The sequence below is a fragment of the Eleginops maclovinus genome, chromosome 2, assembly GCF_036324505.1.
Source record: "Eleginops maclovinus isolate JMC-PN-2008 ecotype Puerto Natales chromosome 2, JC_Emac_rtc_rv5, whole genome shotgun sequence".
NCBI lineage: Eukaryota > Metazoa > Chordata > Actinopteri > Perciformes > Eleginopidae > Eleginops > Eleginops maclovinus.
This window is the reverse complement of record NC_086350.1, coordinates 28,264,101-28,335,567: the sequence shown is the minus strand read 5'-3', so window position 1 is coordinate 28,335,567 and position 71,467 is coordinate 28,264,101. Positions and strand designations below refer to the sequence as shown.

The 71,467-nt window shown below is 44.1% G+C and overlaps 4 protein-coding genes across 4 annotated transcripts; 2 read left to right on the top strand and 2 right to left on the bottom strand.

Moving 5' to 3' along the window:
- Positions 1-27,875: 27,875 nt before the first annotated feature.
- On the top strand, positions 27,876-30,904 carry il17c (interleukin 17c). Its single transcript, XM_063873799.1, has 3 exons — positions 27,876-27,910; positions 28,236-28,474; positions 30,112-30,904. The coding sequence occupies exons 1-3, from the start codon at positions 27,896-27,898 to the stop codon at positions 30,356-30,358; spliced, it is 501 nt and encodes a 166-aa protein (XP_063729869.1). The 5' UTR covers positions 27,876-27,895; the 3' UTR covers positions 30,359-30,904.
- Positions 30,905-32,573: 1,669 nt separating this feature from the next.
- utp4 (UTP4 small subunit processome component) lies at positions 32,574-42,392 on the bottom strand. Its single transcript, XM_063909198.1, has 17 exons — positions 41,879-42,392; positions 41,503-41,665; positions 41,041-41,229; positions 40,837-40,921; positions 40,213-40,302; positions 39,922-40,133; positions 39,649-39,820; positions 39,304-39,395; positions 38,775-38,871; positions 38,590-38,654; positions 36,469-36,585; positions 35,845-36,001; positions 34,730-34,836; positions 34,545-34,640; positions 34,255-34,440; positions 34,000-34,110; positions 32,574-32,798 (listed from the first exon to the last, which is right to left on the bottom strand). The coding sequence occupies exons 2-17, from the start codon at positions 41,659-41,661 to the stop codon at positions 32,682-32,684; spliced, it is 2,052 nt and encodes a 683-aa protein (XP_063765268.1). The 5' UTR covers positions 41,662-41,665; positions 41,879-42,392; the 3' UTR covers positions 32,574-32,681.
- On the top strand, positions 41,989-46,909 carry chtf8 (CTF8, chromosome transmission fidelity factor 8 homolog (S. cerevisiae)). Its single transcript, XM_063909209.1, has 3 exons — positions 41,989-42,236; positions 43,457-43,580; positions 46,353-46,909. Exons 1-3 carry the CDS (start codon positions 42,187-42,189, stop codon positions 46,623-46,625), a joined length of 447 nt encoding a protein of 148 aa, XP_063765279.1. The 5' UTR covers positions 41,989-42,186; the 3' UTR covers positions 46,626-46,909.
- Positions 46,910-56,822: 9,913 nt separating this feature from the next.
- has3 (hyaluronan synthase 3) lies at positions 56,823-60,639 on the bottom strand. Its single transcript, XM_063910676.1, has 4 exons — positions 60,529-60,639; positions 59,876-60,426; positions 59,006-59,107; positions 56,823-58,801 (listed from the first exon to the last, which is right to left on the bottom strand). Exons 1-4 carry the CDS (start codon positions 60,620-60,622, stop codon positions 57,872-57,874), a joined length of 1,677 nt encoding a protein of 558 aa, XP_063766746.1. The 5' UTR covers positions 60,623-60,639; the 3' UTR covers positions 56,823-57,871.
- Positions 60,640-71,467: the final 10,828 nt, after the last annotated feature.

Below are 71,467 nucleotides of genomic sequence, written 5' to 3'. Positions count from 1 at the left end.
GGTTAGGGGCTAAAGTAAAATCAATGTTTTAATTAACATCAGGATAAGTGAACTAATATAATTATTTGTTGTTTTTACAGAGAGAGGTGTGAAAGACGACCACATTCAATGAGCAGTAGGTGTCTGCAAAAAAATTGTGTCAGCCTTCTCATACTCGTGGAAGAAAAGGAGGGACCTGGCCATGGTTCAGAATGATCTGGGCCTTCCAAAGCATGTGCTCACAACTGAGACGCCTACCAGGTGGGGATCACGTCAAATGATGATTCAAAGAGTACTTGAACAAGAGAGGGCCATTAGTCAGGTTCTAAAAGATGACAAAAAATCAAGGCACTTGGTCCTTCACTGGCAAGATGTGGATGTCCTAGAGGCTGTCAACAAGGTGTTGAGCCCACTCCAGGACTTTACAGATGCCTTGTCAGGAGAGAAATATGTCAGTGTCTCCTACCTCAAGCCAGTGCTCAGTCTCTTCAACACATCCATTCTGGCAGAGGAAGAGAGTGATAATCAGCTGACGAAGGATGTGAAGAGAAACATTCTTGCCTACTTGAATGAAAAGTATGCTGATGAGGACACAGATGACCTGCTTGACATTGCGTCTCTTCTCGATCCACGGTTTAGAACCAAGTATATGGACAAAGAAAAGGTGGAGCAGGTTCTACGCAGAGCAACCAGAGAAATAGTGTCACTAGTACAGGCTCAACAGGACACTCTCTCAGGGGCTGCTGGGGCAGCAGCAGCAGCAGCAGAGGCAGAGCCTGTTCCTGCTCCTGAGGAAAAAAGAAAAAAGACTTTGGCCAGCTTTTTCAAAAGGCAGAGCACCAGCACCACCAGCAGCAGCAGCAGCACTGTGTCAGAAGAGGAAAGCGTTAAAATGGAGCTGACCGTCTACTTACAGACCACAGAGGTTGACAGTGATGCAGACCCGCTGGACTGGTGGAGATGCCATCAGACAAATTTCCCTCGGATTGCCAAGCTTGCTCGGCAGTATTTATGCATCCCTGCCACCAGTGCTCCATCTGAGAGAGTGTTTAGCACTGGTGGCAATATTGTCACTTGCCACAGGGCTGCACTCAAACCAGATGCTGTGGACCGTCTGGTTTTCCTGGCTCAAAATTTGTAAATGCTGAAATGTGTGATTATTGTTTGCATTATACAGGATAATCCTGTGAGCTAAGTTGCACTAGGCCTATATATTTATTTTATATGTTCAATACTGGTTTTGAAGCAATACTTTTGAAGGAAGTTATAACTTATGCAAGTTGCATCATTTTATTTGACTATTTTATTTGTTTGACGTCCTCAAAGCAATTCAAGTCAATTCTTTTCTAATTTACTTGAATACAGTACCTGGGAACCAATGCAAGTTGCACACCTTTTTGTATTTATTATGCCAGTTACCTTTGCACGCTGTTCAGTTCACTTTGTTTTACTATTTATTTGAATGTGAATATACCTCAAACATAATACAGAAGTATAATTATTTTAAGTTGCACAATTGTTTTGTATTGATTTTTTATAAAGATGTTTGAAATTTGCACAGTAAAAGTTCTCTATTTTGACTGCAATTGTCTTTGCATTCCAATTCCTTACTTCAATAGAATCATGAGTAGCTCTTCTTTGTAAACAGCATCATTTTCTGGGGCCATGCGAACCTTTACTAGTGTGGAGTTATTCTACAGTATTCATGACAGAACATAAGACCATCCTAAGTCTATCTACTGCAGTAATTCCGTTCTCAACCAGTAGAAAATGCTATGAACAGCTGATTATGCATGAAAAAAAAAATACCGCCATATACCGTGAAACCGTTAAATTTTGAAAAATACCGTGATATACATTTTTGGCCATACCGCCCAGCACTAACCCCAAGGGCTTCGTCCCGCAGGAGGTCATCATGAACCCTCCGCTGCCAGTGTAGAGGCACCGTAGCCGCGGTGTGGCATGCCTTAGGCGTAGCTGCGGGGTCCACGTGCATCTCGATAGGTGGCCCCTCCATGCATGGTAGTGCCCGATGGGGGCAAGTATTGAATGTTGATGAGGCATATCTCCCGAGTAGCCAACCTTTCATCCGGTTATTGTTCTCTGGCGTACAAGGGAACGGCAGTACTGCGGGGCGCGCTGGGGGGACAGTGTGCTGAGGACATGAGCACTGGGCGTCCCGGGGGTCACTTGGCCCCACGCAGCCGCGTTGGTTGACCTCGTCGCATTGATGGACAGGGGCTGGACTGGCGTGTCAGCCGTGTCAGGGCTACGCCTGTCCTTGGGCCCCCCTGCAACGTAGTCCCACGGGAAGTTAATGGGCAATAGGCCGAGGTTGAGCAACGACTCGTAGGAGAGGTACATGGCCCGGACTGAGCTGCTCACGTATACCATGGAACGGCAGGATGTAGTACGCCCCCCGCTGCAGTTCGTCGAGAGCGTAGCGAAGAACGCTCCCTCGATGGCTATAGGGGAGCGGTTGGCGGCCGACAGGCTGAGGCTGACGGGTCGCAGGTCGTCCCGCGCGAAACCGCAGGCCAGGAACTCCTCCAGAAACCAAAGGTCCGACTGCGCGCCAGTGTCCGCGACGGCGGATATTCGAGCTCCGTCGGCCGAGCCCCGGTTGCTGGTGCCATCCCTCAGCCCGACTGGTATGTCCATCGAGATGGTGATTAATGCCCAGGGGTGGTCTCTCAGCCTGGCTCGCCTCCATTCGCCCTTGGAGAAGATGTGGTGCTCGAATTCTGATAGGTGCAGGCCTGTCGACACAGCCGTGCGACGTAAGGGCGCGGCGTCGGCGAAGGCTCCCGCGGCGTCGGCCAGGGCAGGCTCCAGCTTGCATCGACGAGACCTGGGACACCAGCTCCGACCCCATGGCGGCCTGTTGACTGTCGGATGACGGCTGTTGACGCCTCTGTCGCCGGCGGGCCCTGTAGCAGCCGATGCACACCTGGTGAGGCTTAGGATTCCACCCGCGAGGCCCCTCCGTGAAGACGTTAAAGACGCTCTTACATCCCGGGCACGAGGCACGTTTAGCCCCGTCGGGGCTCGCCTGTGGAGTCGTCTTCAGGCGCCGGAATGACGACATGGCTGATAGGGAGGACGACGGGAGAGCGTTACGGGCCATCTCTTTGTTCTCGACGAGTGCAATCACGTCGTTGACTGGCTTGACCAGGACGTCAGTTGTCCCCAGCGTCTCGCGGCGTATGTCCGAGTCATAGATGCCATTGAGCAGCACATCGCGGATAATGTGGTCGGTATAGTCCACGTCCTTACCACATACAATGACAAAACTGCCGTGGGCTTTATGTTATCCGTATCCTTTGTTAAAATTAATGTTCAATAGCTCTATGCCAATGGGAACAACAGAACGTGCGCATTACATATGGACCAATGCGACACGTTCATTACGGCCGCGGACCGATAAACACTCAGTACCGTACGCACACCAACCGGCATTTGCGTGTTTAACACCTTGTTTAACACTGGCGTTACCGCCGCTTAACTTAAATAATGAAGAACTGCTTTTAATTACGACTTGGCCGAGATCTTAACGTGCTGTTCTTGCGTTTCCCATGAATAGCCTGCTACTATAACTCGGAGCGGAGCAGGATATAGTGCGCATGCGCGGCGTTGCTAGGCAACGTGTACAAAGCGAGAGTACAGGTCGTTTTGGTCAGAGCTATGAAGAGAATATATTTGAGGAAGCTCATACATATGATGGGTCACCTGCTGCCACCAGATGCTGACACAGACCAAGAAATTCTGCGTTTCAATGTTGACCAGGCGCTTCCCAGTTTTCAGCATGGAGAGGATGCTGTCAAGTGGTGGGCCGTCGTCTTCAATACAGGGAAGTACCCTGCACTGTGTCAGGCAGTCAAGCCTGCGCTCTCAATTTTCCATGGTGCCCTGGTTGAGTCTTCCTTCAGTGTCATGGGGACCATCATTGATCAACGATCAACGTCAATGAAGATCTCCACCCTCAGTGCTGTGCAGACTGTTAATACACTTTGCAGACCAGGAACCAGACTGGGGTGGAAATGTTCAGAAGGGATGATTTGAAGTTTGGGGAGGTAGATAGGAGGTTGTGTTCTAACGTTAGTGCAGCTGGAACTAGGGACAAAGCCCAACGACAGGAAAATCAGCTTGTAATCAGAGAAAGGAGGGTTGAGTTTGGCTGCCAGCCATCTACCCGTACTGCTAGTAATAGGGCAGAGGTGGTGGAGAACGATAGTGTGGCCCGAAAGAGGCACATTGCCAAGCAGCGAAAACGGGCCCTTGAAAGGCTGGTCCGGGCCAAAAGGATGAAAAAATGAAAATAATATTATGTTGATATGTTGCCAAATTTGGTCAATGGGATTTACTGTTGACCTGTCCTGAATGCTTTTCACCAGTTTATGGGTCAATAAATGTGCCATTGTTACCATAAGAAAAGGTTGTCTTTTCCCTTTATTTTCTTATGGGAGTACACCAGAATGCTTCATTTACATGTTAAAATAGCTAAATTTGGCAACAGTTTAGTTTGTCACCTTTTTCAGCCCTTCTGAGTTTGCAGGTATGTAACATATCTGCAAAGGTACAACACGACCGCAAAAAGACGTGTGTGTGTGTGTGTGTGTGTGTGTGTGTGTGTGTGTGTGTGTGTGTGTGTGTGTGTGTGTGTCTTTCTGTCTGTCTGTCTGTCTGTCTGTCTGTCTGCAGCAGGATGTCTGCAGGAGGGACTTAGAGTTGTTGTATATAAAATACATATAATGTCACATAGTGGTAAACACTGAGAAGTGTTTCAGAAATAATGCTGGATGTGGTTTGGAACAGAATATGGGGTTTAATCACGGCAACGTTTAGCTGAGTTTCTCCCAGTAGGCAGGTGTACCACAAAAATAGTCATTCTCCCATAATAACACTAAACAAATATGGTCTATTCTTATATAACAAGACATGAAACTAAAAGTGTTTATTGGGTCAAAATAACTAAAAATTTGGTATTTCTACCTTAGAATATGCTCCCTCTTTTAAAGTGCTTTGCAGGAACAAATATAAAGTCTGAAGCCTGTGAAAGGTAATTGCAGATTTTGCAGATAGCAAGTTGATAATTACACTCTCAGTCAAAAGCTTTGACAGTATTATTTATTTATCTAGACAGCTCTGTCTGCTAGAAACACTGATAGATGATTAAGCGGTGAAAAGTAGATCTTTGTACATGTAACCCAGTGACAAAAAGAGGGTTACAATAGGTATTAATATAGATGAATAATGATTCTTTCTCATTTAAAACAAGCAGAGAGGGATCAGCCATTCAGAAAAGGTGGTTTGGTTAAGTCCCTATTCTAGCTGCGATTGATTGACAGTTCAAGATGCTCTTGCGTCAGTGTGTGGACAGACGGAGAGGAGACATGCGTCGCCTGTGATGAGGATCGGAGCAGACAGATTGAATGAGCAATTCAAGTTAGCAAAGTTAGCTAAGACTAATGTATCTACAAACTACTAACACATTGAAGGAGACTGTAGGAAATGTTCTTTTATTCGAGGCCCAGGAGTCGATTAAAAAGAAACGAAGCGAAGCCCCTCATATAAGTTTCAAAAGGAGTATTTAATAAAGGATGCAGCAGTAGGTTTTAAAAAAGTTTCACAGCTGTGGCTCAATAGCCCGGGACACGCGTCCACAGGCCGCTGACTGAGTGGAGCTCATCAGTAGTTACTGTCTGGCGGTCTGGAACAAAAGAGAGCTCGATTTCACAATACAAACATGTTTTATTGAACCATTCCTTTCCGGTCATAAAATAAACAACTTCAAAATAAGACGTGCTCCGCTCTTGTCCTCTCATTGGTTGGTAGCGGGGGCTGGATCCTGTTGGTCGCTTGTTTCATGTGGTTCTCCGGACTCTTCTATTGGCTGATGTCGGCGGGGGCGGGACCTCTTATGACGTCACCGTCGCCATCTTGAAAGTGATGTCCTGAAGCTCTCACCTACGATATTCTATTATGCAATCCTTCTGAGGTTTATCAGTTATTAAACACGCAATAGTATCATTGCAGCATCAACGAGTGAGAGGTAGAGGCGGTGTGTTTAGTATGTAACTCCAAGCGTCCTTCTCCCTCTACTCATATATACAATACAATATTAGCTATATGCTATCTGAGACTAAAAACAACATCCGGTAATACTACCTGGAATTGGACATATATGCTCCGTCCAGAAACAGTGAATTATCTTTTAATGTTCCGTTTCAATATATTGATTATTTCTAACAAGACCAAACGAAGAAGCAACCGGGAGCTTTGAAAGTCCCTCTTTTCTTCTCAACTGAAGAATTACACTCCTCGATGTCAGATTGCTTATTTAATGACAAAGATGAAGAAGCCCTGCAGCAATTCACAAAATAACAATATGAGCTACAATCAGTAATTCCTTCATGCACATGTCTAACACAAATATCAGCAAGAACTTAATAATGATGATATAAGATGACATAAATGATAATGATAACCAAATAAGATAAAGGACTTACATGAATTATGTTAGCATGCTTAAAATCCAAACTCTGTAACAGGAACGTCTGTATTGCTTACTGTTTAACTTCTGTAACCGGAACGTCTATGATACTTACAACAATATGGCCGACCCCTAACTGAGTATTAATAATATACTACCCCCTAGTGGCCAGTGGTAAACCCTGCATCCCCCCCAGTCCGTAAAGCTATGAACGGGAATAGGTTAACGGACTCAGTCTTGCATCCAATGGCCCGTCTCGGGTTCGTAGCGTTTGGGTGGCTTCCTCGGGCGGCATGGGCGGCCAATGCGGGGCAGCGATGGCGGTGATTGCGACACTGGAAGCGACGCATCCGGGGTGACTCCTGCAGGGACGGGTACATCTTGGGCCCCAAAACCAGAGGTTGCCTCACCAGGGGGCGCAGGCGGGGAGGTTGTCACAGCCGTGTCACTGTTCCCATCTGCTGCTCGTGGAATGAACCCCTGGGGTGTCACAGGCCCCGGGTGTGCGGGCAGGGACTGGCGTTCCAGGGTCGCGGGTGGCAGCAACAGCACAGCTGGCTGCTGTCGGGCGCAGGGGGTGGCTGGAGTGTAGCTGCGAAGAAATCGCCGGTTTCGCAAAGTAAGGCGCCCCGACCCGTCAACCTTAATCCGATACTGATCGTGACTTAGCGACTCCACCACGACTCCCGACCGGTCCCACTTTTGAGGGTTTGGGCCCTGCTGATTCTGGAGGAAAACTTTCTCGCCAAGTGCCAACGGGCGGAGTGGTCTTGAGTGAGCCCTCAAAGACTCAGTGGTGTGGGACATACGGGTCCGAAGGGCATCCTCCCTCGCCGCCCATGCCTGGCGCCAGAGTGGCCGGATATGTGGGTTCGAGAACTTTTCTAGTCTGTTGACAAAAGAAAATGAATCTCGAAGGGGGCGACCAAAAATGATCTGTGCCGGTGAGAGGTTGCAGTCGGGGTCAGGCGTGTTGCGCAACTGTAACATTGCGCGCAAAAAGCGATCATGATCAATACTGCCAGTTGGGCCAGTGTTAGACATCAGAAGGCGCTTAGCAGTCTTCACTGCAACCTCCGCTCTCCCATTCGACTGTGGGAACCCGACCGAGGAGACGCGATGTCTGACGAGCCATAAGCGGAGGAAGTCCTCTGTATGACTAGCTCTGAACTCTGGACCACCGTCGCTTGAAAGTTCCTCCGGCACGCCAAAGGTGGCAAAGAACGTGCGGAGGTGGCGGACCAAGCCAGCTGAGCCTGTGGCGGCCTCCATAATCAAAGAAGTCAGCAAACACCGCCTCGAATGGGGTCGATGGTGGTGGGGATGGTAGGGGGGGCGTGGCTGCCTGTGATGGAGCATTGCGGTTACAGTCTGAGCATCCTTGCCTGGCGGCTCGGATGTCCCTCGACATTCCGGGCCAGAAGACTATGGCACGGGCGTGCTGCTCCATCGCAGAGGTTCCTTGGTGAGCTGCATGGAGGTGCCGGAGGACTCTGTCACGGGGCGACGCTGGAACCACAACACGGTCGTGATATAGGAGGACGCCATCTTGTGCGTAGATGGACTCACAGGCTGGCGACAGACTCGCCAGGATAGGATCATTAACATCCACCCTGCCCTCGTGCTCGATCAGGTGCAGGAGGTGGCCGAGGCATGTGTCAGCTGCCGTCTCTTGCGCCAGAAGGGACCATGAGATGGCTCCAAGTTCTTGTGCATCGTCGCGGATGGAGGCCATTAGTGCCGGCATCAGGCACGCTTGGTGATCCCAAAGAGAGGCCGTTCGCAGAGCCCGAGGGGGAAGGATGTCTGGAGGTTGCATCAGCGGCATGGTTGCTCTTGCCAGGCATGTATACGATGTCAAAGCGCCATGGCAGGGTGCGCTGCTTATGTCTGAACAGGCGTGAGTTTGTTATCTCATCTAGCGTACGGTCGCCAAAGATCTTTACAAGGGGCTTATGGTCGGTGACCACTACGAGGTTGTCACATCCTTGTGTGAAGTACCGCGTTTGCTCCAGGCCCCAGGCCACGGCAAGGGCCTCCCCTTCGATGGCCGCATAGCGCTGCTCCGCCGAAGACAGGAACCGTGAGCCGGCGAGGGTGATCCTCCATCCTCCTGGGCAACAGTCCGGTATGCCTGAAGTGCAGCTACAATGTTTCTGGAGCAGGAAGTAGCCAATACCACGCCTGGACCAGTCAGGGCGGAGGCAGGTGCGCCTACGCATGTCGAAGATCTCCACACCCTCACGGATGGCCCCAACTATGGCTTGTTTGGACGCTTGGAAGGCTTCCTCCAGCTCCGGGGACCATGAGAATTTGCAGCGTGGGCTGAGGAAAGGCTTGAATGGCGCCATAGTGTCGCGCAACTGGGCGTAGTTCGCCACCTGGTTGACGAGGCCGAACCAGCTTCTAATATCCGTCGTAGAGTCCGGGGTGGGGAAGTCTCGGATGGCGTCCAAGTACTTCGGGAGTGGCTCTATGGTAGCGTCTGACACCCTGAACCCAGCAAAATCAACACTCCTTTCTGCGAATTGAAACTTATCTGGGTTTAACACAATGCCTGACCGGCCGACACATGCCATGAAGTCGATGGTCCTCCACCAGTGATGCTCTAGGTCAGTGTCATAGTGAATAGTGTCATCCACACAACGTTCTTTGCGCTCAAAGTCCGAGAGGACAGCGTCAAAGCGGCGGTTGTAACCGTCCCCCGATGACAGGAAACCTTGTGGCGCCCTGGTGTAGCGCCAGCGGCCGAAGGGCGTGATAAAGGTGGTTAGATGTCGATCCGACTCACGCAGGGGCACACTATGGTAGCTGTTCCAGGCGTCCGTGACAGTTTTCCAGGTGTCCCTCGGGATGCGACGTGCGAGGTGGAATGGGGATTCAGTGGCGAAGGTTTCACGTTGGCAGAACTTGTTAAGAGGCGAGAGGTCCACAGTCCTGCGGGGGGAGCCGTCGTGCTTCCGAGTGACCACCATGCGATGGCACCATTTCACCGGTTCGCCGTATGGCACACGTTCAATGACTCCAAGGGCTTCATCCCGAAGGAGGTCGTTGTAGACTCTCTGCTGCCAGTGCAGAGACACGATGGCCGCAGTGTGGCATGCTTTTGGTGTGGCTGCGGGATCCACGTGCATTTCGATGGGTGGCCCCTCCATGCAAGGCAAGGCTCGATGAGGGCAAGTGTTGAATGTAGATGAGGCGTATCTCTCGAGTAGCCACTCTTTCATCCGACCATTGTTCTCCGGTGTGCAGGGGAACGGTAACGCCTGAGGACGTGGAGGAGGGGCTGAACGCTGGGGGCATGAGCATGGAGCGTCATGTGGATTATTTTGGCCTGTGCAGCCACTGTTGGTGGACCTCGTAGCATTCACAGACAAGGACTTGTCTGGTGTGTCACGAGTGCCAGGGCCATGCTCGTCTCTGGGTCCACCTCCACTGTTACCTGACGGGAAATCCGTAGGCAAGAGGCCGAGGCTAAGCAACGACTCATAGGAGAGGTACATTGCCCGAACTGAGCTGCTCACGTACACCATTGAGCGGCAGGACGTCACACTGCAGTTGCTGGGGGCTGTTGAGAGCCTAGCAAAGAATGCTCCCTCAATGGCTATGGGGGAGCGGTTGGCGGCCGACAGGCTAAGTTTGACGGGACGCAGGTCGTCACGCGAGAACCCGCAGGCGAGGAACTCCTCTAGAGACCAAAGATCAGATTGTGCGCCAGTGTCCGCAATGGCGGATATGTGCACCTCATTGACCGAGCGGTTGTGGATGCTGTCCCTCGGCCCGACTGACCTGTCACCTGAGATGGTGATTGGGACTCGGGGGTGGTCTCTTAGCTTGGCCCGCCTCCATTCACCCCGGGAGAAAATGTGGTGCTCGAGCCTGATGTGTGTGGGATGATGGACAGTGCTGTGTGTCATCTGAGCGCGGTGACGGCCCCCGCAGCGTCGGCCAGGGCGTGCCCCGAATTGAAAAGATGATATCTGGGAGATCTGCACTGACTCCACGGCAGCCTGCTGACTATTGGTCGATGGCTGTTGTCGGCTCTTCCGGCGGCGGGCCCTATAGCAGTCAATGCAAATCTGGTGTGGCTTGACATTCCATCCGCGAGACCCCTCCGTGAAGACCCTAAAAGTGCTTTTACAGTCCGGGCACGAGGCTTGTCTAGCCCTGTCTGTCGGGGCTGGGGTCGGGGTGGGGTTTGGCCGTATATCTTCCTTTAGGCGCTGGAACGACGACATGGCTGACAGAGTGGATGATGGGAGAGCATTGCGGGCCATTTCCTTATTCTCAACGACTGCAATTACATCATTCACTGGTTTTGTAAGAATGTCAGGTATTCCCAGTGTTTCGCGGCGAATATCAGAGTCATAAATTCCATTGATTAGAACATCACGGATAATGTGGTCGGTATAGTCTACATTCTTGCCACACTCACATACTGCTGTGTAGGCGCATGTCTCCGCCTTTCCTCGCACTCTGGCAGTGAAGGCACGGAATGCTTCATCCCGATCCTGGTGAAACTGAAGCAGCTCGGCGCGCAGGACACATGTGGCTACTGGAATGACAGCTAGTGAACGCATGGCAGCGATCAGATCCACCAGGGGCCCAGAGACGATGTTGGGATTAGCTTTCAACAGGCTGTCTCCAAGATCAGGCCCAGCGCACTGAAATAACTGGAAAGGGGCCTGGGCAGCCCCTATGCCTGAGCCGGTGCGAAAGACATCCCAACGACGAGTGAATACGTTCCATTCCTCTATCGTCACGCCAACGTCGACTTTAGGCCGATCAAGTTTCGGGCCATGTGCAGTTGGGACTTGGGCTGGCGGGTTCTGATGGACAAGTCCGTGATTCGTCAACAGAGCAATGGCGAGTGCTTCGGATACATCTCCAGTTACGAAAGCGCAGCCAGGAACAGAACATCCAACAACAACCATGGCTTCTTCATGAAGAATTACACTCCTCGATGTCAGATTGCTTATTTAATGACAAAGATGAAGAAGCCCTGCAGCAATTCACAAAATAACAATATGAGCTACAATCAGTAATTCCTTCATGCACATGTCTAACACAAATATCAGCAAGAACTTAATAATGATGATATAAGATGACATAAATGATAATGATAACCAAATAAGATAAAGGACTTACATGAATTATGTTAGCATGCTTAAAATCCAAACTCTGTAACAGGAACGTCTGTATTGCTTACTGTTTAACTTCTGTAACCGGAACGTCTATGATACTTACAACAATATGGCCGACCCCTAACTGAGTATTAATAATATACTACCCCCTAGTGGCCAGTGGTAAACCCTGCATCAACTATCTCTAGCTAGCAGAATGATGCTAATGTTGCTAACACTAGCCTGAGTCTCGCGGCATACTGCGTACTTTGTTGTCTGTACTTTCATTTGTGGTTATCACAGTCTATTTTCCATAGCTCCTTACGAACCTGTAGGAGATGTAAATTCCTAAGAAGTGTTAAATACAGTTTTATGGTAATTGGCGTGGTGTTCTGAGTCTTGACAGTTGAGCTACCAAGAGCAAGGTGATATTGATCTGTATGTTTCCTTTTTGCACATTCATATTTTTGTAAAATTGGTATTGAACATTTTATTGACCCTTTTCAAATGTATGGCATAGTTATACCATGTTAATCTTGTCAAAAACACAACAATCACCTTTCACCTATTGTGCAAGTTCATACAAGCAGGTCACACAGAATGATCACAAACACATAACGTGGTGGAAAATCTGTATTTTATTAAAAAGTACAGGCTGCATATGTGTTCTCAGCCTTGAAAAACTTGACATGTTTTGGGATGTGTTTGAACATCTCTTTAGTGGCTCATAAATAAAAGAGATACTTCAATGTGTGAGGTTGAGGCTCATTTCAGTAGTTGTGTGCTATAATGTATACAAAGTGTAAAGAGGAGGCAACTTTAGAATAGGGAACCTGTGCAGCTAAATTAGAGTCAAACTACTAGCTTATTGGTTGTAAACAAGATTTTCACTTTAGAATAGGGAACATATTCTTAGATAGAAATACATAATTATTGTTATAGTTATTTTGACACAACACGTGTAGTTGTATGGCTTGTTACATAAGAATAGACAGTATTTGTTTGGTGTTATTGTGGGAGAATGACTATTCTTGTGGTACTACTGTCTTATTAGGCCCATATTGAGCAGAGCATATTAAGAACAAAACTCATGTACAACACCTTGTTCAAATATAGCATAATAGGAGACCTTTAAGCCTTCATGACTTGCAGTTCTGATTGCATGCAGCTTTGTTTAATGCGTGTGTCGTGCACATTCTTTCTCTAAGGAAAGCATTCTGGAGTCTTCCCGAAGAGCAGAAATATTTTATTTTTGGTGTACGATTCAACTAAAGACAACCAAGTGTGTTTCTTATCTTAGCCTTCCTCTTCTCTTCATGAAGTCAACAGTAGAGGAAACTGTTATATGAAAACTTCTGTTGCCTGTTTTAGCCTCCTGAATATATCAAAGTTGTCTCCATGATCAATTAGTATTCAAACATATTAAATGAGGGTGAGGAAAAAAAGTTTATAATCAAGACAGTAAAGTGATGGCTTCTTAAAATGGGCCACTGGGTTTTGGTGTGAATAATTATATTTAAATGTACCATTTACAGTACTTGGAGTAAGTTATAGCTAGTAATGTCCAACTCGGACTCTCCATATAGATAGGGCTCTGTAGGACGGCGAATGTTTGTCTGGAGGAGAGGAGGAACAAATGAATATGCAAGTGAGCTATTTTCTGAATGCTGCTGTATTCCATGTAGGGAATCTTTTCTGCACTCTGTGACCTTTATCTGCTCCAGAAATTTGCTTAGTTTTCCATAATTTGGACATGACTGAGTACACATCCCTAGCTTTTTCCATTTGAAGTATTTACCGCAGTTATTGAACACTTAAATTCAAGAAACATGATCCAAGTGTCAGGAAACACGTTCAGCTCCCCCAGTCAATGACACAGGTCCAGTTCAACCAAAGATTATGTAAATTACTATTTATGTGCCCCTCAACTTTCTCTCTCATCATAATCTCCGTCATGGCAGTTTTTCCATCAGTGAATCATTTTAAAAAGAGGGAACAATATATGTGAAATGTTTCTCTGTTTCCTATGCAAACATCAGGCAGACATTGGTGTCTCTGGCTTCTGAACACATACAGAAAAACACATTTATCCAATGAGCAGGTTCAAGTGAGGAACTATGTATGCCTTCTTTCTCTCTGGAAAAAACTCCCAACACCCACTATCATTTGGATTATGTCATTAGTTGTAAAGGTTATAGACATTCATTCGCACTGCAGTAGTCCTATTATTTATCGACAACGAAGCAATCATGTAGAGGCGGGATGAAATGACACACTTTGTGTATATATCCCTAATAATCTAGTTAAAGAATTGTGAAAGATTTGTAAAATGGTTGTGAACAGGGGTAAATCGGGCAGCTAATATACACAGACTGCAGAGAAACGTTTCTTTACTCCAGCCTTAATGGTGTTTATTCAGTCAGTCATCACATGGCTTCAGTGTTCAGCAGACTCTCTCTCCTCTCACAGTAACCTCTCTGTCCTTTTGCTGCCAGCAGTTTCCCAGAAGTCCCTGCTCTGCATACACACAATCTGGTGTTCATGTCTGCAGAGGCTTCATACAGATCGATACATTCCAAGGGGACTGACCGGTGGAAATTTAACTGTGAATGCCCCTAACACACTGACACACTAGGGCTGATAAGAGGACCTTCCCTATCTTTCGTTTTCACAAAATATCCCACTGCGCACACACACACACACACACACACACACACACACACACACACACACACACACACACACACACACACACACACACACACACACTTCACAATGGATTTATAAATGAGGCATTGGTTTAATTTGCATTACAGTTGATTCATGTGTCGCATGCATCGATTGGTCTGTGTATAAACCTTGTGTATGTACCAGACATGATGTTTCATTAAAAACAATAACATGCATCATTTATTAGTAGATGAGAAACATGGCTGTGTTATAAAGCAGAAGAAGAAGTGGTGCTGTGTACGCTGACAGAGACTGCTGTTTATTTGGTTTGACATCAGGCTCTCTGGTTAAGCTAGAAGCAGACCTATGGCAAGGGAAAGGTGTGTATCCACCTTGGGATTCAGATTTGCCTCACACGCTCATCCTTGGCCCATTCTACATCCTCAAACAACTTTATTTAACTTAATTTTATAAAAAAGAGCCAGTAGTTTTTCTATCTTCCTGATCACAAACAAACAATATCTAAATATGTCCAGCTAAGGAGAGGTAATGTGACTCCGGACAGGAGACAGTTGCTTCAGAAAATGCCCCAAAATGTGAAAATGACATCACCGTTCAGCAAGCAAATATAATATGACATATCACGCTATTATAGAGGCACAGCAGGTAGTTGAGGTGATTGGACATCTGAATGCTCTCACTTTTCCGCTTGCTTCCTGTTTTGTCACCCACAGTCAAAGCTATTGTTTTTCTGTTTAACCATGACTGCTTTTGGGGAAATTTTCTTAGCTCATTCCGTTTATCACCTTACATTACATCACCTTAAATGGAGTAATGCAAACCTGTTTTTCAAATTTAGGTATAAATATTTTCCTCCGTCCATAAATTTGACCCAGTATATCTTTTCTCCTGCCCTCGCTGAGCACCGGCCTGAGACTTTGGGCTGCTGTGCTCTCAGTGTTTTGTCTCCTGTTGTTATGCAGAATGTGGATTATTCGCTCAGAACCAGCTAAATATCTATTTGTACTGGACACTGGAATCAGATAATTAACAGAAGTTAAAGTTCAATTAGAGTTTAGAATCTCCAAACCATAACAGACAGAGACCAGAATCACTTTGTGTTGTGTTGTGTTAAATGTTCTACATAAACAAAATTTAAATTCTAATAAAGGAAATATTGAAGCCAGCACAAGCTGATGTCAAATGTACAGACAGTTTATTCTCCAGTCCATGGTCTTTTTAGTTCAGTCTAAGCCGCAAATTGTTTTTCATCACAGGTACTTCACATTCTCACCGCTGTCCCAACAGTTTCAACTTTGTGAAGACAAGATTACACACACAAACACACACACACACACACACACACACACACACACACACACACACACACACACACACACACACACACACACACACACACACACAGGATGTCTGGATGGTATTGGAACTGCGTCTCCTCATTCTTTAAATAAGTATTATCTACATTGAAAATGGTTGCCTTCTTTAAAGTTGTAACTCAAAATTAATTATTAAATTAAATGGGGTAGTAAAATAATATAAATAAATAACTTTTACAATAGAATTTCGTTCAAACATTAGACCTGTCCTCTAATCACTGCTAGAAGAACGCTCCTTGTTATCCCTTTCACTGCAGAGCTGGTTCAAATGGTGTATTGATTGAATTTGTCCCAGTTTGGGATAAATAAAGTACTTCTGATTATATTCTGATATGTGATATGATATTTGTTTGACTGACTTTAGTTTTAATGTTAATTTGAGTTTGACTTCAGTCCATAAGTAAATCTTTAAAGAGACTCTAAGTTTCTCCGGATGGTGGATTAGTGGTTCAACATTATTTTCTAATATTTTCGATTTTACAGATAGGCCAAAGGTAAAGAGAGACATTGATGACCTTGTTTCCCTTTGTGTTAGTACGTGGTTTCATTTTGTCTATGGCCTTGGACGGCTCCACTTCCCAGTAAGACGCTCAGTTCTGCCACTGCTAGAGTCCGGCTGAGTCTCAGAGTTTCTATGCTGCTCTACTTGCAATGACATTCATGGGTCTGGTTCGAGAATGGCAACCATTTCCTGTTTCCACAGAGGGTGACACTCCTCAACCACGCCTCCTCCAAAGACTCAGGAGGAATACAAACAATACAGCTGTTGATAATGTCCCACATGGGTCTGTTCCCCCCCACTGGGCCATAAACTGAAAACATGACATCTGCTTTAAAGACTTGGAAGCTGCGCTCTCACATCAGCACCAACCTTGGGTCAGGCAGATGAGACTAGCGGCTTCACTTAGGGCATTTTGGTTCAGATACATGACTCTCGTTATCGCAGAGTGGTTTTATTTTTTAAGGCTATTCACACTGCTATGCACAGGATGCCTGATTATTGGTGAGCTGTTAAAAGCCCCTAATATTTCTTTGTATTGATAAAAACAGGCCTAAGGTCAGGGGCCTCTTAATGTGTAGTTTTGCTCCTCACATTGTGTTCACATTATAGACACTGCTTCCACCCAGGAAAATTGAAGGCTGCACGAAAGTGAGGCTACAATACAACCATTCTGTGCAGATCTAACGTTTCAATTTATACATTTTCATCTGACAAACACAATTAGCTCTTGTTGTTTTCAATGATTACATCACCTTAAATGGAGTAATGCAAACCTGTTTTTCAAATATAGGTAATATTTTCCTCGGACCATAACTTTGACCCAGTTTATCAGTTCCTTCTGTCCTCACTGAGCTCACTCTGTGCTCCAGAGGTTAACATTACAACTACAATAATTTATTATTCAAACATCATGTTCCCTTAATCTTTATCAAGCCTAATCCTAAACAGCCAGTAAGAGATCATTGAAATGGTTTAATTATGAGGTAACAGCAGTGGTGGAAGAAGTACTCAGATTTATTAAAAGTAAAAGTAGCACCACAAAATTGTAAAAATACTCTGTGACAACTAAAAGTGCGGCAGTTTAACATCATACTTAAGTAAAAATACAAAAGTTAAGGCATAACCTTTACTAAAAGCACCAAAGATAGAAGTATTATAGTATCATGATTACAATGCATTAATGTGTTTATTATAGCTGGTAAATCTCAATGACTATATATGCTGCTGGATATCTTAACCTATAAATATGTCAAAGTTTATTTAATAATTGATTTTTTTGTATTAGCTGATAATCTGAATCAGAAAAGTAACTATTATTTATAGGTGTTGGATTACATTACATTACAGGTCACTTGTTAGACGCTTTAAAAGGAGCAATTTGGGGTGAAGTGTGTTGCCACAGCGACATGCTGACTGCAGTGGGGATTGGACCAGTGCTCCCTGATCCAAGGATCAGAGCACTGATCCACTGAGCCACAGCCTCCCTCCCGAGATAAATGCAGTCGATAATAATGTAAAATATTGGCTCCTAAAAGTTAGTTGAGTAGAACTATAAAGTTGCATAAACTGAAAATACTAAAGTACAAGTACCTCAAAATTGTACTTAAGTACAGTACTTGAGTAAATGTACTTAGTTACACCCCTGTGTAATAATTAATAGCGGTTCAGAAAGGTGCTCACAATGATGTCCTGCACTACACCGGAATAAAGGTCAGTTACAAACTGTCTGAAGAGCTTTAGTCGGCCGGCAGACTTCTGATGGAAGTGTAGCTAAGGAGGAAGAGTGGAATGTTCCGGCGCACGCATGCTTCTGCTCTCAGGTCAGGGTTACTGCTCATTGTTAGGGAATATCTTGCTTTGGTAGTTAAACTTTGACACAGTTCATCATGTACTCTATCTGCGTTCCAATGGCATAGGTCTTTGGCCTTGGGGTGCTGTAATCTCCCTTAAGGAGGGGCAGCTTAACCGCTTTGTCAATGCCAGTCTATGACCGAGCACAAGCTGACCTGAGGGGGGGTGCTGGAGGAGTGTTTGGACGAACTTTATTTGCTGCGGGCAACTGCACAGTAACATGCAGTCACTTCCTGTGTGTCTGTGGGATGCTGAGCAGGTGATGGATCAGAAAGGACGAACTGAGGGTTTTGATGATCACAGAGCAGAGAGGCACTGCGGGGGAAAGTTTATGGGAGCTGTTTAATATTTGTTTGATGATACCAGTATGTTTTAATGAAGGTTGTGTGAACGATTGATTTAATCAATTCATTGATTGAATTGATAATAATCTGGGACAAATACCAATAGACTAATCAACATTGGTATAGAGTAGGCGTTCTCTTTGCTTCATTACCAGCAGTGTGTGTGGACCTCAAGAAGTTCAGGGCGGAGCATTAGACAGAGTTATTTTCTCCACTTGAATGTGAATATTTTTATTGTTAGATGGTAATATTGCCTGATGTATTTTGTGCATCTCCAAATGATTATGTTACATTTTCTCTATTAGAGGTCTCCTATATATCATATAAAACATGTCTGAAGTGTTTTGCTCAAAATAGCAAACAGATCCCCCATTGTGGCATGCCTCATCCCCTATTTCAGCCCTGTTCCTGAAGTGCTGATTCTGTGACTGTAGCTTTAAATGAACTAGCTGCTGCTGGCCACGCCCCTTTGGAGCTGCTGCTGGCCACGCCCCTTTGCAGCTGCTGGTCACGCCCCTTTAGAGCTGCTGCTGGCCACGCCCCTTTGGAGCGTCTGATCTCTCCTCTGAAGAGAGTTTTGTACCGGGAGAAACTCAGGTAAACGCTGCTGTGATTAAACGCCATATTATGTTCAAACCACATCCAGCATTATTTCTGAAACAGTCTGGAGCTCAAACGTTTCCCTCTCGGTTTACCACAAGGACAGGACCTTTATATTACATATAGTCCAGTGCTTAATTTGTAAATCATAAGGTGCCGGAACGCAAAGTACATGACAGCTCAGGGATGACGAGACGCGTACAGGTCCCGGAACGTATACATAAAAGGTGCTGAAAACAACATGAAAATGTCCACTTGCAACGCTGTGGGACATACAAGCCTCGATTTCAAATAGTATCCATCAGTGCTTAATTTGTAAATCATAAGGTGCCGGAACGCAAAGTACATGACAGCTCAGGGATGACGAGACGCGTACAGGTCCCGGAACGTATACATAAAAGGTGCTGAAAACAACATGAAAATGTCCACTTGCAACGCTGTGGGACATACAAGCCTCGATTTCAAATAGTATCCATGGTATAAATGTTATGACGATAATTTACAATTATTTTAGGATAGTACGCACAACGCACAACAACAACACATCACCACAGGTGGGACTTCAGTATACAGCCAGCAATCAATTTCTCAACAGGTTTAACGTGTAAAAAAAATATTTATTATTAAAAGATTGGCACGGCGGCCTATTAATAGACAGTATGTTTGCTCACCATATTTAGTTGTTTAAAACACCCCACATCACGAGCATGTCCGGATTGTCCTCCATCTCTTTTTTTCTACTTTTACTGCGTGTGTCTGTGGCAGTTCTGTGTCCTTTGGCCACCCAGGACCTCACGTACGGGACTGGATTGAATTTAGCCAGGGGGGGTCCAACAAGATTTAGGAAGAGTAAAGATGACATGGTGGATGTGAGCAAAGAGCTACGGTTGGGAGTGCAAATCAAGTTCATTTGTGAAAATCCGCGCTCACATTCAGCACTTGCAATTGGAATGCTGTTGACAGCAACAAGTAACTCCATCAGCTCATCGGGGGGTCTTTGCCATCTGAGTCTCTGTACCTTCTGTAGGCCCGTATGACTGCGCGCGGGTTGGCAATGTTGAAGCGCTGACACAGTGACTCGACCTCAGTCTCTCCATACAGCGCACCTGCGTCCTCGGGCCAGTATTGTGCGTAAAGCACCTTCAACTCCTCAATGAACTTGTTATATCCAGTTTTATCTGGCATCCGGCCTCCTTGAGATAACATACGGTCCTCCAAGTTCTTGGCCACAGTTAGAAAAAACTGCTTGGGGTCGAGTGATCTGTCGCTTGATTTTCCTCCATTCAGCGTGATGCCATGGAAAGAGTTTTCCTCAATTCCCCTTTGGCTCAGTTCAGTGTAGCGACCTGGCCGATCCGACATGGCCTCAAGTACCCTGATTTCCCGACAAATTGACTTGTGTGCTGAAATGATGGTAATGTCTCGTTTTTGAAGCTCGACTGAGAGCTCAGATAATTCTTGCAATGCATCGCACATTATGCCTAAATTGTTCCCAAACGCATGCGAAGATAAGCGCATAGCAAGCCCACTGTATGTTTGCTTTGTGACACTGTTACGGGAGGGATCTTCTGATGCAGTTTTGAAATGCTTGTAAAGTGCTGGGTAGTTCTTCCACACTGCTTCAACGGTTCTAAAACTTGATGCCACCCATCTAGTGTCTAAAATACGACCTATTTTGCATAGCTGGACATCCAAGCACTCAGCTGACTCTCTCAGCTCCATTCGATTTTTGTTAGATGTGCTATACAGTGCATATATCTTGTCCATCAATATTTTAAAGTGATTTATAGCACCCATCTCTTTCACTACGTCTGCGACTGCAAGCTCAAGCCTGTGGGCTGAGCAGTGCCACACAGTAATGTTGGGAAACATGGCCTGGAGCCGACTCGCCACTCCGCTTTTACGCCCTAACATAACCGAAGCACCATCACAAGTTACTCCAATGAGGGTCTTAGAGAGAAAATCCTGTGTCAAATGCAGGCGCTCCAGAGCAGACAACAGTTTGTGGACAATACCTTGAGCAGTTAGATCATCTAGCTCTACGAGTTCAGTAAAAATGTTTGTAGGCTTGTCCATATCGGGCAACTGAGCCCTAATGTATATTATCAAGCAGCTCTTTTTGCTTAAACTGGTTGACTCATCCAGCATTACACTGATTTTGGGAGTGCACTGTACTATTTTTTCAAACAGTTTTCTTTTCATTTCTTCAGAAATATGTTTCTGTATGTTTCCACATGCAACATTGGAATGTAAAATTCTCCCCATATCGAGTCCATTTAATTCTTGGCAATCAATCTCCTGTTCGAAGCCATATGCGGGACGGTGGCGTTTAGCCTCCTTGTACGCCGTGCGAAATACGCGAGCTGTAGTGGCCATCTGTTCAGACTGACTATTAATTATAGATTGTCCTAAAGTGTCCACTTTTGCCTTTTCGAGAATGTTTGCTGCTGCTAGGTGAGCAAGATGGCGCCGAGGATGGCTGCCGTGTCTCGAGCTCCTCAACAACTCCACATCTTAGTGTTTTTATTGTTTTACTTTGTTGGTTGTTTTTAACTTTTTTGCAACATGCAAACCGCCCAAGCGAGCCCTATCATCCAATATGATAGAGAACAACTTTTACACATCAGGTCGCTGGTGGACAGCAATAATCCACGACGACCTGCAAACAATGGAGAGTCTCCGTGTTTACCTGCTGGAGCTCTACCTGTGGAGCGCAGGAGGAAGAGACCACGAGGTTCCCGGGCCGGGGTCCTGGTCAGGCTGAGGAAACGTGAAAACAGGCCTCCTCTACCGAGTTTACTTCTGGCAAATGTCCAATCCCTGGATAATAAGCTGGACGAACTCCGTAGCAGGGTGGCATTTCAACGGGACATTAAGACCTGTAATGTTTTGGTTTTCACGGAGACATGGCTCGACCCCACGATACCGGACGCCGCCATTGCTCCACACGGATTCTCCATTCATCGCCAGGACCGGACAATAAACTCAGGGAAGAGCAAGGGAGGAGGTGTCTGCTTCATGATTAACAACAACTGGTGCTCAGATGTGGAGATCATTTCTTCGGACTGTTCTCCCAGCCTAGAGCACATCATGATCGGATGCCGGCCTTTTTATCTGCCGAGGGAGTTCACATCTGTTGTTCTAACAGCAGTGTATGTTCCGCCGCACGCTGACAACAACACAGCGCTGGAGGAGCTGTATGGGATTATCGACAGGACAGAGAATTCTCGGCCAGAGGCCGCATTTATTGTGGCCGGGGATTTTAACAGAGCCAACATGAAGAAAGTCCTGCCGAAATACTATCAGCACGTCAGCTGCCCCACGCGCGGTGGAAATACACTGGACCATGTTTACACTCCTTTCCGGCATGGATATAAAGCCCTCCCCCGCCCCCCCTTCGGCAAGTCAGACCACATATCTCTTCTTCTGCTCCCCGTTTACCGGCAGAGACTGAAGAGGGACCGACCTGTGACAAGGACAGTGCAGCGTTGGTCCGAGCAGTCTGACTCTGCTCTCCGCCACTGCTTTGGCATCACGGAGTGGTGTGTGTTTGAGGAGGACGATATAAACACACACACTGACGCGGTCATTTGCTACATCGGCAAATGCATCGATGACGTCGTGCCGCGGATTACTGTACGGACATTCCCAAATGAGAAGCCCTGGATAAACGGCGAGGTCCGAGCTAAACTTAAAGCACGGGCCATCGCGCACAGCGGCGGTGATTTGGATGAGTACAGGAATTCCAGGTATGCACTCCGGAGAGCTATTAGCAGTGCGAAAAGACAATACAGGGACAAGGTGGAGTCGAACTACAAGGGCTCCAACGCCAGAAATATGTGGTCTGGACTAAAAACAATAACAGACTACAAAAGGACAACGAGTGGTGCTGAGGAAGTGTCTGCATCTCTCCCAGATGAACTGAACACATTTTATGCACGCTTTGAGAAGCCCCCGGCTGTGGAGGCACCAAAGGCCCAGGATCCCTGCTCACTGGTTTTAACCAGTGCAGATGTGTGTAGATCTCTGAAAAGGATCAACGCACACAGGGCTCCAGGACCTGATGGCATCCCTGGCCGTGCTCTCAAGGTGTGTGCAGTTCAGCTGGCAGATGTGTTCACAGACATTTTCAATAGGTCACTGCTCCAGTCTGTAGTCCCCCATGTTTTAAAGAGTCCATCATTGTCCCTGTCCCCAAAAAGACAAAACCCATCTGCCTCAATGACTACCGCCCAGTTGCACTCACCTCCATCATCATGAAGTGCTTTGAGCGGTTAGTCAAAACTTTTATCACCTCCTCCCTCCCTGACTCACTGGACCCCCTGCAGTTTGCCTACAGAGCAAACAGGTCCACGGATGATGCCATCTCCCTCACCCTCCATACTGCCCTCTCCCACCTGGACCAGAGGAACACTTATGTGAGAATGCTGTTCATTGACTACAGTTCAGCATTCAACACCATTGTGCCCTCCAAGCTCATCATTAAGCTCAGGGACCTTGGGCTCAACAGCGCCCTCTGTGACTGGATCATGAGCTTCCTGACGGGCAGATCCCAGGCAGTGCGGATGGGGAACATCACATCCTCCACCTTGACCCTCAACACCGGAGCCCCTCAGGGTTGTGTGCTCAGCCCTCTCCTCTACTCCCTGTTCACGCACGACTGCGTGGCCACACACAGCTCCAACACCATCATCAAGTTTGCTGACGACACGACCGTCATCGGCCTGATCACAGACGGCGACGAGACGGCGTACAGAGAGGAGGTCAGAGCCCTGACATCTTGGTGCCAGGACAACAACCTCCATCTAAACGTCAGCAAAACAAAGGAGCTGATTGTGGACTACAGGAAGAGGCAGAGAGAGGCACACACACCCATCACCATCGACGGGACTCCTGTGGAGAGAGTCAGCAGCTTCAGGTTCCTCGGGGTAAACATCAGTGAGGACCTGACATGGACACATCACACCAGGGTCATATCCAAGACGGCTCGACAGCGGCTCTTCTTCCTCCGCAGGCTGCGGAAGTTCAACATGGACTCCAGGATACTCTGCAACTTCTACAGGTGCACCATCGAGAGTATCCTGACTGGCTGCATCACCGCCTGGTATGGCAGTTGCACCGCCCTCAACCGTAAGACTCTACAGAGGGTGGTGAAAACTGCTCAGCACATCACCAGGACGGAGCTGCCATCCATGGAGGACCTCTACACCCAGCGGTGTAGGAAGAAGGCCGGTAGGATATTAAAGGACCCCCATCACCCCAGCAACAATCTGTTCTGTCTGCTGCCGTCTGGCAGACGGTACCGCAGCATCCGGACCAAGACCACCAGACTCAGAGACAGTTTTATACCACAGGCTATAAGACTACTGAACTCCTGAGCTGTGTGAATGTCTACTCACATCTGTTTATAGTACACACATACATATATATATATATATATATATATATATATATATTATACACATCTGCCATACATATCTGTTTATAGTACACATATCTATATATTGTACATATCTGCCATATACATCTGCTATACATAATATATGCATCTGTCCATACCTCCTCATTCAACAGTGTAAAGTATTTAAATACTTTCAATGTATTCCAAATATGTATATATTTCACATCCTCAAATCTTTATTGTTGATATTGTAAATATTCTTCTCTCTTTTTGCACTATTTTATTTATCTTATTTGCACCATGCATGTTGAGTTGTTGGAGGAGCACGCGACATAAGATTTTCATTGCCAACATGTACGCTGTATCTGCTGTGCATATGACAAATAAAACCTTGAAACCTTGAAACCTTGAAACCTTGGTACGGGCATGTTCAAATACCTTTTTTCTAAGTGCGCGTTGCTGTTTTATAATATCTGAAGCAGATGAGGTTACTGTGCATAAAACCCACTCTTTTGCCAGTTTCATCCCCGACGTCTTCTCTGCCCCCAAAGTCCCCACCGCCTTACACGTTGTGCAACCCAAACCTGATTTTCCCCTAAAAAGCCAGGGATAGTAAGTCTGCTTCACTTTTAGCTGAGCTTCTGTCCAAGCAGTTGTGCATCCCATCCCTGACCTGTCGCTGGACGTCCCACACTCCTCTACGCTCTCCTCTCCTACTGACTCTTCCTGCTGTAAGCCTGATGTCGCGGTTCCACTTGCCTGCTCCAGCTGTTGTACCGGGCTAGTTGATGCCAGGGTACCCACCGGTTGCTGTTGGTGGTCCACCTGGCCGACGGTAGCTGGCTCCTGCTCCGGCTGGCGGTGAACCTGACCCGCTGCTGACACGGTGCCAGCCTCCTGCCCGGGCTTGGCTAGCTGTCGGTTAGCTAGCTGGCTAGCTGTTGCAGCGCTAACCTCCTCCTGGTTTTGACCATCAACATGACCGCTGCAGCTGCCCTCGTCGCTGCTTGTGGAGGCTTTTCTGACTCGTTTTGAAGTGTCTATTACCTCTTCCTTCTTTTTGAAGAAAGACAGTAAATTTAACTGTCTTTTTGACATGCTTGCATTTAATTAGTTTCTTCCTCTCTGCGAAGTGCTCCTCATGTGGCGAATTTCAAAAGTGAACGCGTTTGTCCATTGGTCCAGCTTTTCAGTGCGTCAACACAGATCTCCGACTCTTTCAAATCTTAATCTTAATAAACGACATGAAATTCTTGGGATTTTTTTCTGTAAATTAATATCTGTATATTTTATTTCATTTTAACCATTTTTTTATTTTTATTTTTTGTGAGAGGTACCGGATCTGCCCAAATAGGTGCCGGAACACAGGGTGGCCAAAATGAAGAGGTGCCGGATCCTATTCCGGCAGGATCCGGCTCAAATTAACCACTGATATAGTCTCTCCAGTACAGCGTTAGCTCTGAGTGTTAGGATGCTTGCTAATGTAAACACAGACCATAATACTTCCAGAACATGTGGCGCATTGTTTCTGATACAGCTCATAGCTTGTTCTTTCTCAGTGTTTACCACTTGAAAAGTGACATTATATGTATTATATATATAACAACTTTACTCTTAAGTCCCTCCAGCAGACATCCTGCTACACACACACACACACACACACACACACACACACAGCTGGGGGGGATTCAGCTTGACGACTGTATATGGGGCACGATAGGTTGGGCCGTGTACCGTGGGCGGGACGTTGCAAGGAATTCAATGTAAAGACAGCCCACATTTCACCTCATGACCCCAGCAAATCTGGATCAGCTCGTTTGCACCCTCGTTTTTAGAGATGTGGGTAAGGAGGAGAAGAATCAGGGTTGTATTTTCTGACACATATTTATGTATGAAAGATATCGAAAAGTGCATTTTGCATAATAGGCCGAGAATTCCTCCCACTCTGCTTCACTGACCACACAAGTATTAGACATGTGTGGCTTTAAATGAATTTCTGCCCCCTACAATGGCGATTCACTGTATGCTAAAGCCACATCTATACATGGAATTGCCCCAGATTTCACATTAAACTTGACAATTTCTAAGACCAAAAGATGTGATGTCATTAGGTGTTAGGTGATGTAATCATCAGAGTGTTGTAATCCTGTAAGGCCAGAGTCTCGTCATAACAGCCAGATTTACACAGAGAAAAGAACAATCCGAGGTATGACCACAAAGGAGTGCTAAAAATAGCTGTCACCTTATCTCCACAAAGGCAGCGCAAATGGCCGCTCACACAAACTGGCGGGAAATTCTCAATTATCTTATTACATCATCAGCACACACACTCTCACACAGTGTGTGTGTGTGTGTGTGTGTGTGTGTGTGTGTGTGTGGTGCTTTCATGCAAGTGACTAAGTGAAGGGTTTGTTATTCAAGATTCAAGATTCAAGAAGCTTTATTTATCCCGAGGGAAATTGAGGTGAAATGTTTTATTTCCTGAAATAAATAAATGAAGGCATGGGTATATTTGTTTTGTTGTATTTTATTTGGGAAATAAAAATATGAAAGCAGTGTTTTATTCCTCAATGGTACGTGTCAAAATCTTTTTCTTTTTAAATTGGACATTGGGGGTTGAAGTGTGAAACATCTTCATGTATTGATAAGGGTTCAACTGTTCTGAATGTAAGAAACCATAAAAATGTTCTGAAACAAACAATCAAAACAATTGTTTATCTTATTTGAGTGTTAGAATATCTAAATTAATGAAATGTATCTTGTTTTTTCCCCTGAAAGTCCGGAATAAATACATGAATACATTTATATGTGTTGAACAGCAAATGTCTGCAAATTAATACATGTTGTTTATTTTGGCTTTGTTTTAAAAATACATTAGTAAATGTTTCTGAGACAGAAGGCTAAATAAACCAACAAATAACAATGACATTAGTCTTAGTTAAATAATCGTATGCAAAATATGGTATAAACCAACACAGGCATATACATAAACTATGTAATCAAGTTATAAAACAGTCACAATAAATAGGATATTTGTCCACACACACCTGGAAGATTGGATGGGATGAAGTGAGAGCGATCAGCCGGGTTATGGTTATTAGCTGGTGTGGGAAAGGTCTACAGGGCACTCTTAAAGTTGAGTGACTCAGTCTGTTTGTGTTTGACAGTATATTTCCTGTGTGCAGTCAGCCTCTGCACCCACCTGTGTGTGTGTGTGTGTGTGTGTGTGTGTGTGTGTGTGTGTGTGTGTGTGTGTGTGTGTGTGTGTGTGTGTGTGTGTGTGTGTGTGTGTGTGTGTGTGTGTGTGTGTGTGTGTCTTTACACTAATGACTGATGATGGTGTGATTAGGCTCTCGGCTGCCCGCTGCAGGATACTTTCACTAAGGAAAGAGGAAGTTGAACATACTGAATAGCGTTTCCATTTCCTCATGCCGGTTATTCCCAGAATGCAGTATAAATGTGTGAGGTAAGAGCATGGAGGCAGGTAAATCAGAGCAGACCCAGCAGCAGCAGACACACAGAAGACAGAGACAGAATGGACATCAAGCAGGTACGTAAGAGACAGACACACACACACACATACACACACACACACACACACGCACACACATAGATTGAAATGTTGACTTTAATTAAATGTATTATATCAAAAACACACAATTGTAGAAGTTGGTTGAAAGCAATCATTTTAGATAATAATAATTTAAAAAATGAGTTCAACTTAATATTATTGCTTTCAACCAACTTCATACAATTATGGGTACGTTTTTTGACACAATACATTTAATAAAAGTAAACGTCTCAGTTTTTTTATTGTAGGCACACAAAAGGTTGTCCTGCTCCGTCCCTTCAGCTGTGTGTGTGCTCCTCCACAGATCTTCCTCTTTGGGCTCCTCCTGGCCCCCATTTGGTCATTCAGGAGCAGGCGCTGCCTCCCTGAGCAGGATCTGAGGGAGGCAGCAAAGAAAAAGCTGAAGGAAAGATTCTTCCTGGAGGCTTCAGGGAAGCAGCTGGAGCAGCAGCTGGACTCCACATACTCCTGTCCCCTGAAGATGTTCTCGCAGCGGCCCCCCACACACCTGAATGGCAGGTCTCTGTCCCCCTGGAGATACGTGTAAGTACCACGCTGTGCACTCACATGTCGCTGTGTGGAGCCTGCAGAGAGGCTGCAGCACGAGGAGGGAATCAGTGGCTGGAAGGGTTAGACCCCTTCACTGGCCCCTGATGGAGTTTGGTTGAATCAAGCTGAGGAAATATTTCTCTGTGGGTATAAAATGAGCAGACTGCTTCATACGTGAGATCATGTTGGGAAAGTTGCAAGGGCGATGTGTTGTAAGTTGGGAGGGGAAAATATTCCCATAACAGATCCTCAAAGTTTTTATAGATAACAAAATATGTATGAATTATTATTATTTTTATTACAAATCTTAAAATATTTAAGCAAAAGAGGTATTTTGAATCAATATCTATTTTTCTTTTCGTACTCGTATTGTTATCAACCTCATATCAATAACAGGTATGCTCTTGTCATATGCTGACGAAGCCTGTAGAGTTGGGTTGATATGAGAGAAAGGTGCAGCTCTAACACTCGCTCAGCATCATGAAGCTGCAGTGAAACTGTAAGGTAATGAAAACACATTTGCACAATAGTTGCGTAAGGGATCTTCCATGTATATTGAAGCTGGTTCGTGTATGTGCAGCAGGCGGTGACGCTCTGTGCACCTCGCCCAGAGGCTCCACACAGGACAGGGGAATTCCCCTCGACATCACCACAGCTGTGTTGGCACATTTCTGCTGGGAATGATGCAAATTGCATCACTGAGTAAAACGAGCAATCTGTCAGCTTTATTACCTGCCTGTTTGTCTGTGATTGGAGAGTGTGTTTCCTGTTTACATGCAGTCCTAAGCTTTGGAAGTCAGTAATATTCCAAAGTCCTCCATTACTATTCCTCAGGGAAACTCACGATGGACACAATTCTAAGTTGTTTAGTTTCCCCAAAACAGTCAGTGTGTCACTTAACAGTATCTTTAACAAAAGGATATTTATGAATATGGACCTCAACTTAAGGAGAAAACTAGAAATGTGGACAGATTGTTGAGGTCTCCAGTGTAGAAAAGTAACAAAGTATTTCCATGTTATGCTAATTCCACTCTTCAGAGAGAAATATTGTACTTTATTTTTAACACACTACGTTCTTATAACAGCTATATATATATATCAGTTCAGGGTTAGAGTTTGCATAAAACAACTGATATGTTTACAGAATACATACAAAGATAAATATTAAACCAGTAATTTCATCTCTTTTGGCATGAGAAGTCTAACAGAGGACAGCCTGGTTGGAGCCTCTAAAAGCCCATAATGATGAAATGCATACAGTGACTGGGAAACAGGATTCACTGAAACATTCTGGATGCTGTGTTGGCTTGGTCATTATTGGGTAATTGGTTGTAAATTGATGAGGGGAAATGAATTTGAAATACACCAGAATAGAATTACTTGTTTAACAACAGTCATACCGGGAATAGGAAAAGGTAACAGGTCATTTGGGGCTCTAGTGGTCTGGGTCCAGGGGCAATTATGTCCTCTGTTCATTTGGTAACTCAGAAATGACACATTTGAGTCTGGACTCAGGCCAAGAGAAAGAGGAGTGCCCTCCAGATGACACTGCCTGAACAAACATTATGGGGTGTAGCATTTTTCTGTCACCTCTCCTCACTGTCTAACTGAGTCATCTTGTTCCTTCCCAGGTCTGAAACGATAGAGGATCACTTTCCCTCCACCTATTCCAGGGCTCAGTGTCTGTGCACTGGATGTGTGTTGATCCAGAACTCCAGTTTGGTGGAGAGCCACGACTACAACTCAGCATATATAGTACAGAGCAAGATGTTTCTGAAGAAGGAGCTCTGCAAGGACAAGAAGACGTACCGTCTGATGCCCGTCAGAAAGGATGTACCTGTGGGCTGCACCTGCACCAGAGCCAACAGCACCCCCTAGAAGGATCCCTGCAGAGCAGCTGACACTGCAGTGCACGTTGTGTTTGTTTTAAAATGCAACCAGTTCCAGAGGGTCAGCCTCGGCTGCAGGGGCTGAGGTGAGGAGAGGGAACGTCTCCAGCTGCTCTCTGACCGATCACTTCAAAAGTCAAAGGTCACACCTGCATGAACGTATAGGCTTATTTATTGTCATGTCTGACATGAGGCACCTAAAAAAAAATTTGTAGGTCTTTTTAGGCCGTTAGATTTTACCCTGACTTGTTTACAGCTATGCCTCGTGCAGCTAATGTAAAGGTGATATAATGCATAAAGTACTTCTTTTCATATTGATGGGCTTTCATCAGAGAAAATAGCTATTGTATAGTTTTCTATTTTCATAATTTAACTAATAATATTTAAAGGACTATCTATTTATTGGAGTTTTTTTCATGTGAAAGCTTATGAAGCTTTTGAATGCCTACTAAGTTATTGAATGGATGAGGTTAATCTTATATTTATTAATGTTGCATATCTTGTAGATTTTGTCCCAGTGGGACATAAGTCTGATAAAGACTGAAAGTTCAGCTTCTTTGAAGCAAAATAAAGAAACATGTTTGAAAGCAAACTAATTCTCTGCCTTCTATATTGTTATCCTTTCAACATAATTATTGAACTTTTGTAGGATCCAAGTTTATTTGTTCAGAGAGTGGGTGTGTGCAGTCTGAAACACATTTCAATTTAAAATGAAGTTATAGTTTATTTTACATTCCAAGAAAATGGAATGGAAAAGCTAGGAACAACACTTAATAAAGTTAACTTAGTATTGTTATTTCTATTGTGTTCCTGGATGTACAGTAAAGATACCAAAGAAGAAATACAATAACCCCCATCCTTTCATTATTGCTGTTTTATTTATTTACAACTGTCCCACTGTCAATACGTGGAGACTACAATAACATACTAATCATGAACATCAAACATCACCAAGAAATAATCTACCCTCCAGACTCTAAGCAGCTCCTCACAGCACGGACTGAACCCAGCAGCTGCACCCCCCGGCACTTAGGGCTGTAGGTACAGATTCATTTTTGAATTGCAATGGCAGTTATGATAGTCACTAGAACCTATTAAGTGTGACATACAGGCACGAACATCTTTTTTTCTAAAGATGCTCAGTTTTGAGTACTTTTGATATATATACATTGTTTACAATTCTCCCATAAGAAATGTGCAATGAAAACATTCAACATACATTATAGGTGTTTATATTCCTTTCTGTTCCTACTAATTTCACCAAGACTTAGCATTACATAACACCTCATTTTCTATTAAACATAACATTTAAGAAACTTGAAATAACTGTTTTTATGTCAGTAGCTAACTGTGGAGGTTTAAGGGTGATATCCATTCATTTCTGAGTGAAATATTGTAGTAATGTGTGGGTTTCAATCCCAGGAAAGAACATTCAGTATTTATTGAGATGATTAATTTAAACATACAACCAAAAAAAAGAAGTCAAGATGAAATATGAACAGCGGAAGTGATAAACTGTAAACAATGTACCTGTAGTTCTGGTTTTAGCTGTAGTTCTGGTTTTAGCTTCAGGTTCCTGTTGGCTCTTTTCCTGGCAGTGAAAAAGTCCGACAGTGTGTGCTGTGGGACTGCCAGCAGATTTTCCCTCACAGGTGTGTGTGTGTGTGGGGGGGGGGGGGGGGGGGGGGGGGGGGGAACCGCTGTTTGAAAATTACTCTAAAATTCCCGACCTCCATTGGTATTTTTTATTTGGTTTTTTTTTGTGTTAAAAATCTATCTTTACTTTCTTTTGTGTATTCATGACACTATTTGTCTGCTTTATCACTAAATACAAATAAAAACTAAAATCCCCCACTGTGTTTAGCCGAGTCATAGCATGTGATTCACATGAAGCTCATATTCATCCATTCACTGATATCTTACACGCCGCATGGAAGAACCTGCGCTCATTATGATGGTCAACTTTTAATTTAGATTCCCCCTTTTTTTACCTTAAAGTCTGTATAATGGGGGTCAGGTCAGATGATCAGAGGGAGTCCAGCTCCACCTGCTGACTGTTCAGCTAAAGCAGCCAGCTAGGGGCGGTGCTCCACGTTGTGAACATCAGACACTGGGAGTATTTGAAACACTTTGAGGATGTCAGAAGGACACAACTATAAAATGGTAAACTACTAACACATTGTTACACTTCTCATTCAAATAACAACAGTACATTGTTCTATTTATTACTTTATCAAAGCAGTTTTTACAAAGAGGTCACAAACACTTGCTGAAAATGATTTCAGATCCTTAACATCAAGACACCGCCACTCTTATGTAGCAAACTTCTTCTGGCGGACAGGTGCGGGCAGCTGCGACATGATGTCCAGCAGGGGGCGCTCCACCACCACCAGAGAGTTGTCATCCAGCAGACGCAAACACAGCAGGTGCTGTGGGAATATCAGGGGAACACAAATCAGTACAATTGATGGCAACATTAACTATAAGGTTTGTTTGCTAAATGAAATATGCATCAGTGTGTGGCTGAGACGGTCTCTGCTAGATTATCATACACAGAACCTTCACCTCTCTGATCCCATTGAACAGTTTCAATCAGAATTATTCAACCCCCATTGCAAATTATCTTTATTGGCAAAATATAAAATGTCTCAGCTTTTTGCAATAAAATAATTACACAAGTACTGTTTGAGTGGTTCACATAAACTAATATTACCAATATTAATAATTTTATCCAAATTCAACAGACAATGCTCCTTTGAATGACCACTGCACTCTTAAAAACTATTCAACCCCTCATGACAAGCATCTTCAGAACTTAGTAGACCAGCCTTTTGCTGTTCTGACCGACAGCAGCTTCTGACAGCGTTCCTCCTGATCCTCCAATTCAGTAATATTGTGTGTGCGTTTTGCAACGCCTTCTTTTAATCCCACCAGAGATCTTCTATGGGGTCAAGTCAGGCCTTGAATGTTCCATTTGTTCTTCCGAAACCAAGCCTCGGTGGACTTTGGGGTATGCTTGGGATCGTTGTCCTGTTGGAAGTCGCCCAAGTTTCATCTTCCTTACAGACGGTATGACGTTTTTTTTCCTGAATCCCTCGTGCCCTCCACACACTGCTGATTCCAGAGGCAGCAAAGCAGTCCCAGAGCATCTGAGCCCCCGCCATGCTTCACTGTAGGCAGGGTGTTCTCTTCAGCTTCATTCTTCTTCCTCCAGACATACCACTGATCCATAGACACGAAAACTTATAGTTTTGTTTAATAGCTCCACAGAACAGAATTCCAAATCTCCTGTGAATTATGTATATGATTTTGAGCATATTGGAGCCAACTTTTGTTGTGGTTCTTTTGGGTCAGTAGTGGTGCAAGTCTTGGAGTCTGGGCATGGAGCCCTTCAGTATTTCCTATGCACCTCACTGTGCTGACTGAAAGCTCAGGGCCTGCTGTCACCAGCTTTGTAGTCTCTCCTTGTTTGTGCGGGACCTTTGATTAGTTGCTCTGGATGTGCTTGAGACAGGGGGTTTGAATAACTTCGAGACTGCAGTAGTCATTACTGAATATTTAATTTGGATCATGGGGAATCCTGGTTCAATAACAATTAAAGCAGCTTTCCCGGGCTCAGCTCATCCTTACCTGGAAGTTCTTGCATATCTTAAAGGCATGGCTGTGCATGATCCTCTCTGACTCAGGAAGACTCCTCAATGTCATCTGATTGTAGAGCAGAGTCTTCGCTTCAGGGAGAGGCTGCAGGAAGAAACAATGAAAGAAACAGAGCATGAGAACCATTGAAGACCCCCCATCCCCATCCTTGCCTTAGGAGGAAAACTGATCGCTCCGGGCATAGATAACATCGTCATGACAGACCACCTGTCACTGAGGCTCACATACCAGACTCTGGTCGATGATGCAGAACATGAAGGTGTCGTGCAGGATGATGTGAGCTGCATTCTTTGAACTGAAGGTAACGTGGGTGACGGGGGTGTCCCTCTCCATCCACAGGGAGTGCAGTCCCTGTTTCTGCAGCTTTCGACTCCACTCTGTGTACTCCTTGTGCACCAGAGAGTACTCAAAGATCTACATCACACACAAAACACAGCGTTACAGGAGCTGCAGTGTCTCTGTTGCACTGCAGAGCAGAGGACGACACCTCGTCAGGGGAGGGCGGGACCAGACGTTACCTGCTGGTCAGCATGCACCACCACCAGGTTGCTGTGTGTTGGGTGGATGGCTATGGCAGTGGGACATGAGCTGTACACTGGAACTGTACAATGAAGCTGCAAACACACAGATGGGGGGGATTACTGTTGAAGCGTTGGCTACAATTTGACCAATCAATTAATAGCGTGATGGAGTTCAGACTCACCTTGAGCTTGTCTAGGTTGAAAACATGGATCTCACAGTCTGTGTTTGCAGTCGCCAGCCATTTGCCGTCCTCACTGACACACAGCAGGTGGATAGGCTGAGAGGAGCCTGGCGTCACACACACACAGATAAATATATAACATATAGAAAGCTGCAGGAGGCAGGTGTGGTGTCTGGTGTTAGGTCAGAGTCATTAGGTATAAAGCCATGCTTTTTTACAAAGTTGTTTTTGTTGTCTTCCACATCTGTAAAGCGATTAAGCATATCCTAATGCAATCAGCACACATCCTTGAGAGGCAACAGGAAAAACAAATCTGGCTATCAGTTCCTTTAGTTTGATCCAAACGGTTTTATCGCCTGTGTTTAACTGAGAATAGCTTAAACAAATGGATTACATTTGTTTTTACATACTTACTCTTTGCAAGTCGCTCTGGATACAGATGTCAGCTTTGAAATGTAATATTATGGTTATGGCGGTGTACATCCTGTAAATTGTGTGATGTAATGTAAAAAATGGAATGTTTCATTATGGTCAGGTCTCTCTTTTAGATACTAATGTATTTTAATTGCTTTTAGTCCTTTTTAAAAGACCAGGCTGTGCTGCACTTTAAGCTTGTGTGGCTGAAATTAGTACAAAAACAATTAACACTGGAAAAGTGTACCTTTATAAAGATATAAAACTGCCAAACCTTTGTGCTTGTTTCTGCAGGTGAAAGTATTATTTATAACTTGTCACCTGTTCTCTAACACAGGAGTGAACCCTTCATGGATCACCACCTCTCCAGTCCAGATTCCACTGGGTTGTTGTCATAAATCACTCACCAATTTTAAGGTTAAGTGCTTGCAGGTAAAAAAATGTGCTTTGACGTGCTTCCTCTAATAATAATAAAAAAGAATTCCCCCACTGGGCCACTGACGTGTGAATACTGAGTCTCTCCTGCAGAAATGACAACTTCGTACAGGGAACCATTGCATAAGAACATTACTGTTCATAAAACTGAAAAGTAGCACATTTCAAAGTGAGTTTGCACTTGTTTTTATCAAGTAACCATGGATTTCACAAAGATCATCATGTTGCCTCCAATGCTACAACATCACAGCTGGACTAAGACTCACCTGACTTGGGTCTGAGGGTCTGGAGGTATTTGCACTCTGACTGGTTAAGGGCGACTACTACGACTGAAGAACGGCTGCAGGAAGCAAAGAGTTTGGTGGAGTCAGAGGAGAAGCAGAGCTGTTGCGCTGCGCGAAGGTCCTTAGGGAGTTTAGACACCTGGAGGGAGGAAGAGGAAGAGGAGCTTCATCATGGTTCTTCATTACCTACAGTATATGGACAGTCTGTTATCGTGTGGAGGTAATGATCTGAAACTCATAACCAATATTTATCTGAGCGTAAGATAGCTCAAGCCATCAACAGTTTCCCCTGTTGAGGGTGCTTTACTACACAGCCCCGGAAAAAATGAAGAGACCACCGCAGCATTATCAGTTTCTCTGGATTTATTATTTATAGGTATGTCTTTGAGTTAAATTATTTTATTGTATTCTATAAACTACTCAGAACATTTTTCTGTGTTGAATTCAACAGACACTGGAATGGCTGCAATACATGTAGAGATAAAGATTTAAGAAAAATGTGGAGTGGTCTCTTCATTTTTTTCCAAGCTGTATATCTCAGGCTACTATGTTCATGTGTGAGCTATGAGTCAAACAAGAGCATATGGAAGATGAAGATGAGCTCACCTTGGTCACACTGATGTTGTTGTTCTGTAATCTGTAGAGACGGAAGCTGGTGACAGTGGAGTACGCCAGCCAGCCTCCACATGGAGACAGAGCGCTGCAGCTGATGTGATCCTCGCCCTGCGGACACAGCACAGTCCTATCATCTCAACCATTATATACAGTGGGGCAAAAAAGTATTTAGTCAGCCACCAATTGTGCAAGTTCTCCCATTTAAAAAGATGAGAGAGGCCTGTAATTTTTATCATTGGTACACTTCAACTATGAGAGACAGAATGAGAAAAAAAAATCCTGAAAATCACATTGAAGGATTTTTAATGAATTAATTGGTAAATTCCTCGGTAAAATAAGTATTTGGTCACCTACAAACAAGCAAGATTTCTGGCTCTCACAGATCTGTAACTTCTTCTTTAAGAGGCTCCTCTGTCCTCCACTCGTTGCCTGTATTAATGGCACCTTTTTGAACTCGTTATCAGTATAAAAGACACCTGTCCACAACCTCAAACAGTCATACTCCAAACTCCACTATGTCCAAGACCAAAGAGCTGTCAAAGGAGACCAGAGACAAAATTGTAGACCTGCACCAGGCTGGGAAAACTGAATCTGCAATAGGTAAGCAGCTTGGTGTGAAGAAATCACCTGTGGGAGCAATTATTAGAAAATGGAAGACATACAAGACCATTGCTAATCTCCCTCCATCTGGGGCTCCACGCAAGATCTCACCCCGTGGGGTCAAAATGATCACAAGAACGGTGAGCAAAAATCCCAGAACCACACGGGGGGACCTAGTGAATGACCTGTAGAGAGCTGGGACCAAAGTAACAGAGGCTACCATCAGTAACACACTACGCCGCCAGGGACTTAAATCCTGCAGCTCCAGATGTGTCCCCCTGCTTAAGCCAGTACATGTCCAGGCCCGTCTGAAGTTTGCTAGAGGGCATTTGGATGATCCAGAAGAGGATTGGGAGAATGTCATATGGTCAGATGAAACCAAAATAGAACTTTTTGGTAAAAACTCAACTCGTCGTGTTTGGAGGAGAAAGAATGCAGAGTTGCATCCAAAGAACACCATACCTACTGTGAAGCATGGGGGTGGAAACATCATGCTTTGGGGCTGTTTTTCTGCAAAGGGACCAGGACGACTGATCCGTGTAAAGGAAAGAATGAATGGGGCCATGTATCGTGAGATTTTGAGTGAAAACCTCCTTCCATCAGCAAGGGCACTGAAGATGAAGCGTGGCTGGGTCTTTCAGCATGACAATGATCCCAAACACACCGCCAGGGCAACGAAGGAGTGGCTTCGTAAGAAGCATTTCAAGGTCCTGGAGTGGCCTAGCCAGTCTCCAGATCTCAACCCCATAGAAAATCTTTGGAGGGAGTTGAAAGTCCGTGTTGCCCAGCGACAGCCCCAAAACATCACTGCTTTAGAGGAGATCTGCATGGAGGAATGGGCCAAAATACCAGCAACAGTGTGTGAAGACCTTGTGAAGACTTACAGAAAACGTTTGACCTCTGTCATTGCCAACAAAGGGTATATAACAAAGTATTGAGATGAACTTTTGTTATTGACCAAATACTTATTTTCCACAATAATTTGAAAATAAATTCTTTAAAAATCAGACAATGTGATTTTCTGGATTTTTTTTCTCATTCTGTCTCTCATAGTTGAAGTGTACCTATGATAAAAATTACAGGCCTCTCTCATCTTTTTAAATGGGAGAACTTGCACAGTTGGTGGCTGACTAAATACTTTTTTGCCCCACTGTATGTAGGAAAACTCACAGTCCTTGTATGGAAACACAAAATTGGCTAATTAGGAAACAATAAATAAAGTAAAAATTACCACCTCAAGGTTAGATGCCAGGAAACTACATCCATATCTCTCCAAATGTCATCTGTTTATTACTCCATCCCATTGGATTTTTTTGGAATTGTCAAAAATATTTTACTTTGTGGCCAACATTTTTTTTTTAGGTCAGAGTGAGCTTTTACACATTTTATGAAAATGACTGTTGGACCTGCCTTACAGAGGGTTAGAGCAGGGTAAAGCTTCCACTGAGCCATACAGATGATAGGTCAGGTGTAAATTAAAGATACACACAGATACACAACGCAAGTACACACCTTCCTCTTCAGCTGGATCAGCTTCTCTGGTTTCCTCTTCACAGACAGACTGTCCCCAGGACTTCCTGTTGCCATAAACAATCCGTACAGTTTTGCTGCTGTGCGCTCATCCCTAACTACTTCTACTGCAATTATAATGTGTAACTGTGGTTGTGTGCGAGTGTGTGTATGTGAGTTTCCCTTACCATGTCCATTACTCTCCCCTAGTCTCCACAGCTCCAAATGATCAGGGAACTGGAAGAGCAGCAGTCCTGCTTTCTTTGCACAGCAAACCAGGCTTCTCTACAGAGAACATAGAGAGGTTAGCAAGTTGTCATGGACACATTGGCCTTCAAGATGCCCTCTATAGAATGCATTCCAAAAATACTCACACACTTTCTTTTTCACTTTTATGCTAAGATCTTTTTCATTCATTTCCCCCTCATCAGCTGATACACTTCAGCTGTGAGTCCTTACAAAAGCCTGGTGTGTGCCCAATGAAAGGGTAGAAACATCTCAAATATTATAATGGGAGGCACCTGTGCTACATTCCAAATATCAGAGCAAACAGTCTGAATATTAATGCCACTGATACAATTTAATACATTTGCAAAAAATTTTTTTTTAATTTGTTACCATGTAATTAACATGTATTGGATGTATAATCAACTAGCAACATTTAGAAAAAGCTAAAGCATATAGCTGCAACATAACAAGGTGATGAACCGTGCTTACATGTGGGAAAGCTATTTTGCGCATGGCTGACTCCTGGGTGTTCTTCTCCACCTTGTCCAGCAGGGGGCGCACAACCAGCTGGGTGTCCATACCTGACAAAACATCACCATATTGTTTCATATTAGAGGTTCATATTTAAGTAATACCAAAAGCTCAAAACTGGCACCAATGTGATGAGTCTCTGTTGGTTCATGATGGGATGGCATTATGCAATCCTTAGGAGAGGTCCAGCAGCTCTCGATGATGCCTTTTTATTAAAATAGTATTGGACATAACTTTTAATATCATAAACTCTGTTTTGGACAACCCTGCCAAGTTGGGTCACGTAAAAAAAAAAACACTGACCTCCAGAAACCACAGCTATGTCGGTGTGGGCGAGCCCCCTCACATCATGGGAGTGGTTTTTAAAGGTCCTTGTTCTGACCCATTCCTTATCCTGCTGGCCAACAATAGAGGGGAGGAACTGGAACTGGACCACCGTGCCCTCTGATGTCCCGGCTACCGCGCTGCTCTCGTCCTGTGAATTATGTGGACAGTTTGACGTCACCGGATCTGTGGGCTGTGCGCTGCCTCAGATCAGGGGTTGAGCACTGTTCTAATTCTTGGTTGCACACTTACCTGGGAAGTAGACAGAGCCATAACGTCCCACTTGGTGACTAGATGGGTTCTGACCAAAGTCCCTGTGAGTCCATCCCAGACCTGGACCTTTCCTGCTGAGTCACCACTGAAGATAGTGTGATCGGACAGGAAAGCGATGCTCCAAACCACCACCTCTCTGCCCTTTGATGCTCCGACTCCTCTTTCAACCAGCAGCCTGTGTGTGGCACGGCCTGACGTGAGCAAATAAAAACAGTTAAACATGAATCTCATACGGTGCTTGTAACTTCAGGATGGAACGTATCTACTTACCCGACTCAGCATCAAAGATTTTTATCATGTCCATCATGCCAGCAGCTATCAGTGTACCAGAGGGATGCCAGCAGAGAGAAACAATACGGCCTGGAGGATCACAAAATATCAACAAGTTAAACATTTATTAGAATGATTGCCTAATTTGTCATTTGATCATAACTTGTCAAATCAAGCAGCTCAAACAATGTGTTATTTTTCAAGCTGTCCCAATACGTGTCGACTGTAAGCTACATTTTTTTCTATGGATTTCTTTAATAATTTAGTCTGATGATGTTTTGCTCATGGGCTTTTGTCTCACTTGATGTGGCTTGGATGTGTGCCTGTCTGTGTGAAACACCACACTGAGCTGTGTATGAAAGCTTTCAGAGTAAAACATCTGGATTGAGAAATAGTTCAATATTGCACATTACATTTTTTTTAAGAAAAATGCAAAACAGCCAACACTTATTATTTCAAAAACTGAAAATGTAACCACCGGCCTGTTGTTGCTAAGTAAGCTATGCTACAGGGTAAATGTGTGACAATATTGCTGGATAGTGTCAGCTAATGTAAGCATATCTATATATTTATACAACTGCCGGTTGAAAAGCAGAAACACCTCTGGGTCAGCTTGTATCTTACCCTTTTGCCTATCGAGGTTTCTTTGAAACTGAATCCTCTCTTCCAGTATTTCAAACATTTTCACAGTCCCGTCCTCACAACCAACCTGGAATAGAAAACATTAAGACGACTCATTATCATATTCAAGCAAGGTCACCATGCCTGGCGGAAGGACATTAGCATCAGGAGTAGAGAGGATGTAATATCCACAAGGTGCTGACTGACCGCGAGCAGCGTTCCCTGGCTGTTGCCACTAATGCTCCAGATTGGTCCTCCATAGGCCTCCACTGTGTACCTGGGTCTCAGGTTCTCCAGGTCATACTCCGTGATCTCTCCATTCAACCCTGCACTGAACAGGCGCTGGCCCAGCCAACACAGAGCCTCTGCAGCCCGGCCGTCCTGTCCCGGGATGACCTGAGGATCAACATCCAAACATGTATGAAGTGCATGGAAAGAAAAGTGGAACTGAAGATGAAGCCCTAAGGATTCAGAGCATTCTTTAACACCCCACCAGCTGCTTCATTTCATTCAGGATTTAATGTTAATGCTGTTCATTTGTTAAGGTGCAGAAGTAATCCGAAGACTTTCCAGACCTGAGATGTGTTTGAATTTATTTCTCTGTGCAGCACTTGGGTCTGGAGGTTTTAAAATGCTTTACAAATACAGCTGTATGGTAGGGCAGGTTACCTTCTCTTGGAAGTAGTTGTCTGCGAAGTTGAAGATCTCCAGAGCTCCATCAGCCCGGGCCACAGCCAGCCTCTCCGTGCGGGGGTTGAACGCCATGGCTCGGATAGCAGTGGGCATGTAGTCGAAGAAGCGAACACGGTGCACTTTGAATTCACCCATTTTACTTTGAGGAAACCCCAAGAGGAAGACTGTTAGAGCTGGGCACGCCACAGCAAAACACAAGCGTAGAGCTATCTGTTACAACACACACACACACACACACACACACAAACACACAAACACACACACCTCCCAGGACAACACAGTGTCCATATATATTAATGCGGTTCAGTTTAACAGGCATAATACATAAACATCATACTAATGTATTTATTACCTGCTGTTTATCCTCACAGTGTCTACACTTCCTTAGCTGTGAACTCCACGCTGGAAAACATCAGCAGCCACGTTGAGACCCTTTGAACCGGAAATGAATCTCGCAAACAGGATGAACAAACCGGAAAAACGTCATCACACTGACAGCAGGAAACAGCCAGGTGGCGGGAAATACTAACAGACTTATGAAGCGCAGACTTTACTCACACGTCTCTGTATAAACACAGCGTTCAGAAAGCTATTGTTGGTTACTGCTGTGTTGGGTACGTTTAATGCGTCGGTAACTGATCGGTCTGTTTGATCCTGTTCATGTTACAGCATCCGCTCTCTAACAGCACGATGGTTCAGATAGTCATAAGGTAAGATACACTGCATGTGTTCAGCCTAAAGGAGGTATATACCGCCTGCAGGAGTCCCTGCATCATCTGCAGAGGTGGGACAAGTACTCAGATCTTGTACTTGAGTAAAGTAGAAGTACCAGAGTGTAGGAATACTCTGTCACTGTAAAAGTCCTGCATTCAAAATGTTCCTCCAGTAAAAGTAGAAAGTACTCTCATCTAAATGTACTTAAAGTAGCGACAGTAAAAGTAGTCATTGTTTGATTGGTCCATTTCAGAATAATATCTCTGATATGTTTTATAATGATTGATCATTAAAGTGTTCTCAGAGCTGGTAAAGGTGCAGCTAGTTTGAATGGCTTTGTATACTGCAGGGTAGCTGCTGAATTTACTCCAGGTGAACTAAAGTCTGATTTAAGGGCTGATTATATTTACCATCAGTAATCCAGATCTGTAAAGAAACTAAAGGGATTAAATACATGCAGTGCAGTAAAAGTACACTATTTACCACTGAATTGTAGTGGAGTACTACTCTTAAGTAGCAACAAATTTAAATACTCAAGTAAATTACAGTACTTGAGTAAATATACTTAGTTACTTTACTACTCTGATCGTCTGTAATAGTAGAGTAACTGAGATATAGCACATAAACACAGGTACAAAACACTTCTTAAGGAACACGTTTATGGAGATTGAACCAGAGTGATGTAACTCTAGTACTCAGCTTAGTTACTTTAGCATATTTCTACTTCTACTTCCTTACATCTCAGAGGGAAGCGTTTGAGTGTTTTTTAGATTAGTGTTTATTGGACGCTTCTTGTCCAGGGAAAACTGTGTACCTGTGTTTATCCCTGTGTGTGTATAAACTGAAGGGGAAGTGTTTTTGTAGTCGTTTTAGCTGAAAAACATTTAGAATCCTCTTAGTCCCAGTGGAAAATGCATCTTCACAAGTTTGCTTTAGATGGTGCTTCTCACAAAACCGCAACAGAGCTACACACACATATGAGTATCATGCATTGCTGTACATTTTCCAGTTTAAAAATTAGTTGATACAGAACCTTAAAAACTCCTACAGCAGGAAAACTCAACACGCACATGAATGCTGCACAATCACTACTTTTACTTTTCATACTTTAAGTGAATGTGGATGATAATACTGACATACTTTTACGCATGTAGGACTGTGACATGTGGTGGAGGAGATGTTAAGTTGATGTGAGGATGTGTTGGTGCTCCTGCAGGTCCAGTGTGGATGGCAGCAGTCCTGCCGAGTGGCTGCTGGTGGAGCTGCAGGGAGAGATGTTTTCCAGACACAACTCTGGTCTGGCTGGACATGTGATGGGAGACCTGCTCTACACCAAAGAGGTGAACCGCACACTGCTGCGTTTCAAAGGCAAACGGAGTTTTAGAATTAGGAAAAAGAAATTAGGCTCATGATAATACGTGATATTTGTATCATGTTTATTTATAACTCTTTCTCCAGTGCTCAGAGACACTCTAATAGATAAGATAAGAATTACTTTACTTATCCCAGACTGGGAAATGTTTGTGTTGCTGCTGCAGCAGCAGCAGCAGCACAATACAATACAAGTCATTGCACATAGTAGAAAATAAAATAGAAATAAGAAATAAAAAATCCTCAAGTATGAACATAGAGAAGAAATATAAATAAACCAGTATTATATATGTACTGTTGGACTATGAACATAAATAATCAGTAAACTGTCAGACAAAAGAAAGCTCATAAAGAAAGATTAGAAAGACATACAGTACATAATGCACATGCTGTATGCAAAGATTAATAAATCGTTCTGTTAAATGAATACCAACTATTTTGATAATCTAAGTAAATGGGTTGTGCCTTCTGCATGTGTCTCTCTCGACATCGTTTCACTCTCAACCTGCCTCGAGAAAATGTCAGCTCTGGAAACATGGAAGAGACCATCATCAGTTTCTCTGGTTTTACTATTTATATGTCTTGGATTAAAATGAATGTTTAATTGTATTCTATAAACAACTGACAACATTTCTCTGTGTTGGAATTCAACAGACACTGGAATGGCTGCCATACATGTAGAGATAAAGATTTAAGAACATTTGGAGTGGTCTTTTCATTTTTTTCAGAGCTGTATATTACTTCATAACATAGATTTGAACTAAAACAAAAAAAGGAAAGGGCAACTGAATGTTCCTCACCCTGCTGTCCACTCACATAAACCGATATGAATTCCATTAAGTGGCATTGTTAAAAACGATTTGAATAAATCATCTAAATAAAGAATATCTAATTCTGTGCATATTATCATTCAAACATGTGGAATTCAAAAGAAATAAACTTAAAAACCACCACTCACCCCAGTATCACCGGAATTGTTAAGATGAATCTATTTGTACATTTTAAGAGTGTGGCGTAATGGTCATTGTTCCTCTTTTGGTTAAATAGTGTTGAAACTTTAAAATATAGAAGCATTTTGGAAGTTTACGGCCTAAAAGTAACGTACACTTCCCAGTCAGGATTGGTTGTTTCCGTTCACAGCCAAATGTTGTCTAATTTAATTAATTAATTATATATGTGGGTGCAAGGTACGGTGCTCCAGTGTTTCCTCATCTAAAGCAGATAATAAAGGAAGCATTGAAGCTCCTTTCCATCATACAGAGACTTTGAACATGTCTTATCATGGCCGCCTGATCATTTCTGGGCTTTAGAAACGTTCCTGAGCAAAAAAAGACTATTTGACAGCAAGGTCAAACTGTGCCATGTTGGGTCTTTACATTTTAAGGGAGGTCTTTTGAATTTGATGTTTGAAAATGTGTGAGAACCCTGTTGGAAGAGCTAAGTTTTAAGCTTTACTCCAATAAATAACCACATGCTTTAATAATTTTGTTTTATTCATTGTCATTTTTTATTTAATTTCTTAGGCCCAATCTCAAAATATATAATCAGATTTTAGTGTTCATGTTTCAGGCATATATGGCAAACCCTTATCTCTGTTCAGTTGTGAAGTGTTGATGCATTTGTGTTTTCTGTGATGTTCAACTGAATTTATTTCCTCATATTTGGGGTTTGATTGAACAAAACAAGCAACTTCAAATCATCATTTGGAGCTCTGCAATTGTTTAATGTTACATCTAGAAGTTGGAATAATATGGGGTCAGATCAGTCTCATAATACACAAATGCACACAGAAGGATTCACACTGTATTTCATGATCCGCAAAAGCATTCACACTTGTATTTTCAATGCACACACAAATGTGGCAAGTCTGCTATATAATGCTAATAGACTACCTAGGACCTTAACCGGTTAATCCTATTTAACGTCAGCTCTAAATGTTCAGTTCCACTCCATCATTAAACACAATGGAATATATTTTAGAATAATAATTTGAGCAGGAAACTTTGGATTCATTCTTGCTAAGCTGTCCCTAAAAAGGAAAACAAGAGAATGAAAGAAGTTAAAGCCATTTATGGCTAATGTTAGCTAGGTAATAATCCTAGGTAGTCTATTAGCATTATATAGCTAACTTGCCAGCAAACGCTAGTATTACATGCCACCCATAATACTTCCATGCTAACAGTAACGCATCACTAACGTCACAAGAATTCATACCTAAAGCATATTGAATCATTCACGCAGAGACACTTATCACTTACATTTGTATTAGACGCCATGTTGAAGTTGACCTGTCAGCTCCGCACAGCGCAAAATGCGTAAAGGAAGCGCTACGTCACGAACGCAAGAAATCCTACCCCTCGTGGGGACGCACTCATGTGATTGGCTTAGAATGGAGGAGACATCTGATTGGCTATAGATGGAAAACATTACAAGTATGAATCGGGTGACCGCCAGGGGAGTCTCAAAACACCCACAGAGGAATGCACAGAGAGCGGTTTGTGTATGCAGGTTCAGCGGTTTGAACAAACAAAACAAATGTCTGGATCAAAAATACACATGTAAAACTTTTTTCTGTATTTGGATTTTATTAACATGTATGTGAAACGGAACACATTTGTGTGTGCATTGAAAAACATTTGTGTGAATGCTTCTGTGTGCATTTGTGTATTATGAGAGTGATCTGACCCCATAAAATAAGTCCTGGCTCTTAATGTTGCTGTCTTCCGTCCTCCCTCCACCAGGGGCTGCCACTGCTCATTGTAGGACATCATATTCTTTATGGGAAGCAGGTGAAATTGGAAAAACCCTTTGCTGTCCTGACCAAGCATTCCAGCCGTTTGCAGGACAGCCCGTTAGGCCGTGACAGCGACAATGAGAACGATGGGGTACCCATGGAAACCAACCAGCCAGGAGCCACCTCCACCTCTTACAGCGTGACAGCTCTCATCAAACGGAAGCTGATCTTCAAGACGCGGCCCAAACCCATCATCACCAATGTCCCCAAGAAGCTCTAGTGGGACTGCAGCGTCTCCTCGTGGGGTCGGAGGTCACACTGATCCGTCTGACCTTCAGAGGTCACTCCCCTCTGATATCAGGCAGTGGATTAGATGTGTGTTGAACAACTGATAAATCCATAACCCTCATTGATCAATGCTGGAAACCTTTAAACAACGACTGGTTCCAACGAGAGACTTTAATGACGCCTCCTTCCAGTAGGAATAAAAATTGTATTATAAATGTTTTATTATATTTCTGAGATTTGTATAAAACCGAGTATTAAACCAATACTGACTCTTTATGATAATCTCAGTCCTGCCCTATAAAATGTACACTTATAAATGTTAAAAGATTTTTTAACGTTAAACAACATATTTTTCAGATAAAGACCAAAGCAGCCAGACAATTTCATAGTTAATGACATTAAGAATATAAGAGAAGATGTGGGAGAAATACTCAGATATTGTGCTATATATATACCAGAAGTCCATTTCAGAATAATATCTCTGATATGTTTTATAATTATTGATCATTAAAGTGTTCTCAGAGCTGGTAAAGGTGCAGCTAGTTTTAATGGCTTTGTATACTGCAGGGTAGCTGCTGAGTTTACTGCAGGTGAACTAAAGTCTGATTTAAGGGCTGATTATACAGTGCCTGGCCAAAAAAAAGGTCACCTGGATTTCACTAAGCAAATAAGTTGAACCCTAACTGATGCAGTGAGTCCCTTCTCATTTGTTAAACATTCATGTCGAAAGACATATCCTGTGGTCGTGGAAAAGATGTTAATCTGTTTCAGAAGGGTCACATTATTGGCAAGCATCAAGCAGAGAAAGCATCTAAGGAGATTGCTGAAACGACTAAAATGGTGTAAGAACTGTCCAACGCATTATTAAAAACTGGAAGGACAGTGGGGAAACACCATCTTACAGGAAGGAATGTGGTCGGAAAAAAATCTTGAATGATTGTGATCGGCGATCACTTAAACGTTTGGTGAAATCAAATGGTAGAAAAACAACAGTAGAACTCACGGCTATGTTTAGTAGTGAAAGTAAGAGCATTTCCACACGCACAATGCGAAGGGAACTCAAGGGATTGGGACTAAACAGCTGTGTAGCCGTAAGAAAACCACTTGTCAGTGATGCTAATCGGAAAAAACGGATTCAATTTGCTAGGGAGCGTAAAGATTGGACTCTGGAGCAATGGAAGAAGGTCATGTGGTCTGATGAGTCCAGATTTACCCTGTTCCAGAGTGATGGGCGCATCAGGGTAAGAAGAGAGGCGGCTGAAGTGATGCACCCGTCATGCATAGTGCCTACTGTACAAGCCTGTGGGGGCAGTGCTATGATCTGGGGTTGCTGCAGTTGGTCTGGTCTAGGTTCATCAACGTGCCCAAAGAATGAGGTCAGCTGACTACCTGAATATACTGAATGACCAGGTTATTCCATCAATGGATTTTTTCTTCCCTGATGGCACGGGCACGTTCCAAGATGACAATGCCAGGATCCATCGGGCTCAGACTGTGAAAGAGTGGTTCAGGGAGCATGAGACATCATTTCACACATGGATTGGCCCCCACAGAGTCCAGACCTGAACCCGATTGAGAATCTTTGGGATGTGCTGGAGAAGACTTTGCGCAGTGGTCTGAATCTCCCGTCATCAATACAAGATCTTGGCGAAAAATTTATGCAACACAGAAAAATGTTGTGACATTGCAGAAGCTTGTGGAAACGATGCCACAGAGAATGTGTGCTGTAATCAAAGCTAAAGGCGGTCCAACGGATATCAGAGTGTGTGACCTGTTTTTTGGCCAGGCAGTGTATTTCACATCATTAATCCAAATCTGTAAAGTAACTAAAGGGGTTAAATAAATGTAGTGGAGTAAAAGTACACCATTTACCTCTGAATTGTAGTGGAGTAGAAGTAAAAAGTAACTTAAAATGGAAATACTTAATTACAAGTATGATTAAATGTACTAAGTTATTTCCTCTGTATATTAGTGAGTACATGAACAGCTGAGCGATCCGTTTGGTGAAAAACAATCATAATTGACTCAGTCTTCTAGCCTGCGGCGATTTGAAATCTTTCCCGAACATGGACAGCGTGTACTCCGTGTAGCTATGTGTGTGTTTGTTTGATGAAGGTGGTTCCCATGCTGAGGGGAACGCACAGAAGTAAACCTGCACCCTGTTTGTGTGTGGTGACTGGAGGGATCCATTCATTCAGCTGCTGTAGAGCTTCATTCACACACCTCTCATCTTCTGACACACGTGTTTTTAAAGTCATTCTAAGAAGTGTGTTGGTAAAGGCTCAGCCAGTTAGTCACATGGCTTCATGGACAGCTCCTCTAAAGTAATCCTCATGCAGCTCAAACCATGATGCTGCATGAGGGGGGGGTATGTAGTGATGTATGTAAAGCGCAATATGAACCAAAAATGATATATTAGCATAAGAAATTGAAAGGAAATATACCCAGTTACTGTCACACCGATTCTTTTAAAAGTTAAAATTATGAATATTATCCCATTACTTTGTTATTGTCTACTGGTTATTTACATAAAACAACTCACTTTTCAAATTATGGGAAGTACATAGTTGTATTTGAATATTTTGCCATTAGTAGTTTTGAATTATTTTTCAGCGCAAGGAGGTTAAGCCGTGCATAATGTCCTTTAGAATATCTCTTTTTTTATTAGGCACCTGAACCGTAATGGTAAGGATAAACATGCAACATGTTATACACATACACACACATACCCTCATTTCTATCACTGCGTGTGTGTGTGTGTGTGTGTGTGTGTGTGTGTGTGTGTGTGTGTGTGTGTGTGTGTGTGTGTGTGTGTGTGTGTGTGTGTGTGTGTGTGTGTGTGTGTGTGTGTGTGTGTGTGTGGCAGCATTACATTCATGCTCTGCTCACAGTGGAACAGAAGCTGGCACCATGACATAAGGGTACACTACTCAAATATCAGTGAAGTAGCAGAGGGGGGGTTAATCAGTTTCAGCTGCTGTTATTGAAATCAACAACAGCTGCACTAGAGGGGCTACAATGAGATGAGCCCCAACACAGGAATGGTTTTCCAGGTGGAGGACACTGAGTATTTTTGTTGTTCAATACTTTTTTTCCTGCATTTCGTTCCACCCTGCTCTGCTCCCCACCTTGACAGTCTGCGGGAGCACCTCGCCCCTCCTCTCAGTGAATGAGAAGGTTCCCTTGTCTCTGTAGGAAGAACTCTTACTCTGGCTTAAAGTAGAGGCTTCAGCTCCTTAGCAACAAAGACTGAAAGGCAAATGAACTGAACACATTTGACCAGCTGCTGCAACATCCCAATTACTCTTTTATGACACTAGGCAGAGTGTAACAAAATAGCATTGATTACTACATTTTATGTTACTTGTTAGACTTACTACAACTGGTTGTGTGCAAATGATCATGTCTGAATGTTTCAGGCCGGTAATGTTCACACATTCCTGAAAATGTATTTATCTTTTCATGTAAACATACAATACAGTGATCCAAATAGCATCGGAAAATGTCAATGCAGTCATTTTTCAATCATGGAGACATTCTCTATTTGTGGTATAAATGGGAGGATTGTGTCTAAAAAAAGGAAGCATTTTTTAATGACTTCCAGTATGCTGTGAGACAGAAGAGACTAGGCCTCTTGCATCGCTGGGTAACGTGAGAACCAGCTAATAAAAATGTTTCCTGTTAATCTGTGTCCTCTTAAATTTAAAATGATACATCCCGCCTAAAATAAAATCAATATGAACACAATTTAAATTGCACAAGAGGAAACGTCACAGCCCAAAGCAAAAGGACATTCCTCAGTGAGGCGCTGGTATGCTTATGGTTCTCACACTTGACAACGTGTGTAGGCGTTTAGCTTTTGAAACACAGGCTATATTTCACAGAATATGATCTGAAATCAAGTAAAATGTTGAAATGCTGGAAGAAATAAACATTAAAAGCAAAGCTGTCGAGTCACTTCAGGAGAAATCTCTTTGGTCTTCAGTCTTTACACTGTTGATGGAGTAAATAAACAAAGATTACATCTAAACATGTATAAAGTTAAGAGAACAGGTTCCTGTAGTAAAACACTCGGCTCATTTAGCACCTTTACAAATATATAAAAGTGACCATATAAAACATCTAAGAGTGACTGGATGAAATAAACAGTAAACAGAGAACTGGAGCACACTATAAACAATAAGTTACTCATTCTACACTGCACCGAAAAAGCAACACTCAAAAAACAACATTTACAAATGTTAGATGGTCTGTTCTGGTTAGGAGAGGATTGTGCTGTTCATGGGTGCTAAGAGGACATGGGGTTCAGAGCTGAGGCTTTTTTTCTACGAGATAAAAAATAAAGATCACTTGACTTTTGGCAGGAACATTCCAGCGTGGTTGTGCTGAGGATTTTATCACAAATGTCCGGAGTTATTCTCCACAGCAGCAGGGGGCGCTACTGAGTCTGGAGGGAGGTTGAGCAGAGCAAGTAACAGCGCTCTTTTTAGTGATCTGCTACTAGAGTAGATTAACACTTTGAGCGGACAACAGGTGAGTTTGTTGACGTTTCTGGTGAAAAATCAAATGTTAAATAAACTAAATTAATGTTTATGAGTAGGATGATATGAAGCAAACCGCAGGAGCAAGCTAACACCAAGCTAGGCTAATTTTTTATTTTGGTTTAGCAGGAGTACTGTGTAAAACTAGGGTGACCAGATTTGAGGTGGCGAAAAAGACCACATCGCCCTGATCTGTGACCTGCGCTGGAACCCCTGACCTCCTTCACCAAAGACACTAGAGAACCAGGCTTCTCCCACAATTACATCCAGACTTTGGATTTTCTTAATTCAGTGCTTGAGCTGAAATGCTGCACATTGCTTGTTATTTTTCTTAAAATAACAACCGCCCCCCCCCCCCGGACGCTCCGGACATGACGTAAAAAGAGGACATGTCCGGGCAAAAGAGGACGTTTGGTCACCCTAGTAAAACACACGTTCCTCTGAGCACTGGTGGGCAAAAGCATCATATATATATATATATATATATATATATATATATAGAGAGAGAGAACCAGCACCTTATCGTGGTGGAGAGGCTTGTGTGCCCCGATGAACCTGGGGGCTGTGTTGTCTGGAACCTTGTGTTCCTTGTAGGATCTCCCATGGCAAATTGGTCTCAGGTAAGGGGCCAGACTAAGATTGGTTCAAAAAGACCTCATGAAAAACACACTTGGAAGCGAGGATACCCGGCCCGGAGGAAGCCCGGGGTCCCATTCTGGAGGCTTGCCACGGAGCCCGGCCGGGCACAGTCCGAAAAAGCAACGTGGGCAACACCTCCGCTTCTCCGTCCCGCGGGCCCACCACCTACGGGAAACAACGATGGGGTCGGGTGCGCTGCCAGAAGGGTGGCAGTGAAAGCAGAGGGTCTCGATGGACCAGACTCAGGCGACAGAAGCTGGCTTTGGGGACGTGGAATGTCACCTCTCTGGGGGGGAAGTAGTCTCCCGTCGGGGTCCCAAGTCCAGGAGGCCTTCAACTCACACCTCCGGCGGAGCTTTTCAGGCATCCCTGTGGAGGCTGGGGACATTGAACCAGAGTGGGTGTGTTCAAAGCCTCCATTGCCGAAGCTGCGGCAGGTAGCTGTGGTCTCAAGGTTTTAGGTGCCTCAAGGGGCGGTAACCCTCGAACCTCCTGGTGGACACCGGTGGTCAGGGAAGCCGTCCGACTGAGGAAGGAGGCCTTCCGGGATATGTTATCCCTGGGTACTCCTGACGAAGTTGTAAGGTATCGATGGGCCCAAAGGGCAGCAGCCTCAGCCGTGGCCGAGGCAAAGCAGCGGGTGTGGGAGAAGTTCGGAGAAGCCATGGAGAAGGACTTTCGGTCGGCACCAAAGTTGTTCTGGAAAACCGTCCGACACCTCAGGAGGGGGAAGCAGGGAACCATCCAAGCTGTGTACAGTAAGGATGGGACGCTGTTGACCTCAACTGATAGTGTGTTAGGGCGGTGGAAGGAACACTTTGAGGAACTCCTGAATCCGACAACTCCGCCCTCTATGTTAGAGGCGGAGCTTGAGTATGAAGGGGGATCAATTCCAATCTCACGGGGGGAAGTCACTGAGGTCGTTAAACAGCTCCACAGTGGCAAAGCTCCGGGGGTGGATGAGATCTGCCCAGAAATGCTGAAGGCTCTGGGTGTTGAGGGACTGTCATGGTTGACATGTCTCATCAACATTGCGTGGAAGTCGGAAACAGTACCGAAGGATTGGCAGACCGGGGTGGTGGTTCCTCTTTTTAAAAAGGGGGATCAGAGGGTGTGTGCCAATTACAGAGGCATCACATTACTCAGCCTCCCCGGGAAAGTTTACTCTAGGTGCTGGAAAGGAGGGTCCAGCCGATTGTCGAACCTCAGATTGAAGAGGAACAATGCGGTTTTCGTCCTGGTTGTGGAACGACGGACCAGCTTTTCACTCTCGCAAGGATCCTGGAGGGGGTCTGGGAGTACGCTCATCCGGTCTACATGTGCTTTGTGGATTTGGAGAAGGCGTATGACCGGGTTCCCAGGGAGATACTGTGGGAGGTGCTGCGGGAGTATGGGGTGAGGGGGTCTCTACTCAGGGCCATCCAATCTCTGTACTCTCAAAGCGAGAGCTGAGTCCGGGTCCTCGGCAGCACGTCGGACCGATTTCCGGTGAGGGTTGGCCTCCGCCAGGGCTGCGCTTTGTCACCAATCCTGTTTGTGATATTCATGGACAGGATTTCGAGGCGTGGTCGTGGGGGAGGGGGTCTGCAGTTCGGTGGGCTAAGGATTGCACCACTGCTCTTTGCAGATGATGTGGTCCTAATGGCTTCATCGGTCTGTGACCTTCAGCACTCACTGGATCGGTTCGCAGCCGAGTGCGAAGCGGCAGGGATGAGGATCAGCACCTCCATATCTGAGGCCATGGTTCTCAGCAGGAAACCGATGGACTGTCCACTCCAGGTAGGGAATGAAGCCTTACCCCAAGTGAAGGAGTTCAAGTATCTCGGGGTCTTGTAGCCCTACTGCAGTCGCTTTACCGCACCGTTGTGACGAAAAGAGAGCTGAGCCAGAAGGCAAAGCTCTCTGTCTACCGGGCCATCTTCGTTCCTACCCTCACCTATGGTCATGAAGGATGGGTCATGACCGAAAGAACGAGATCGCGGATACAAGCGGCCGAAATGGGATTTCTCCGCAGGGTGGCTGGCATCTCCCTTAAGGATAAGGTGAAAAGTTCAGTCATCTGGGAGGGACTCGGAGTAGAACCGCTGCTCCTTCGCGTTGAAAGGAGCCAGTTGAGGTGGTTCGGGCACCTAGTGAGGATGCCACCTGGGCGCATCCCTAGGGAGGTGTTCCAGGCACGTCCAGCTGGGAAGAGATCGAGGGGTAGACCCAGGACCAGGTGGAGGGATTATATCTCTTCGCTGGCCTGCGAGCGCCTTGGAATCCCCCAGTCAGAGCTGGTTGATGTGGCCAGGGAAAGGAAAGTTTGGGGCTCACTGCTGGAGCTGTTGAATCATTGAATCATCATTGGAGCTGTTACCTCCGCGACCCTGACGGAAAAGCGGGAGAAGATGGATGGATGGATATATATATATATATACTGGGTGCGATTTGTTGGGGGGGATGGGGAGCATTAACCCCCACTCTGGTTTTTACAACCCTACCTCTGCGGAATGAATTTCATCCTCGGGGGGGACAACCCCTTCCAATTATTAAAAACAATTGAAATAACAGGCAGATTGTGACAGAGTTTTCTTACACTTAAAGCCTACATTGCTGGCACTAACATTCACCTGACCCGAACTGTCGGCAGTCTCGGAATTCGCGAACGTCCTGATCAGGGTTCACGCTAGATGTTTTGTTGGCCGGAAAAGTGTCTGTTACTATTCCAGAACAAACAAACAAAACAAAAAAAAAACATCCCCCCCTCTGGTTTTTTGACAAAGCGCACCCTGTATATATGATAGTTGTAAGCTAGCTCCTGCAGTGTGCTTCCTATCATCCTATTCATAAAACTGTAACTTGTGGAGTTTAGTTAACATTTCCTCCCAGAAACAACAACAAACTCACCTTTTGGCATTTTCTTTTCCGAAAAAGACCTTACAAACACATAATCCCCGAGAGAAGAAATACAAATAAATACAACAAAGTGACAATCAAAAAGTAATACTTAAATTAATCAAATACAGATGTTTACAGTTTTTTCACTGTCAGCGAGACAGTCAGCGAGATTCAAAGAGAAAAGTCAAAACATCATAAATTATTACAAATAATGTAAATGTGAAATTTCAAAAGGTTTAAACATTAGGTCACAACGCTGGTAGACAAGAAGCTACATCACATCCAATCATATCTAGCATATAAATTGACAAGGTCGTATCTAGCTCCTTTCCAAATCTATAAGAATTTCCCCGCCGTTTTATTAAAGATATCAGACTTTCCCTTTAAAGCATATGTTCATTTCTCTAAGGCCAGACAATGACAGATATGTAATCGATAGAAAGAACGCTGTCATCAGACTGGCAGGGGCTATTACTTGCATTGCTACTGTGGAGACACACTCGGGACATTTGTGAGAAAATCCTCAACACAACAACCACGCCGGAATATTCGTGACAAAAGTCACGTGATCCTTTTTTGTACACGTAGAAAAATAGGTTTTGTACTTGTAAAGCCTATGCTGTATTTGTTTCTGAAACATGATTTACTGGAATGTGTAATGCATTAGTTTGTAGATGGTGTTTTGTATTTGCAAACCACACTGTGTTTATTAGTGACCCATAGGACACAGGACAAAACATGTTTGGTTTGTTTGTTTGTATAGTTATGGCAGGAAATGACCTCCGTACAGGAACAGTTCATGGTGAGTACGGCGAAGATAACGTTTTAACAAGTACACTTGTAAGAAGACACTTATATAAAGTAATGCAAAACTAACCAGGCATAGTGTGATGCTGTTTATTTTTACTTTACTTTTAATATCCGTTCACAATTACTGGCCATTTTCAAGTGCACCACACCGCTTCTTATTCCTGTTGTTTTATTATAGCAGGCATTATTTGGTGAATCAATACATGGCCTACACAGGTTGTTGCCATGTCCGACTATCAAAACTAAGATCATGATGTGCCCATAAAATATGCCTGTAGAAAACGGCTAATGCCACAATATCATAACAAAAAAACCCTCAAGATAGTCAGATGAGATTTGATTGCTATGCTAATATCTCCCATCAAACACCACGGAAACTTTAATAACAGCGTTATGATGCCAGACTGAAACACATTCACTTGGGGGATAGTGGACGTCGCTTGTGTGACAGCCAGACAGTGAATTACTGCTTAACGGCGAGTAGTATGTTACTGCAATAGCTGACGCTGCAGTTTCAGGACTGCAGTCGTGGGACCGCATTCCTAGGAAACTATCTTTTTGTGACACTGCCATCTACCGAATTGGAGACATGAAGACATATGACAATCAGAGTGTGAGTAATTTGAAGTTCTTTTAAAGTTGTATTTGTTTAACATTAAAAACAATTCCGGTGTGTTGAAATGAAGTGTGAGTTGTTAACGTTAACTATGAGTCTTAAAGCAATACAAGCAATCATCTGTTAGCTTATGATAGCTAACCGTATTATAAATGATTCGTTAGCTTTAGCTAACCCTAAGCCTAACCCTAACCTGCTGAATACAATATTTTCATGCCTTTTTAGATCGTTAACAACAACCATTACAATGTTTAAACAGAGTCGTTGTGTAGCAGGTTCAATACTTGCTTTGCGGGCATCCAATTCCCTAGGTTACGATATTACAGAAAACTAGGGTCGTGGCAATGCGGTCCTGAAACTGCAGCCTCCGCTATTGCAGGAACATACTATTGTTTCCGGCAGCCGCTGCCATAGACAGCGTGGACGAGCAGCGCGTCACTGCAGTGGTCGGTGAATTACGCTGAACCCCATCCGCAACGTAAATGGTGATGTCATGACGTGCACCACTCAGGCTCTGGGCGGTGAAAACACAACCGGATCTAGCTCCGAACCAAACAAACAGTAGCACGGCGCAAGAACCGAAGTGATTTTCGGTGGAAATGGGGTAATATAATCGATAATCGATAATATCGAGTTGGAGGGAGTGTTAACAGTCACCTGGGCTGTGTCCCTACTGGCTGCCCAGTGTGGCGGTAAAGGCATGTTTGACAGGCCAGGTACAAAACTGAAATAATGGGACAAACATTACTTTTTCTACTGAGGATAGGATTTAAAAACCACTTGATTACAGAAAGAAACACACCTACAGAAAAAATGGCATATGAGTATTGTAATAAGACAAACTTGTAAAGATATACTATCTTTATGGTAAGGGCCAGATTTTCATATGGATTTTGTTGTTGGAAGTGTTCACAAACAATTAATATACCATCTTATCAGACTCCAGCTGTATCTGGCCCTCATGCACAAACTGTGTGGAATGGCTGTGTGTGTTTCCTCTGAGGGATTATTATTACTTTAAGCCTCTCTGTATTCTGCTGTCTCGTCAGGGTACTTCTCTTTTCATATTTCTATTTCAAGTTGACAGAGAGCTAATGTTCATCCGTCATGCATAATCCCCTTCTTGACTCTAGGTATTGGTAACACACATTAGTTTTTTGTTCAATCTGAACACAAACAACAGACTGAGATCCTCTGTGTGTGTAATCGACGTGCTGGGACTAGAGACAATGCTTTGCTGTGATATATATTATTGTTTTTTCTTTAGGCTCAGCTCCTTCACATTTTATCCCACCTCATCCCTATCATAATGACATGAAAAACTGAAACACCAGCCAAGTAAGACCTTTATATCTCTTAGTCTCATTTTGTCCCTTGTGCTGCTTTATATTCATTAACAACACTTAACTGCACACTTCTGTCACAGTTAAAGCTAACCAGTACCCATGAAATACTTTATGTTCTTTTGAGCATGGCATCATTACTTCTTTGAACACTTTATAAACTGGATCAGTTCCGTTTGGTTTGTTTTTTCAATTTGAAGCACCATTGAGCATGATATAAATGGGAGAGCTGTCTCTGAGTCTCATACAGCTAGGTTGTATTCCTGCTGCTTAGATTTCAGATTCACACCTCTTAGCACCCGTCATAAAGATGTATGTGGGTTCACAGCACATCTGTGGAGCAGTTCACAGTGTCAACATCGCGAGATTCACACTGCAGTAAAACTCAGTGTAAGAGTGTGTAGCGTCTTTATGCCTCAGCGTACGGCAGGTGGTACTGCTCCTCCCTCTTGTTACACCGCTTGGCTACGATGGCCAGGTAGAGCACCAGCAGAATGATCCAGTAGCAGGCGTAGAGTAACGTCCCCACTATCAACAAGACTTTTTCTGTCTCACTTAACGGCTCCTGTGATTCACAGTAGATTGTATACACCACACCTCCGAGCAGCACAATAGCCCACGCTGTGACAGGCACAGCACCGATGAAGTTCACTATGATCTTCCTGCGGCCTGAAGTGCCCCATCCAGCCTTGTTGATGGTGAGCAGAGCAAATATTTTGGCAGGAAGCAAGCTGGACATGTAGAGCAGAGAGTAGAGTGACATGAAGATCATGACCAGGCTGCCACGAAGAAAACAGGCGTAGGTGGCCTTCACCATCCCAACCAGTTGGACGGTCAATAGAAAGAGCAGAATGTTCCACAGCCTTCCACGGTAGAAGAGATGGATGACTGTGGCAACCAAGAAAAAGGGGAAGAAGCCGGTGACCACAGACTCATAGGTCATCCAGAGGCTGTGCTTGTGGAACCACAGGGCGTTGTAGAGCCACTCACGGAAGTAAGACTTGCTCCATCGAGTCTGCTGGTTGAGCCAACGCAGATACTGGGTTGGAGTCTCAGTCTGGCACTGCGATCGCGCAGTAAATTTAGTCTTGTAGCCGAAGCTGAGCACCCGATTGGTGAGGTGGCGGTCGTCCCCGAAGCTGCACTTGGAGCCCAGGAAGGTCTGATGGTACCAGGGCTCCAGGAAGCGCTGGAGCAAAGAGTTCCTATACATCCCCAGAGGGCCGCTTATACACTGGACGCAACCAAAGTAGGACTGGCAGGCCCGCTCGATGTTGAAGGCCATCCAGTAGCGCACGCTACTGAGGAAGGAGATCCACGAGTCATACTTGTTTAGGATCTGGAGGAAGGAAAAGTAGAGAGAAATCAGCCAGAACAAGTTTAAACAGGAAAAAGAATAGTCAGGACATGGATGCCACGCTGCAAGGAGCATTCACACAGGGGAGCTTTAGAGGGTCTAAGTTGAATTGCAGACTAAACATCCTAGGTCTTAAATATACTTTATATTTTTATAAGTTTACGATTGAAAGTTATTGTTCTATACCTGTACGTCTCCACCAACTCCTCCCACCATCGGATCGTCCTCAAGGATCTTCAGCATTTCTAAGGTACATGCTGGGTCCAGAACAGTGTCTGAGTCACACACCTGAAACAGGACACAACCAACACAGAGGCTGCAATCAAGCTGAGGATCATAGACTTACACATACACATCCTTTGGTCAAATTAAGGCTGCAGATGTTTCAGAACACTGATTATGCTCAAATTTCATGAGTGAAATGAGAGGCTGCTGATAGAGATCCCAGCTGGGTAATTCAAACCACACAGAACTGGCTCAGCTGTGGACATGACCTTTGACCCAAACCAAGGGCACAGAAGACATGCAACAGCTGGCTGTGTTGTTCATTTGGATTGGAGGGCAAATAGGTAAACACAATAAGTCAAATGTTTTCAGTTAAGATGAGTCACAGAAGTTTTAAATATCGTTTTAATTCTGATTTAAGAATGTTATTAGCCTTAACATGTAGTGTAAGGTTCTTAGTTTCTGTGGAGACTCAAGAAAACAGAAAGGCAATGTAAGGAAACCAAAGAATCACATGTACCTTATGGTTCTGTTTCTCCTCCAGAAACAGCTGTGCTTCAAACACACTGCTTACAATATGCAAATAATGTCCAGGTTTAAGTCAAAATGTATTCAGAGGAATGCTGATACCTGTTTGCACCAGCTAGGAAGCAAGGCCGATATAAATACCAGCAATAACCATAAGCTGTTTTTAAATTCTGCAATTGGTGTGGCCCTTTAAACTTTCCTCCAGCTTTAAAGGGCCACATCAATCCCATGTTTTTACATGGGCCAATTATTTTATGTTCTCTTTAATTGTACATGCATACGGTTTCGGAGTATGGCCCTTACCTGCACATAATCCACACTGTCCCCCAGTGCTTTAAAGGCGGTGTACATCACCTCTCTTTTGCCCCCCCACTCCTGCATGATGCAGGAGTACCGGCAGCCTCTGACCAGCCTGGACACCCGTGCAGCCTCCTCCATGTGCACAGTGCTCCTTCCTCCACCTGCCACTCCTCCTCCTCCTCCCCCATCACTGTGGTAGTTTCCCTTCCACACCATACTGCCAGCTTGGTCAGCCCCGCCCATCACCTCCTGGAAAATGTCAATCATGTAGCGGTCTTCTGGCCGGTTCCCGTCCACCACCAGCACCACCTTCAGGCCAGGGAAGGAGATCCGCCGGATGCTGCGCAGGCACTTCCTCAGGTAGTCCGGGTCCTCCTGGAAGGCAGCGATGCAGAGGGCCACGGTGCGACGGAGGTGCTGCGGCCGGGCAGGGGTCCTCATGCGCCGGTGCTCCAAGAAGGCAAAGAGGCTCTGGAGGAGGAGATGGAGGGAGAGGAAGGCACCATAGAGGCCGAAGGAGAGGTGGTGCTGCTCAGTGTGGATGAACTGGTAGCCTGAAATACAAATAAAAGACATGGAGAAAAGTCAGATTAGTCACAAGTCACTTGCCGTTGTGTTTCTGTGTGTGCATCCATCACTGAAGACAAGACACCAACCTGTGACATAGGCCAGCAGGATGGTGAAGAGAACCACCGCAGCAAAGAGGGTGGTGACCACGATGTTCAGCGCATTCCTGCAGCGAGAGGGCATCTGGGGGGAGAGAAGAGAGTGAGGTGGGGGGGGGGCACAACAGATGTGAAGATGAGGATCATTTAATAGGTGGACACATTTTGTAGAGTGAAGATGAGGTGGGAATACAGCGAGAGAGGAAGAACGAGAGGATTCTCAAAGAGAGGGAGAACACGAGCCAGGCCAGGAAAGAGAAAAAAAAAATTGGGTAATGTGTAAACTGTTTGAATCACAGCAGCTATTATAACAACGTCCCGTATTGAATGGATGTTCTTCGTAAATGCTTTTAAGGGAGCATGTTTTAAGGAAAGCATGAGCATAAACAATCTGTTGGGAGGTGAGACTCCGAGTCTCACTGAAGGCTCTGAGAGTGAGAGCTTGTAAATCGTTCGTTGACCTAAGTGTCATTTCCTGTTTCCTGTGTGTTCTGTGAAACCTTTCACTTGCCGGCTGAAGTCAGTGACATCATGAAAACATGGTGCCAGAAGAACATGAAGAACATACTACCTGCTCAGTGTGCAGGATAACAGCTACAGTCTTACTGTTCCACTGTGTCTGCACAGTGACTACTTGTTAACAACTTGTAACAGAAGTTAGGGAACAAGGTATTACTTCAACTAATGGGTGCCTACAGTGGGGGAGCAAGTATTTGATACACTGCCGATTTTGCAGGTTTTCCCACTTACAAAGCATGTAGAGGTCTGTGATTTTTATCATAGGTACTCTTCAACTGTGAGAGACGGAATCTAAAACAAAAATCCAGAAAATCACATTGTTTGATTTTTAAATAATTAATTTGCATTTTATTGCATGACATAAGTATTTGATCACCTACCAACCAGTAAGGATTCCGGCTCTCACAGACCTGTTAGTTTTTCTTTAAGAAGCCCTCCTGTTCTCCACTCATTACCTGTATTAATTGCACCTGTTTGAACTCGTTAACTATATAAAAGATACCTGTCCACACACTCAATCAAACAGACTCCAACCTCTCCACAATGGCCAAGACCAGAGAGCTGTGTAAGGACACCAGGGATAAAATTGTAGACCTGCACAAGGCTGGGATGGGCTACAGGATTGCAATTATTAGAAAATGGAAGAAGTTCAAGATGACGGTCAATCTCCCTCAGTCTGGGGCTCCATGCAAGATCTCACCTTGTGGGGCATCAATGATCATGAGGAAGGTGAGGGATCAGCCCAGAACTACACGGCAGGACCTGGTCAATGACCTGAAGAGAGCTGGGACCACAGTCTCAAAGAAAACCATTAGTAACACACTACGCTGTCATGGATTAAAATCCTGCAGCGCACGCAAGGTCCCCCTGCTCAAGCCAGCGCATGTCCTGGCCCATCTGAAGTTTGCCAATGACCATCTGGATGATCCAGAGGAGGAATGGGAGAAGGTCATGTGGTCTGATGAGACAAAAATAGAGCTTTTTGGTCTAAACTCCACTCACCTTGTTTGGAGGAAGAAGAAGGATGAGTACAACCCCAAGAACACCATCCCAACCGTGAAGCATGGAGGTGGAAACATCATTCTTTGGGGATGCTTTTCTGCAAAGGGGACAGGATGACTGCACCGTATTGAGGGGAGGATGGATGGGGCCATGTATCGCGAGATCTTGGCCAACAAACTCCTTCCCTCAGTAAGAGCATTGAAGATGGCTCGTGGCTGGGTCTTCCAGCATGTCAACGACCCGAAACACACAGCCAGGGCAACTAAGGAGTGGCTCCGTAAGAAGCATCTCAAGGTCGTGGAGTGGCCTAGCAAGTCTCCAGACCTGAACCCAATAGAAAATCTTTGGAGGGAGCTGAAAGTCCGTATTGCCCAGCGACAGGCCCGAAACCTGAAGGATCTGGAGAAGATCTGTATGGAGGAGTGGGCCAAAATCCCTGCTGCAAGTGTGTGCAAACCTGGTCAAGAACTACAGGAAACATCTGATCTCTGTAATTGCAAACAAAGGTCTCTGTACCAAATATTAGGTTCTGTTTTTCTGATGTATCAAATACTTGTATCATGCAGTAAAATGCAAATTAATTACTTAAAAATCAAACAATGTGATTTTCTGGATTTTTGTTTTAGATTCCGTCTCTCACAGTTGAAGACTACCTATGATACAAATTGCAGACCTCTACATACTTTGTAAGTGGGAAAACCTGCAAAATCGGCAGTGTATCAAATACTTGTTCTCCCCACTGTACCTCATTATTACAAGGGAAAATATCACCTACTGGACTGATGACAATCATAACAGTAGTAAGCATCACCTGTTAGTCCACAATTACCTCAATACCCTCTACTTTACGGTACACATTAACATATCATTTATAGGTCCACAGTAAGCTCCTCCATCTGTTAATCCAAAAATAAAAACCCATATGTACCCTCTGCCTATTAAGAAATGACCCAAACCTACAATCATTTTGGTTATTCTGGTCCAGTGATGGTAAATAATAGCTGATTAATAATGTACAACCAAACTTTCGTCCATCTTCACCCAGCCGTCCAGTTCTGTTGCCAAGTAATAATCAAATTTTACTTAAAAGTTTAAAAAGACCTCTACATTTAGAAGTTTGCAAAGTGTAACCCCTGTCTTCTCTAAATATATATATCGGTCCGTGGTACATATTTGTACAGGTACACTGTAAGTACATACAATTTAAAATAATATTTTATTCCTGCTGCTATACTTCTGAAGCCTTTAACACTACAGCTAATGCTGCAACTATCAGCTACTGCTACTAAAACCCCGACTATGGACAACAAAATATACTTAAAGTAGCAAAACGAAAAATACTGAAGTAAAGTACAAGTGTAGTAGAAGTATAAAGTTGCATAAACTGAAAATACTAAAGTACAGTACTTGAGTAAATCTACATCACTTTAAACCTCCACATGCATCAAATACTGCACAGAGCATTTAGAAGAAGACAGGGCTCTGATGTTGAACACCACCTGCCCATCTGTTCTCCCCCCCCCCCCCCCCCCCCAAGAAGGCCCTCTGGCGTTCCCTTCCTCCCTCTCTCTGGGTTAATAGTTCTAATTAAAGGCCAGTCAGGGTTTGGCCAGTGCTTGGTCAAAACCTTGGAGGAACAATTCTGTCCTTTCATTCATGAAATTACCTCCTGCAGCCCCCACCCCCTGCACCAGCACAGGAGAGGCAGCCTGATATTAATGTAATTGCATTCAGCTCTGAGACGCTGGCACTGTGTGCAAGTATAGATTCACATCCTGGCACTGATCACACTCTCTTCACAGATCTACATTCTGAACAGAGATCTAGAGGGGCGCTCTGTGTGACATGCAGGTTCTGAGCATTCTGAAGACTCTCCTCTGTAAGATCCGGCTGACTCTTGTCTTAGAGTTCTGTTTGTATTGCCATTGAGGCTCATCTGGAGAAGAACGTCATTTGAAATGCTGACCACAAATCCATCACATACAAATAAAAGACATAACCTACATGTTAATAATATTCAGTGCAATTTCCTGAAATACAATTAATTTAATTAAAATGCGCAGCTTTTTATAGTCTGTGAGATCTGCCTAGTGCATTTCATTGTGTAGCTCAAACATGGAAGTATTGCATTCAATATTCTTTTATTGTATATTGGAAATGGTTTTGTATTTATTATAAATATTGTCATTTTTATTGTACTTAATACAATTATTTTTCAGATGTCTGGATTCCTTTTCTCTCAACAGCACAAGGAAGCACATGTCAATGAACGGTAGTTTAAAGAGCTTTTTCTGTTCGGAAAGGAAGGACTTTTCTGTGCAAGTACTGTCACCATCGAGGGGCAAGGACTTCTACTTTAAATCCACCCAACCCCAACCCCATTTAATCAATCAAACTTTGAAAGATGAAAGGTAAAACATATTTTGGTCATCACCTTAGGATCTTCGGTATGAATTCAGTCTCCCTGGGTAAACGTGGTTAAAATGGCATCTCTGACTTGTGCATTTGGTCCCTGCAGAACTCGTGATGAGTAAAACCTGAAGCTGTCTTTCTGTTTCTCCCCACATATCCAAAATGATTCTGAAGTGATGCTGTCTATATCAAGATCCAGATTAAGGTGCAGGTAATTCCAAAATGCAGATTAAGATGATTATAAAGGCGAGGAATTTAAGAAAATAGTCATTCCAAAGCGGATCAATGCTCCCACGTTCAAGTCATTCCCATTTCTGTCCCAGGAGTTACATGGAAGAAACTCCCTGCATACTCTGACAGAATGGGCTGGGGGTCCAGGTGAGGAGGGGCGGGGGGGAATGTGGAGAAGGATTGGAGCAAGAGAAGAAGTGAGGAGTGTCAGGAAACAGTGCTGCAGGGTTCACTCCCTGAACCAGGGCTACTTGGACACAATACATTTACACTCCTTACATTTACTGTTAAACTGATTGCATTTTTTGGACACTTTGGGGGCACAAAATAAAACATACCTTTATTGTGAATGTATCAATTGACAACCTGTTGTCTATTTATTGTTTCATCAAAAGATGAGAAAGCATCAGACTTCAGAAGCTAACCCGCAGTGAACGTAACAATGCACGTAGCATTCTAATAGGTTTTTGCTAAAGCTCATCAACCTTTCTCATTAGGGGGGAAAATATACTATATGCCATCTTTTATACATTTCCCTGGTTGTTTTACTTGCTGGTTTGTTTTAATATAAAGTCTACTCACGCATTATCTTATGAACCTGTCTGTATGCAGGTAAGAAAGCAATTCAGACATGTCTAATGTCTGTATGTTCTGAAGGCCGGGAAGAGGAGATGGAGGGAGGCAGTGAGCAGGAAGTGATGCTCAGTTGCCCTGCACTCACTCGTGATATGAGGAAAACCCTCCTGTAGATGTTGCCACTAGATGGCTCTGTGTTGCTGATCTGATCAAATGCTCCCAGCTGAAGAGCTGTGTGTACAGTAATGATGGTGATAAAAATGCAATGCACTCCAGCGGATTATAGCTTTATAACTACAGGCTTGTAAATCAGCTGTTAGAAGTAATTAGAATACTTTTCATTGTTTGGGCATTTTAATCTTTTTTTGGACAGCTACAGTAAAGAGGCACACAGGATGGAGAAGACAAGACACCCAGCAAAGGTCCAGCTGGAAACAGCACTGGGAGGGTGTGGTAATGTGGCACTTTTATATTCGGAGTGTACTCATTAAGGCCATCTCTTGGCACCATTGATAAAGCATGTGGCTGTCAGTTAACACTTCCTGTGCTATGGCATTTACAGGACAAAAACATAATTAATTGTTATTTCCCTTCATTCTCTTAGATCATTTGTTTTAAAGATGCATTTATGAGAGTTTATTTGGCCACTTTTTGGCACTTTTTGGCAACAAGCTAAAGAAATTGAACATTTGACAGACTTGTGTCCATTGGAACACGTGTTTTGAGTGGTCACTCTCTTTTTAGCTCTGGTTTGGTCTCCGCTAACTGCTGAGGAAAAGGTCTTGCTCTTTAGCTCATAAATCCTCCGTACATTGTTAAGAATATTCAGTGCAATTTCCTGAAATACAATTAATTTAATTAAAATACGCAACTTTTTATAGTTTGTGAGATCTCTGCCTAGTGCATTTCATTGTTACGTTGGTGGGTGTAGTCTGTGTCTGTCTGCTGCCTGCTGTTGGCCATGTACAGTGGGTCAGTTCTTCTCTTGGTTAGCTTGAAAACAGCTGCTGGTAACAAGGTTCATGTGAGCAGGGAGGCAGGTGGTATAATTAAAAAAATAATAATATATGTAAAACATCAGTTTAAATTGGCCATGAAGCTCAACATGGCTGAGGGGGAGTGGGGTGATAGTTCAGAATCAGAATACCTTTATTCGTCCCACAGAGGGGTAATTTACATAATTATGAAACATGCATAACATTAGTTATATAATAGTTATTGTGAGTTTGTTTCCAGGACATCCCAAATACCCTCAGAGGGTCATTATAAGGAGACCTGACTGAGAACGAGGTACGGGAAACATGACGAAAATGTTTCCTTTACTTTGAATGTACTGACACGTTCCTCACAGTGTAACGGGTTGCAATTCAGAGTCATTAACAATTCACACAAAATTGCCAGCAAAAGTCAGTTACAGAGCTCTAAAGTTTGCTAACATGAGCTAATATTAGCCACTGGAGCTGCTGGTCCTCCAAGAACAAGTCCCTGAGTGTTCAAATGAGATAGCGTGAATACATCCTTCCCACTGTAACAGGACCAATATAGTTTTCCTTCAAAAATAACTAATGGTAGTCTTTGCTTTAATGCCTCATCCCCATCAACTGAATATTATCACCTTTTCTTCTGTCTGTCTGGATCAGAGTGTGGGGTACTTCATAGACCACACCTGAGGTCTCCCAAACCCGCTCTGAGTCACCAGCAGGCTTTGTGTGGAGGGCAGCAAAGCAGGCAGGTCCAGGACTGATGCCATGGAAAATCCACCAGCCGTCAAACAGAGTGTTCCTGTTTCAACAGTCACTGTCTGCCGCCACCGAGGGAAGAGCAGTGTACAGTACACACACACACACACACACACACACACACACACACACACACACACACACACACACACACACACACACACACACACACACACACACACACACACACACGCATCGCACTTCATCTGCATACATAGGTGGAGAACATAGACACACTTAACCTCTAAAAGAGTCCTTTTACACCTTCCAAAAACAAGCAGCAGTTCAGTTCCAGAATTTCTTTAGTTCTGTTCAAGTGATTAGTTGAGTCACATTCATTTGCTCACACGTGCACATACACACACACACACACACACACACACACACACACACACACACACACACACACACACACACACACACACACACACACACACACACACACACACACACACACACACACACACACAAACAAGAACACACTGAACTCTTTGTGCTTCATTTTCCTACTAGGCTTTAATTTTGCTCGTTTACATTTTTATGAAACTTTCCGTTCACTTCCATCATATTTGATCTCACTTTGGAGTATTTTCATTGCTTCTCCTTTCCTGAACCAACTCCGACCTGCCAAACCTGAAGTATTACTTCAAGACCTCCTCTGGATCATTTTAGAATCCTAATACCAAAGCCACATTTACATGTTTAACTCACCCTTAACAGAAGTGAGGACCACCTAAAGACAGAGGTGTCCCAATTTCCTTTCTTAGCGGGGCAATTAACATCTTATGAACAAAGTCTCTCAGAAAGCATATCATTAAACCCCTTACCTTCCTGACCCAGTGGACCCTCCGTCTTTGGTCTCCCCCCAGATGTCCGTCCGTTGAGCCGGGACGTCCAGCCCTCTACTCCCCTCAGCACAGCGCTCTCCTTGTTCCTCACCCCTCCTTCCACTCGCTCACACTACATCTTTATTCCAGCTTGCTTGCTTAATTCAGGAGAGCCCACATCCAAAAATACAGCAGCTTAAACTTCCACCCTCCACCACCTCCCTGAGCCGGCCCCTCGCCGCCTGCTCCTCCTCCTCCTCCTCCTCCTCCTCCTCCTCCTCCTCCTCCTCCTCCTCCTCCTCCTCCTCCTCCCTCTATCTCCCTGGACTGTCCCCGGGCATGGAGCCCCCCAACTGAGATGTGATCAGAGGTGTTCAGGTAGCAGCTGATGCGTCAGTATGACAGGTGGGGGCTACAGCTGGTCGTGTCTCTGCTCTCCAGATTTCCATCACGAGCACAGGGCCAAAGTGATGGTTGAAGCTGAAGGTGAAAAACCCGCCCCCTCCGTACTGTGCTGCAGTAAGTCGTCTCTGCGTCCCCTGTTTGCAGCAGAGCCGGATCCTTCTCCTCTCATACGGTCCCGCCGGCTGGCAGATCAGCACATCTGAGCCTCTCCTCCAAAGCTCCCCTCTGTGTCTCCTCTCGTCCCTCCTCCTCTCCCCTCCATGGATACCCCAGCTAGCTCCCTATCTCTCTGCAATGCAGCCAGCAGCCTCCAACAAGCCGGGGGACTGTTTGGCCAGAGCCCCCTCTCCTCTCCACCTCTGAAAGCATCCTTTATGGGCTTATTTATCTACCCCCCCCGCCCTCCCTCTGCTGTGTGGGGCTGAGCTGCTGACGTCCAGGCTGCACAAACTGCAATACGCCTTCGAGAATCCCTACATCGCCAACAAAGCCTCTCAAACACAGTTAAATATTGTTAGGATAGATAGAACCTGAACACACCCTCAGAGGTGAGTGCAGCCGCCCATCTCTGAGCCTCTCTCACTCTTCTCTCTCCCTGACTGCTGCACACGGTGAGCTGTAGTTTCTGTAGAGCCTCGTGGTTTCAGCACTGCCTTCTGTCTCTCAGCTGGAAAATTCACTGACAGTGAGCATATTACATATTCCTCAAGCTAACCAAGAGAAGAACTGACCAATGTTTTTTTTTTAAATGTCAACTAGTGGAACAGGGATGGTGTATCCTGCATCACAGTTCAGTATGTGTAGGATGAAGCCTTCCTCCTGCCTCGCACACATCTCTCAGCAAGCTCACCCAAATGATTATCACCTTCTTTCTTCTCGTGTTATATAGTGCTTCTAGTGAAATAGAAATATTGCCTTGTATTAAATATGTTGTCTAATCTAAGCTGACAGATGACATCATCAGAGGTTTTGTCCAACAAGTTCCCCTCGAAGCCAGATGATGGTTTAGTAGTACTATATTGAAATGTGAGTTAAATGTAATTGGCTTAAATTAAAATAAGGTGAAAACCTCCTAATTAAATACAATGTCAGCTAATAATCAACAAACCTTTGTCTCTCCCGGGGGCCACAGACACCCTCTTGACCTTCACAGTAATTATTATTCTGCAGGCACAGTATGTCTCAGCTCACTTTGAATTGCTGAAAGGCAAAAATGCTGTGTTAGTACCTTTGTTCAGGCCCTAGGGACTTTAACATGGCTCTTAATTACTGCCATCTTTGACTGTCTGCACAGAAAATGATCATGTAAAAAACATCAGTTTGAAGTGTTTGATTGAACATTTCTATATTTCGAATAAACCAAGCCATATCCTGTACAGACAAGAGTATACAGGTCTTTGTGGTTGTAACTGACCAAAAAATTGGCAGGGACCTGGTTGGAGCGCTGATAACGTTTCAGAGCTATTACAGCTATACAGCCAAGATGTCGTTCTCCATTTATAGGATCAAGTGGGACCTGGACCAAAATAGCTGTACGTTGCCTCACTCCCAAAAAATGAAGCCAGCAAACTAGACAACGATAGACAACAACCACAGTGTGAGCAACCACTTAGTATTACATTACATTACATTACAATGAAAATAACTGCACAAACTTACAAACCTTTTTATTGTGTCTTAACAGTAGCCAAGTGTTCATATTGAAATTGAAAAGAGATTTTTTTGGAATCACTCCTCATCAATACTGAATATTTAAAAGTCCTTTCAAAGTGTGGATTCATTGTTAGTGATCGGACTCAGAAATGTGTTCCCAAGTTCAGATATGATGCCGTTAGATAAGTGAACAGGATATTTTCCAGGAGTCTGTTCAGTGTGAAATCCAGTTGTATCTTACACTCCCTACAGAGGGAAACAAAGGGAATGTTACTGCTTGGAGATACTGAAACGGTTTGTTTCTGTGTTCATTTTGTTAAATATATCAACCCAGTCTCAAGCACATTTTCTTGATCAAACAGACCCTTAAAGTATTTTATTTTTAGGGATTGAAAATCTTACTGCAGGTTATTTGTGGTGACTCTGACAGAAAATACATAAGCCCCAGAGTAAACACATTGAGAGGCAGACTGTGGTGGAGAGGCCTGGATCTGCCACTGTGATGAAGAGCCTGTGTTTCTGCTCCGCCTGCCACAGCGATACCTTGACTCCGAGTTGGCGGAAATATTCCTGGGCTGCAAACAAAGCTCACATTGCTTCAGTTCGCAGGTTGTATGTTCACACAGAGGGACACGGAGAAGGTCATGCCTCTTACACTGTTAACCTATTGCCCAATGGATTCAACAAAAGAAGGAATGTCTCATTCTCTTTCAGTCGCACTCTGTTCAAACTCTGCTGGACGCCATCGCCTTAGTTCTTCTAGCTCACAGATAGTCCAGCTGTAGTCCAGTCTCCACCCCATTGTTCATAAGAGCCAAAGGAGAAATCATTTGATCTACTGCGTGCCACCATGTTCTCAGAGACATAAAGATGAGCCTTATTGGACCGCAGGATCATTTGAGCTTTATTATTTGTTGTTGCTGAATTAGTCCAGTTTACTACAGTGGTATGACCCCCAATTACATTTGGCTTTGATTTAACTGGAATAAACGTATCAAAAGGCGGTCAAAATGACTTCCTATTGATGGTGATTATTTTCAAAATCTGAAAGTTTTCATTTCTTTTGGTAAATCTTGGATAAAAATTATACTAATGATCAAATCCAAGAAAAAGGCTCTTCCTCATGAACATGTGGTACTCAATCAAGGTGGAGAGTCATTTAGGACATGCTTGTCACGCAAAGAGAGTTTGTAAAATATCACACAACACAACTAACCTCACAATTGAGGGGTGTAATGTGAGGGTTCAGATTCAAAGGGGCACCAGAGATTTCATATCTCAAGAAAAAGGGGCTCACTGGCAGAAACTCAAAATAACTGGGTAAAACTCACTTCACTTTACTTCACAAAATAAAACACTGCTAACATAAGATGGGTCCTTGGTGAATCCATCAGAGGGGTTCTGACTGGTGATTCATGAATAAACACCTTGCTGCACATTATCACTTCCTTATTTGTTAGGATAACAACAATACAATACTAGCTTCCTGATATTTTTATTGACATGTGATGATTATTAAAGGTCTCCTGTTATGCAAAATGCACTTTTTGATGTCTTTTATACATA

What these genes read in the sequence shown, in the direction of transcription:
- il17c (XM_063873799.1), top strand. An exon ending in CTGTCCCCCTGGAGATACGT is followed by an intron (nt 28,475 to 30,111) that starts GTAAGTACCACG and finishes GTTCCTTCCCAG; the next exon opens with GTCTGAAACGATAGAGGATC.
- utp4 (XM_063909198.1), bottom strand. Translation starts at nt 41,661, where the DNA reads ATGGGTGAATTCAAAGTGCACCGTGTTCGCTTCTTCGACTACATGCCC. An exon ending in GCCAGGGAACGCTGCTCGCG is followed by an intron (nt 40,922 to 41,040) that starts GTCAGTCAGCAC and finishes TTTCTATTCCAG; the next exon opens with GTTGGTTGTGAGGACGGGAC. An exon ending in GACCCTCAGACCCAAGTCAG is followed by an intron (nt 34,837 to 35,844) that starts GTGAGTCTTAGT and finishes GTGTGACGCCAG; the next exon opens with GCTCCTCTCAGCCTATCCAC.
- chtf8 (XM_063909209.1), top strand. Translation starts at nt 42,187, where the DNA reads ATGTTACAGCATCCGCTCTCTAACAGCACGATGGTTCAGATAGTCATA. An exon ending in ATGGTTCAGATAGTCATAAG is followed by an intron (nt 42,237 to 43,456) that starts GTAAGATACACT and finishes GTGCTCCTGCAG; the next exon opens with GTCCAGTGTGGATGGCAGCA. An exon ending in ACCTGCTCTACACCAAAGAG is followed by an intron (nt 43,581 to 46,352) that starts GTGAACCGCACA and finishes TCCCTCCACCAG; the next exon opens with GGGCTGCCACTGCTCATTGT.
- has3 (XM_063910676.1), bottom strand. Translation starts at nt 60,622, where the DNA reads ATGCCCTCTCGCTGCAGGAATGCGCTGAACATCGTGGTCACCACCCTC. An exon ending in ACAGTGTGGATTATGTGCAG is followed by an intron (nt 59,108 to 59,875) that starts GTAAGGGCCATA and finishes GTCCTGTTTCAG; the next exon opens with GTGTGTGACTCAGACACTGT. An exon ending in GAGTTGGTGGAGACGTACAG is followed by an intron (nt 58,802 to 59,005) that starts GTATAGAACAAT and finishes TCCTTCCTCCAG; the next exon opens with ATCCTAAACAAGTATGACTC.